This window comes from Vulpes lagopus, chromosome X (genome assembly GCF_018345385.1).
Source record: "Vulpes lagopus strain Blue_001 chromosome X, ASM1834538v1, whole genome shotgun sequence".
Classification (NCBI taxonomy): domain Eukaryota; kingdom Metazoa; phylum Chordata; class Mammalia; order Carnivora; family Canidae; genus Vulpes; species Vulpes lagopus.
The window spans coordinates 39126330-39198418 of NC_054848.1; the positions used below are offsets into that span (position 1 = coordinate 39126330).

Genomic DNA, 72089 nt, shown 5'->3' on the forward strand with positions numbered 1-72089 from the left:
GGGTGCCTGCTGTGAAGCTGGCCCAAGGGGCTAGGCTTGATTTGACCTCAGGGTCACGATCTGGCTCTACCAGGCCAGTGCCCCTCAGCCTCTAGAAATGGTTATTGCACACTCCTTCTGGGAAGACACATAATTTTGTAAAAATTACAGGAGCTTTTGCCAACTCCATTCAGCCTCTTAACCTTTTGGCAGCTGCTTCAAGGATCGTCACAGAGCCAGTTGAGACAGTTTCCAGAGTGAAACAGAGTGGGCATTAATCCCACACTTTTGCTGCCAAACAGGAAGAGAAATGGCGACTTAAAAAAAGGCAAAGAAATAGTAAAATAGTTGGAGGCCAAGACTGCTTTACTGAAGGGCCAGAGTGCATCCCAAACTCACAGTGGAGTTCTGTGCTGGGCTCAGTCTCCTCCTAATCTCAGAGGGATGGCTCTTCTGACTTCCAACATATAGCGTTCATGCATCTGTCCATGGAAAGCTCTACTGTGGGCACTTGGGTGGACAATTACTCTTACCATAACCGCAGCCAAAAATTATGCACGTGCAACCTAGACAAAAGTTATTTATGTATTGATACCCTCTTTTTCTCTGAGCCCATGAAGGCCATAAGAACTATGTTTCCCCCACATAACTCAGGACTCCAAAGAGCAGCACACAACTCAAATGGAATCTGAGAGAAAGCAGGCTGCAGATTTAGGACTGTAGCATATAAAACAAAAAGGATGATAAATGTGGAAATGATTTTTTTTCCAACTTTCATTGTTAGTCACCCAGTTTCTGGAATTCTTCTGAAACTTTGTGTTGATTTGTTTTTAATTCCTGGGTCTTAACTTGAAATATTCATCAAAACTGGTTCAGACTTCTTAAAAATAAGTTTTTATCTCAGTTCAAGAAAATAGCAAATCCTGGTGCCTCGGATGAAGTCTGTCTCAAAGTTAAGGCCAAGACTCGGAAGCTTGGCTGGCCAGACTGTGGAAGGCGAGAAAAATCCTTCCTCTTTAAAAATGTCTGCATTTTTTCATAATAAAAGCAATACATCTAGATGATTTCTATTTTCTTCTTGGTCCATGTTAATATTTCAATTTTTCTACAATGAACACACATTTGGCATTATTATTAGATCTTTTCTTGAAGTTCCCAAAGAATATTTGTTAAATATAGAGAAGTAGAAATGATTTTTAAAGAAACCAAAGCCCTATTATCTAAATCCAACCACTGCTATTTTTCAGTATCTTTACTTCCAGAATTATTTCTACACAAATCTTTATTTATTGAAAGAAAAAGAAAAAACACAAACAAAACCAGAAAAGGCTCAACGCATACAGAACATGTAGTGATCTGTCGGTTTCACTGAGCATTGGTTCATAGGCATTTTCTCATGGCATTATAACTTCTCCAAAAACAGTACTTTAATTTAGTGACGTATATAATTGTGTGGGTGCAACCCAAATTACTTAGCCATTTCTCTGCTCTTGGGAATTTAAATTATATACAACTCTTTGCCATTTAAAATAATGGTATGGTTATAATTTTAGTGCACAAATCTTCTGTTTCTTTTATTTAACATTTTGTGGTGTTGCATTAAAAAAAACCTTTTGAGGGTGCCTGGGTGGCTCAGTCAGTTAAGCATCCAACTCTTGGTTTGGGCTCAGGTCATGATCTCAGGGTCCTGGGATCAAATGCCATGTCAGGCTCTGTGCTCACCATGGAGTCTGCTTGAGATTCTCTCTCTCTCTCTCTGTCTCCCTCTATCTGTTCCCTCACTTGTGCTCTGTCTCTCTCAATCTCTCAAATAAAGAAATAAAATCTTTGAAAAAAACTTTGGGAGAAATTATAGATTTAAATAGTTCAGAGAGTCATATAGTGCTGCAGGGTTTGTTATAAAAACCAGCCTCCCTCACCCTTTTCCCTCTATTTGCCTTGTCCACAGGCAACAACATCTTTTAGCTAGTTCTTTTGCTTACTATCACTTCTCTAAATAACAGGTTTCAATAGATGCTCTTGATTTTTCTGTTGTAAGCATCATTGAATCTGCACTGTGGAAGATGAAGATTTATTTTTTAGCTTTATTTTTCTTCTCCCTGGCCCCCTCTTCCCATGCACGCTCTTCCCATACTCCCAATGTAGATATGCCATCATTCTCATTAAATCAATATTTAGTGTTGCTAAAAGAAAGTATTCCATAGATAATTTACTGGTCTGGTAGGCATTATTCAGTGATTCATGAATTAGGCAGTATCCATCTAGCAGATAGAAAGGAACTCCAAAGAACTGTACAAGGCAAGATATTTTTAAAAACCAAAGTGACCAGGAACAAGGGAGTTATACTGAGCATTTGCTGCTTAGTTATACAGCGAAAAGGGAAGTTGGTTTTGGGGGGTTTTTTTGTTTTGTTTTCTGTTTTGTTTTAGAGAGAGAGATAGAGTGTGTGCTTATGCAACTGGGGGGTAGGGACAGAGGGAGAGGGAGAGAGAATCTCCTTTTTTAAAAAAAGATTTATTTATTTGAGAGAGAGAGAGAGAAGTAGGGGGAGGGCCAGAGGGAAAGGGAGAGAAGAGGACTCCCCATTGAGCAGGGAGCTGGACATGGGACTCGATCCCAGGACTCTGAGATCATGACCTGAGCTGAAACCAAGAGTCAGGTGCTTAACCAACTGAGCCACTCAGACACCTCAGGAGAGAGAGAATCTTAAGCAGGCTCCACGGCCAGTGTGCAGCCCAACACAGGGCTCCATCTCACAGCACTGAGGTCATGACCTGAGCAAAAATCAAGAGTTGGGTGCTTATCCAACTGAGCCACCCAGGCTCCTCAAAAAAGGGAAGTCTTGAAGCTTATGCTGAGAGGCTAAGTGCTGTTTGGTTGATCTAGGCCTTTGATTCCCAGGAGAGTTAAGCATAGAAATTTAGTTAAATTTTGATTTGCTGGGATCCCTGGGTGGCGCAACGGTTTGGCGCCTGCCTTTGGCCCAGGGCGCGATCCTGGAGACCCGGGATCGAATCCCACATTGGGCTCCTGGTGCATGGAGCCTGCTTCTCTCTCTGCCTGTGTCTCTGCCTCTCTCTCTCTCTCTGTGACTATCATAAATAAAAATAAATAAATAAATAAATAAATAAATAAATAAATAAATTTAAAAAAATTTTTGATTTGCTGACACAGGCCTTAGCATGAGTGACTCCATCTTGCACCTAATCTGATGACCTTACCAGTGTTTAGGTAACTATATCTATGTAAATGCCATTCAAAGATGAGCCCCAAGTATACAATGCTCACTTTTCCTTTCCTGAATAACTTACAATTTTCTCAGAAGTTCTTAATTGTGTTCATTCTTTTGCTTGTTTCTCTATGTATTTATTGTTAACTCAAGTTCAGAGTCTTCACCAGTGGTCTAAATCTTCTCTCCAAACACTCAGGAGCTTCAGATTAGCAGGAGTTGCATCTTTCTGACAGAATGGCTGAAACCTTCTGGCCTGCTCCCCTGTGGATTGGGTGGTCCCATGCCTGGTGCACAGCTGTCTCCTGGCATCAGAGACTCTTTTCCCCCAATCTCCTATGCTGGAGCCCTTGTTTCCTACACTTTGGGTCTCCTTTATCTTGGTCTATTGCACTCCTTGGTAGAACACATCCTCCCATAGCTTCTTAAGACAGGATGCTTGAAAATAGAAACTTCTAGAATTTGAATGTCTGAAATTCATAGTTTGGATATAGGACTAATAGATTTTGGGCAGAGACTTGAAGGTGGAAAATAATTTTCTTTCAGAATTTTGAAGTTTTTGTCTTCTGGCTTCTAAGCTTGTGAGAAATTTGAGGCTATTCTAACTTCTGACCCTTTTTATGTGACCATTTGCCCCAGCCCCAGCCTCCTGAAACTTGTACTGTCTTTCCTTTTTCCCTAGGGCTTTAAACACTCGTGCATGGTAATGGGCCCTCCAGAAGTCCTTCCAATGTAAACACTAATGATGTTTCATTCTGGGAAATTTAATTTTCTTGTTGATAAATGTGCGTCTATTTGTGTGTTTCTGTTTGTGTGTCTATGTGACTGTGTGCACATATATATCTCCATGTCTATATCAGTATCTGTTTGGTTATGTGTGTCTGTGTCTGTATGCGTCTTTGTGTTTGTGTTTTTGTCGCTGTGTGGTGTCTATGTTTACATAAGTATCTGTGTCTGTGTGTGTGTGTGTGTGTGTGTGTGTGTGTTCTCTTTGGAACTCTTGTTGGATATTGGATCTCCTGGACTAATTCCATAATTAATTTTTTCCCTCATTTTTAGTCTGACTTTTTGCTCTACTTCCTAGGAATTTTTCTACTGCTCAACCCTGGGAAAATTTGGAGCACCAAAATATGTGATAATAATAAATTATAACCCATTGAACAAAATATGAATCCTCCCAGTATTATTCTGGGCATAAAGGAGATATGAAAGCAAAAAAAGAAAAAAAAAAAAAGAATCCAGGCAGCCCGGGTTGCTCAGTGGTTTAGCGCTGCCTTCAGCCTAGAGTGTGATCCTGGAGACCCAGGATCGAGTCCCATGTCAGGTTCCCTGCATGGAGCCTGGTTTCTCCCTCTGCCTGTGTCTCTGCCCCTCTCTCTCTCTCTCTCTCTGTGTCTCTCATGGATAAATAAATAAAATCTTAAAAAAAAGAAAATAAGAATCCATGAGTCCATTATTTATATAAATGTATTAAGTGAGTAGGGAAGAAGAAAAGTTCCTTTGTTTTGCAATAGAATCCCTACTAATACATGTAAAAGGAATAATAGAATTTTAAAAAAAAGTCAGCATTTGGCAACCACCATAGTAACACTTGATTTAGGCAAAATCATCAATGGATGCTAAAACAAGCGGGAGGAATTTTGGAGAGTACAGGATATTTACACAATCTCAAGGAATTTATTCTCCAATTACAGATTAAATTTACAGTGCTGAGTAGGCCTCAAGTTGACCAAGTGAACATCATGAATAATGGGACAAACTGACCTCATGTGCTTTCTGATAGAGAACAGCAAACTCAAGTTGAGGGAAATTCTACAAAATAATCATCCTCTCCTCTTCAAAGATGACAAACTGATGAAACACACACACGCGCACACACACACACACACCCACACACCCCCCCCCACACACACAGGCTGAGGATTGTTCCAGATAATTCAGGAGATGAGATACATGCCAACTAAATGCAATATATGATTCTGAATTGTATCCTGGGCCAGAAAAAAATTTCCATGAAGGACATCACTGGAGAAATTAGAAAAATTTGAATAATGGCTGTAGTCAGATAACAATGTTGTATCAATGTTAATCTCCTGATTTTGTGAATTGTACTGTGGTTATGTAAGCCTTTATTTTACTTTTAGGATATAAACTCTGAAGTTTTTAGGAGCATATCTGCAACTTATCCTACAAAGGTTCAGAAAAAAGATGGTTGGGGAGTGAGGAAGGGGGAGAGAGAGACAGAGAGAGAGATGGAAGAGGAGAGACAGGGAGGGAGGGAAGGTAAGAGAAATGAAGAGAGAGAAAATGATAAAGCAAACATGGAAAGAAGTAACCAATTGAGAATACTGATATAGGGTATATGGAAATTATTTGTACTTTTCTTTCATCTTTTCTGAAAACCTGAAATTATCTCAAAACAATATTAGAAAAAAAAAAGGAAAAAGAAAAGGAGTGGGAAACTAAAGAGATAACCAGGTGCTCTGGACACCCAGTGGGGATTGCTGGCTGTGATCTTCCTTTTAGAGACCTGAGTGGGGTGGTTGAGGAGCTTCTGACATCAGGATTTTTTAGCTTTTTCCCTGGGGGCTCATTGGTCAGATCTCCTGCCTGAGGTGGGGGGTGGAAGGACAGGCTGCCAGTACAGGGCAGTGCACGGAGCATCCGTTGTGCACATGTGCCCTGGATTCCCCGGTCTTCACTGCGACCTCCTGTTCTAATCTCTGTGCTGTCCCCGAAGACCCTTTGACTTACTCTCTCTGGGGAAGGAGTTTCTGATCTTTTGTTGGATCTTGGAGGGCTGTCACCTGGCCATTACCTGACTCTGAAGGTCATGCCTGGGGTGGGGGTGGGTTGGGCAGAGGGATCAGGTTCTATTTGCTACTTCTTTTTTTTAAATTTAAATTCAATTTAGTTAACATACAGTGTATGATTAGTTTCAAGGGTAGAATTCAATGACTCATGAAGTTGCATATAATACCCAGTGCTCATTACATCACGTGCCCCTTTAATGCCCATCACCCGGGGACCCTCAGTTTGTTTCCTACAGTTAAGAGTCCCTTATGGTTTGCCTCCCTCTCTCTTTTCATCTTTTATTTTTTACTTCTTTACTTTATGTCCAATTGTTTTGTTTCTTAAATTCCACATATGAGTGAGATCACATGGTACTTGTCTTCCTCTGACTGACCATTTGCTTCTTCAAATGGTCTTTAGGACTCATCCTTATCTCAGCCTTCCCCCTCACTTACTGAAGGATCTAGAGCCACCAATTCCTCAACTTCTTGAGAGATTTTGTGGTGTAAATGGTGGTGGTTCCCAGTATTCTTTGCTGCCAGTTTAGGATTCTGTTCTTTTGGTCCTGTGAAGTTATTTGCTTTCCAGCTTTCCAAATTTTGTTTCTATTTTTCTCCTCTCATTTCTTCCTGGGTGATAGTCTATACCTATTAAAAGTTCAACTTAGGGATCCCTGGGTGGCGCAGCGGTTTAGCGCCTGCCTTTGGCCCAGGGTGTGATCCTGGAGACCCAGGATCGAATCCCACGTCGGGCTCCTGGTGCATGGAGCCTGCTTCTCTCTCTGCCTATGTCTCTGCCTCTCTCTCTCTCTCTCTCTCTCTGTGACTATCATAAATAAATAAAAATTAAAAAAAATTAAAAAAAATAAAAGTTCGACTTACTGTCATTTTTGTAGAGGTTACGAGTATTCAATTGTGATTTTTAACAGTCTGTGCATAAATTTCTCTCCATTCTTGATTACTTCCTTTGGGTAGCATCCCCAAAGTGAAATTCTTGGATCGAGTACACAATCTTTTTGGAGGCTCTTGATGAATGTTGCCAAATTAATTTTCAATAAGATGATATTTTCACCTACTTTCAATGACTTGAATTTTTCTCTGCCTTGGGTTGGATTATGAAAAAAAATAAAATATAAAAATATGTGTTGTTTTAACAAGGGGAATGTGAACTCACTTTCAGCACATATTCCCCCTCGAGAATGAGTTTTCAGAGAAAAGCTCCAGATAGGGGGGTGAAGCAGAAAGGTGGATTCAGCTAAATAGGAAGGAGTACAAGCGGGTGAAGGGGGGTTTTAACTTCTGCTACATGCTCTTTCTACATGAGACACTGTGGTGTGTGTGTAGGAGAGAGGGGATCAGAAGTGAGTACGTGAGACCCAGGTCTCTACTGCTTTCCAGTGTGGCAGGGGCAGCCCTGGTTCGAGTATGGGCACATTCGCTTGGGCAAATTGGCTAAGAGAGAAGCAGAGAAAGAGCAGTAGCCATGAGAATGCTTCTACTCCATGAGCATTGCCCTAGAGTAAGCCCCAAATGGGAGATCTGAGTCTTCCTTTTAATCCAACTCAGTTTCCATGTTGTTTGTGTTTTTCATAGTCAGGACCATCTTATCACACAGGTAATGCTTTCATGTTTCGAGATATTTCTTTTGTTTTATACAGCACAGCTCCAATAGGCAAGCCAGCTTCCTCACCTGGTGCCAAACCGATTTCTGCTTCATTCACAGAGTTGCTTTTTTTTTTTTTTTTTTTTTTTTTACTTTTTATGTTGGAATTATTTTCGGCTTCTGTGAAAGTTCCAAACAAGTATATAGAATTCCCATCTGATTTTCCCCAATGTTACCATCTTACCAATCATAGTGTAATTATTAAAACTAAGAAATTAACATCAATGAAATCCTATGTGCTAATGGAAGAGACCTACCCGGGATGTTACTGAACATTCCACCGAGAAAGAGAGGGGAAGCCCCCGCTAACTGGGAACTGGTCTGGCTTTGTCAGGCTTTCCCCTTGGTGGTGTTCAGAGCTGGCCTGGCCCTCATCCCTGGGCCTCCACGTTCTCCTTGAACAGAAACAATTGTTCAGATCACGAACGTCAAAGAAGGCCACTCTGTGCCCACAATGAATCAGATAAAACAAGGCCACTCTGTACTCACGTCTGAACACAAAAACAACATGAGCTTTGTTTAACCAAAAATAACGGAACAACCCCCCTCCCCACCCATCCTGGCTACAATGAGTGACCGCTGCTTTACTAACTACAGTGTTAGCCTGCTTCATTCCCCCTGCCCTAGAGATAAGATTGATGGAGGTGTACAGTCATGGATTTACCACCACTGTTTGACAGCATCCAACCCAGAGCAAAGCCCCACTTCCTTGTTGAACCCTCCCCAAACTCTGAACAAGCTCTAATCCCCCAACAAGTCCTTTCTGACCCCTCTTACTGAGACACCTTATGTTGGTCCATGGTGTGCATTCCATCCCTCCTCATTGCCATAAGCAATAAACCCAATGTGCTCAACTTGTGAGTACGTTCCTGGTAACTCTTGGCTGGTGGGTATTAACACCACTGATGTCCTTTTTCTGAGCCATGATCTAATCGGGGACCCCACATTACGTGTAGTGCTCATGTTTCCTTAGGTTCCCCCAATCTGTGATAATTCTCTGGTCCTTCCTCACCTTTCATGGTCAGTTGCAAGATATCCTTCAATTTGTTGGATCTTATCTCATGATCCCATTGAGGTTTTGTATTTTGGGCAAGAATACTGCAGATGTGATGCTGTGCCCTTCTCAGGGCATCATGTTGGGGGCACACGATGTCTATGTGACCTATCACTGCTAAGGCTGAACCTGATTGAAGTTGGCTTCTGTGTCCCTTTGACATGCCCCCAATGTTTTGAGCATTTCTGTTATTTATTTATTAAAGATTTTATTTATTTATTCATGAGAGAAAGAGAGAGAGAGGCAGAGACACAGGCAGAGGGAGAAACAGGCTCCACATAGGGAGCCTGACATGGGACTTGATCCTGGGTCTCCAGGATCACACCCCAGGGCTGAAGGTGGTGCTAAACCTCTGGGCCACCGGGGCTGCCCCCATTTTGAGCTTTTCTTTTCTTTTTGGCAACACAAGATTATTCCAGACTCATCTTTTGCTTTCCTAGTTTTGGAATCAGCCATTTCTCTAAAGAGCTCTTGTTTCTTTTACTGGAAAAAAACAAGACCTGGACACCAAGTAGTGGGGGTATCAATGCTTATAGGCCTTCTCAGAGACAGAGCTGGGAAATATATTTCTAACACTCACATCATTGTTTCTATATCTATCCACTTGTGTATATATAGCAAAAATCCCGTGTTTTTAGTGATACCTCCCACTCCAGGACTGGAATTGAACCCTTGAAGGGTTCAAGTTTGCCTTCCCTCTTTCCTTGCTTGTAACTCCTTTCTCCAATGGTAAGAGCCTGTCTCTCATTATCTACAATGTATTTACTTATTTGGTTAACAGTTAAAATAATTTTGGAACAGCTAACCCACATCCCCATGGGAAAAATATTTACTAACCAGAACACAATTTTTTTGTGCTTGGTTCTTTGTCGCTTCTCTTTTTCTAAATGGAAGTGAAATTCTATAGCACAAAATGAACCATTTTAAGTTGTGTGTGCAGTTCTTTTTGTCTTTAGCCTTATACTGCTTTGTACTGTTGTAGTCAAAATGCTTACTTTTCAAGTTACTTACGCTAGTTCTTCAGTGTGGTTATCTTATTCATTTGTAACACAGTTAGGTCCGCTCGTTAGTGCAACCCACATCCTGGTGGATCTTAATTATTTATTTGTGGTTTGTGTGAAGCACCCCCATGGTTCTAAGGGCCATATTTTAAAAATATTTTATTTATTTTGAGAGAGAGAGGGAGTTGAGGGAGAGACAGAGGCAGAGGGAGAGAGAATCTAAGAAGATGCCATGCCGAGCGAGGAACCCAATGTGGGACTCCATCTCACAACCCTGAGATCATGACCTGAGCTGAAATCAAGAGTCAGATCTTTAACCAACTGAGCAACCCAGGTGCCCCCTAAGAGTTACATTTATACTAAAAGGTATACTCGGAGAGGGTTCATTCCCTACCTATCCCTACCTCCATTCCCATTCCTCCCTTCTTTCTGCCCCATTCCCACTACTCCCTGTAGGTAACCAATCTTATTAGCTTCTGGTTTATTCTCTCTCTCTCTCTGTGAATACACACACACACACACACACACATATTTACGTAATGTATATTTGTATTACAAGTGAGCAGATGCATAAATGTTTCTTAAACTCTTTCTTTTTTAAAAAGATATTTATTTATTCATGAGAGACACAGAGAGAGAGAGGCAGAGACACAGACAGAGGGAGAAGCAGGCTCCATGCAGGGAGCCCAATGTGGAACTCGATCCTGGGACCGAGGGATCACGCCCTGAGCTGAAGGCAGGTGCTCAACCGCTCAGCCACCCAGGCATCCCTATACTCTTTCTTTCTTTAGCATCCTCTAAATACTTGTGTGTTTTGCTTTTTTTTTTTCTCATTTAGCTGTGTATCTTGCAGATCATTCCATATCAGTTCAGAGAAATCTTACTCATTCGTTTGCAAAGCTGCATAGCACTCCATTGTGTGGAGATACCACGGTTTACTCAACCAGTCTTCCATGTACGGACACTAAAGTTGTTTCCAGTATTTTCAATCACAAACAACACTGCAATAAGTAACTTTGATGCACTGACTTTTGCGAGAGGGGCTGGTGCAGGATCTGACACCCTAGTGGGATGGGAATGCTCCCTCTCCTTGTCTGCTCCTACAAAGACCTACACTGGGCAGGCCACTTGAACTAGTTGCCCAGCTCCCTCTGCTGGTCTGCTCCTCTAAGTTGCCTTTTGGAGGGTCATTGTATCTGCAAATTTACGGCCCCCTGCCTGGCCGTTGACCCTCCCATATGTCTTGCAACTGCAACTGTTCTTAGTGCCGTGAAGAGCTGCAGACAGACGAGGAGTATACTTGTGTACACCTGGGCCCAGCTGCACCAGTATCTGTGGGCAACAGGCCTGAAGTGGCCAGAAAAGCCACATCACTGTACATAGGCAAAGGAACAACAGCTTTCAATGGACCACAATGGCGTCCACATTTCTCTTCAATACTGAGCATGGATGGACTTCCCAAGGCTCCCAACATTACCTGCTTGAGGAGGATTCCCTTCTGAGTATAGTGGAAGGCTGGGCTGGGGGAGGTGAATATCGTGGCTGCCCAACTGTCATTCATGATCAACCCAGAGTCTGGTTAGCAGGAGGGGATTAACACTGGCCCCAGTCAGACTGTCTACCAGCCTGCAGCATCCTTACAGGTCCTCTGGGCTGGAGTAGAGCCTTGGGACAGGGATCAGAGGGCCTCCCAGGGGCTGTGGCACTCTCCTGGGCTTTGTGAGGAACGCTTTTTGCCAGGAGACCCTCTGTTCTTGCCCTGTATTTGCCTTTGAATACGGAATGCCTCTATGTGCCAGGCTCTTGAGAGACATTGTATTATTGAAATAGGACAGTAACTCTGCAAGTGTAGATCCTTTCCTTCCCATTTTAGGGAGGCTCAAAGAGGTTAAGCAATTTGCCCAGGTTGCAGAGGAATCAGCAGAATCATTACTTGACACTAGGTCTGCCTGATTCCAGGGCTGTATGTAGATCTTTCCAAAAAGAATACAAATCCAACAAAATTCATTTATTTATTTAACAAACTTTACTTTTTAACCGTAGAGGAAATGTTCAGGCTCATGGAACCACTGACGAGAGGAAGTTAGATGCTACAGGGAAGGACTGGGAAGCCAGAGACCTAAAAATTGTCACTGAGTGAATTGGTTGAACCAGTTTCCTCATTCCAAGAGTTAGACTTGGCCTCCAGGCTCTGGTTATGCCCACATCATGGCTGCAGTGGGTGGAGTGTGTTCTTGTAGATTGGTTCCTTTGCCATGGTGGTTGTTAAGGGCTTTGTATATCACCTCTGGTCCCACACCCAATCCCCTTGGTGGTGGAGGTCAAAGGAGACCCCAGCAAATCCCAGGAACACTCTCTGCCAAGGTTAAAAATTGGACTTCTCAGGCACCCAAGGCCAGCTTCACTGGCACGCAAGCTGCACAGTCTCAGGGGGCTTGTGCTTCATTTCATGCTCTGGCGAATCTTAAGAACAGGAAGCTCCACATTTTCATTTTGCACGAGACCCTGCAAATGATGTCACTGGTTCTGCAGGTAAAAAGGCAGTAGCTAGCAAAACTCTCAAGGAAGCAGCTCTGTCCTGCATATGGCCAGCAAAATGTCTCAGTCTGTTGGGGCTGTTATAACAAAATACCATAGACGGGGGAGCTTATACACAACAGACATTTATTTCTCACAGTTCTGAGGACCTGAAAGTCTGAGATCAAGGTGCTGGCAGATTTGGTGTCAGGAGAGAGCCCTCTTGCTGGCTCATAGACGGCCATCTGCTCCCTGTGTTCTCACGTGGCAGAAGGGGCAAGGAGACTCTCTGGGATTAGAAGAGCACTAATCCCATATATGAGGACTCCACCTTCACAAGCCAATCACCTCCCAAAGGCCCCAGCTCCTAATAGCATCACACTGTGGATTAGGATCCCCTACGAAAGAATTCTGGGGAGACACAAAAATTGAGCCTAGAGCACATGGTATGTGACAAACACCAAGCAAAAAGGGCTAAAGGATGTACTCATCATAGCAAGAACACTTTTTGAGCACTTGCTCTGTGCCCAGTCAGGTTGTTGTGGAGAAACCCAAAGGGCCCACACCACCACCATCCTGAGGCTGCCCGAGGCTGGATGGCAGGATGGGACACAGATCTCTCTGGAATACCGTTAGGATTAGCCTTAAATGAGCACAAACCTATGATTCAGGGGTACAGAGATGGGATTCAGAAAGGGCTCACTGGGACCGGCCTGTCAGGAAACGCTCTAGGTCAAAGTAGGACTCAGACAGGATCTTAAATGAGGCGTGGGACTTAGTAAGTGGAGAAATGGAATCATCTGAGCCGCAGCCCTGGGTACAGAGGCAAAACACACTCCCTCATGGTTGGGTCTGGCCTTTGAAGCCATCACTATAGACTGAAGTTGGGGAATATTGCTGATTAGGTTCTCTCGAAGCAGACACTAAGACGGAGTTGGGGGGGTGTGTCAGTTTCTTGGGGCTGCCATAACAAATTACTACAAGATGGGTGGCTTAAACCACTAAAAATGTTTCCTCCCATCGTTCTGAAGGCCGGAGGTCAAAAATCAGCTTCACTGGGCTGAAAGCAAGGTGTTGGGAAAGGTGGTCAATCCTCGCCTCTCCAGACCCAGCCAGAAGGCAACAGTCTCAAAGACTCTCAGGCAGCCCAAGCCCGCCCTTCCAGAAGCTTGGCCTGCCATCCTCACTATCATGGTTGGCCCAGGAGTAGTGTCTGGAGCAGTCAGAAGGCAAACCCCAAAGACAAGCAACCTAGTGGACAAGGGAATAGGACTCTTCTGGGCCCATCTTTAAATGTGAGTGAAGGGACCCAAACTGGGTAGGACAGGGTGTGAATCAGTAGCCAAAGGGCAAGGCAAGAGGACTGTGGGCTCTCTCAGCAAGTCGCTCTTCCTCCTGGGTCTCAGTTATCCCGTCTGCAATATGAGGCCTGTTAAGTCAGGCATTCTGACCTAAAAGTGATGATGCTGAGGGAGAAGAGAGGAGGCCACCTGGGAGGTCCCTAAGGGGAGAGGGCTGACAGGAAGGCTGGACAAAGGTCCACAACCCTCCCCCACCACTATGACTTGATGGGCCATGGCAAGAATCCACATGGAGGCCCACATCTCATATGGCTAAATAAGGTATCAAGGTACCTTTGATAGCAAACAAACTAGCAAGCTGTTGAATAAAATCCGTTCTGTTGCCTGACCTTGACAAAATACGGACATAATGACCTGTAAGGCCAAGTTTGAATGAAAATTCTCAGACTCCTTCCACTCCTGTAGTGGAGGCGGCAGGGAGGACAGGGCTGGCCTGGGGCCCTGGCTGTGGCTGCCATGTCCTGCAGGGAGAGCAGAGCTGGCTGCAGGCCCTGCACCCCACTCTGAAATCCATCTGTGCCATGAGGCCGGAGCGGTGCTTCCCATGGGCGTTCCCTGCCAACCACTGAGTGCAGCAGGGCTATGGGGCCGGCCATCCAGCCTTGGAAGGAAGGCTTGGGGCTCCTCTGGTGGCTGGCCTGGCCTCCAGGACACCCTGACAGGCCTGTAGAAGCGTCCGGTAGGTAGCGCAGACGCCAGTCTTAGAATGCTCCCACTGACCTGCTCTCCCTCACCGGGCCTCAGACCGGCAGCACCTCCTTCCCCCATTGCATGCAGGCATCTTCTTTAATACGATCCTTGCCCGTCTCACCCTGTCGTAACGCCTGCTTCTCGGAGGTCCCGGACGAACACACTGGCCCCCAGCCCACCGCTGGTCTCTTCTCTACCCACACCACGGGGTGCCTCACACGAGCGCATGGGACACCGGGCACCCAGAGTGTGGACCTGCCCATGCACTTCCTCGGCCTTCGGTCTCCTGCACCCCTGCGCTGTGGGGAGCAGGGCAGGAGGGCTAGTGCTAGGGCGCAGGGGGCCGGAAGGCAGACCCTTGGGTTTGAGTGTGACAGTGTCCTGGCCAGAGGCCTCACCTCCCCACTCCCTTCCCTCCACGTCAGCCTCCACCACCACGGCTCTGTCCCATTAGTCCTGCCCGTGCAGGCTTCCGGAACACTCTTCGTAACCACCTGCACGCGCCTGGCCCTTCACAGCCCTGTCTTCTTTCACTAACTTGAGAGTCCGGTGGAGGACAGAGGACTCTGAGGCTCAGGAAGGCCCACCGAGTGTCCAGCCTCTTCTCGGTGACGCTGTGGCCGCAGGGGCAACTGCGCTGCACCGCATGGCTCCCCTCTGCTTGTCGGGGTGTCGCTCAGTTCCCCGGGGAAGATGAAGGGGCAGTTCTCTGAATGTCTAAGCACAGAGTTGCTCCTGTCAACCTTGCAGCGACCCACCTCGGTCAGGGAGGGCCAAGGATGCTGTCCCCGGAGGCCCGCAAGGCTCCAGCCCCTCAGAACTTATCATCATACTTGCAGTCTGGGTAGCGATAGGCGAATCTGGGGTCACAGGTTCTCAGGGGCCTCAAGAGGTCCTTCAGCCGGCGGGCGGCCCCCAGGACTTCGGGGTCTGGGCGGGCATCGTCCCCACACTGTGCCAGCGCAGCGTCTATCTCATCCTGCACCGGGGAGGGGAACTTCCCCTGGAGAAGTTGAGGCAGCACCTGCTGGCAAACGAGCACCAGGCTCTGCTTCTCTGGGACGGTGTAGCAGGAGGGCAGCTCGGCCTGGCAGCCGGAGACCAGGCAGCTAAAGATGTCTTGGCTCTCTGCTGCCCCGGTGGCCGCTGGGCTGCCTGGAAGAGAGAGGGACAATATTACGTGTCCTACAACCTGTGCTTCTTGCTGGGGGTGGGGGTCGGGGGGTGGACCACTAATTAGAATTGCAAGGTGAATGTTTGGTGTCCTAGCATCTCTGATCACCAAGAGATTTATTATTTTTTTTTATTTTTAAGAAAGATTTTTATTTACATGACAGAAAGAGAGAGAGAGTGAGAGAGAGTGAGTGAGCATGAACAGGAGGAGGGGCAGAGGGAGAGGGAGAAGCAGAGTCTCCACTGAGCAGGGAACCCCACCTGGGCTCCATTCCAGGATCCTGAGATCATGACCTAAGCCGAAGGCAGAAGGGAGAGGCCCAACTGAGTGAGCCACCCAGGTGCCCTCATCAGGAGATTCAGAGCTTGGGGACACAGTAGTCCCCGCTGGGAACAACATGGGAGGGACTCTGTGCTATGGAAGGAGAAGCTCGGGCATGGAAAATACTCGGATCACTGCTGCAGTCGGCCTTGTAATTGTAGGGCTCTCATCCACACCGTGATTCTCTCATTTATTTTTTTATTTTTAAAAGATTTTATTATTCATGAGAGACAGAGAAAGAGGAGAGAGAGAGAGAAGCAGGCAGGCAGAGCCATAGGCAGAGGGAGAAGCAGGCTCCATGCAGGGAGCCCGACGTGGGACTTGATCTGGGTCTCCAGGATCACACCCCGGGATGAAGGCGGTGCTAAACCGCTGAGCCGCCAGGGCTGCCCTGTGTCATTATTATTAGGGAGTGAGTGAGGGCAGGAAATTGCCGGTCTCATTTGCCCTTCTGGACTACAAAGTTGGGAGAAACAACAGGTGCTGCAGAATATGCATTCAGTGGGGTCCAGTGGGGCTCACAGGTGCAGTGGTCTCCATAGCCCTGATATTCTGGAATCAGCCTCGTTCCTTCTGACTGGATTCTTCTTAATCAAGGCAACTGTGGAAACCGGCCAGTGTGACTTAACTAGAGGCCTTGTCATGTCAGCAAAATTGGGGATCAGAGAAGAAAACCCTGTGTCCTGTGATTGGGCTCAGAAAATTTGTCAGCGCTCGAGGCGGTGGGATGCTCAAAGCGTTCTGGAACCCCGTGATTTCCCTCAGATAGCACATTCGATGTCCCCCGTTTTTAGTTTGACGACGCTAGAGAAAGCAAAGGTGCCAAAATGGACGGCAGCGTGTACGGGGGAATCAGCCAGTTCTGGAAGTTTCAGATGAAGGCTAGAAGCGTTGGAAAGGCTCGGAGGAGGAGCACCGGGAGGGGGTGCCGGGCCCCGCGGACTGCACTGAACACGGTGGCGCCCTGAGGCCCGGCCGCGGTGCAAAAGGCCACCGGGGCAAGGCCGAGTCCACTTCCCCTTCGGAGACTGCCCCGGAGCACAGACTCCAAAGAGCGAGAGGGACGTTTTACGTGACAGCCGACGTCCCCCTGGAACTTGGGCGGCTCTCACGGTGACACGCGCAGACCGCAACGGCCCACCCCCGCCCGGGCAGCCCCTCCCTGGCTCCTGTCACCCTGACCTCCCCTGTGACAGCTGCTCCACCAGGCCCATGCTGGGTACCTTCCTGCTTGTCGATGACGCCCAACGCGCTGGCGTCCCGGATGAACAGATGCCCGTTGTTAAAGATGCCAAACGTAGCCGCATGCACGTGGGTGAAGTAGAAGAAGTAGTTGAGGTCGTTGCTCCGCAGGGACTCCAGGACCCCGAGCAGCTGGTAGGCCAGGTCGGCCGCCTGGTCCGGGGCCGCCCCGTAGAAGTCCCGCAGCGGGCTGGTGCTGATGCTGACCACGAACCGGCCGCAGGAGCCCAGGTACTTGGGCAGCGGCCAGCCCTCGGCCCCCGGGAAGACCTGGCAGGCGGCGAGGACGCCGTGGGACACGGTGAGGGACGAGGACACGCCGACACGCCGACGCCCTCCCTGCGTCTCGCTTCCTCAGCCACTGCCGCTCCACTAACCTTTACCTCTCGCACTCTGCCCGCACCCCGCGCCCCTTCCATTCCATTGATCGTCTGCCTTTTTAGGATCTTATTTCTTTATTCATGAGACAGAGACAGAGAGAGAGACAGAGACAGAGACACAGAGACAGAGGCACTCGCAGGGAGCCGCATGCGGGACTCGCCCGGATCTCCGGGGTCACGCCCTGGGCCGAAGGCGGACGCTCAGCCGCTGAGCCCCCGGGCGCCCCTCATGCCACGGTTCATGAAGGGCTTCATTAAAGGAAGCTCCCAATTCCATGCAGCGCATCTGGAGCGAGGGGTGACTTTCCACGGGATTCAGGATTCGGGGCAATGTGTTTACCGTAAGAGGTGAAGAGTCCAACAAATACGGCTGGTACTGGGGATTGCACAGACCCCCCGCCCCGCCCGGGAGAGGCCTGAGGGTAGGAGCAGAGGATGGACCGCTGCCCACCCAGCCCTGATCCCCGCGGCTCTTCCCCCCACTGCTCCTTGAAGCCGCGGTACCCAGCATGCTGTGTCTACACCAGCGGGAAACGACGGAAACTAGAAACACCACTGTTTTTCCCTTTTGTTCCTTCTTCTTCTTCTTTTCTTCTTTTTTTTAAAGAAGTTATCTTATAACTTCATATTTAATAGTATATGAGTAATTAATATATATTGATATATAATCAACGAGGTGCTCTTACTTATTGAGCACCTGCTATGTACTGGGAGTTGTGTTGAATGTTTTACATCTCTGACAATTTCCTCTGGTCTTCTGCCCTCTTTAACCCACCTGCCTGCTGGGAAGAACCTTTCCTTGCTTCCCCTGCACACCATGAAGTGCCCTGGATGCAGGATGGTGGCAGATCCAGGCTCTCCCCGGGTGGGGCCCAGGGTGGGTGCAGGGTTCTGGCCCCGGCCTCTCGGGACTCTGCTGCCACCACTGAGCTTAGAACGATGGGAAACAATGGGAAACGGAGATGGGACCCCCCCGCCCCCAGCAATTCCTTCTCCTTCTCTAGGATTTAAAATGCCGTGGTTACTAGGCGCGTTTTGGACTGTCGACCTTGCATTCGCACAGCTCGGGGCTGGAGCCCCATTGCTGACATGAGCTATGTGACTGTGCTCAAGTCACCTCACGTCTCTGAGCCCCACGGACCTCATCTGGAAAAGGGGACCATAATAATATTTCTGTGGGGTTGTCGAGATGTAAAACATTCAACACAACACCCAGTACATAGCAGGTGCTCAATAAGTAAGAGCACCTCGTTGATTATATATCAATATATATTAATTACTCATATACTATTAAATATGCATTAATTACACAGTTCTATATTAATACATCAATAATTATAGATCACATCATATTATTAATATATTATTAAATATATAATGGTATTATAATATATAATATAGTCGTTATATGTAATAATACAGATTAATATATGACAATATATAATTATTGATGATATTAATTATTTATGATCATTAATATTATATGCTATGTAGTATATACACTATATTTATAATATATTATAATCTGATTACTATAATATATTATAATCTGATTACTATAATATATTATAATCTGATTATTATATGTCATTTTATATATCATATGTATTACATATGTTCTATATAATAATTAATATATATTGATTATATATTATATAGTTATATATAACAACTGATGATATATAATTAATTATATATAATTATATAATTAAACATCATATGATTATATCTAGTGAATAATGAAATTATATATAAGAAAGATAGTTATATCAGTTAATTAATAATATAGAATAAAATATGTAACATAACAATTAGTATATCAATGATGATTATTATTATTTTTAAGGATTTTATTTATTTATTCATGAGAGAGAGAGGGAGAGGCAGAGACACAGGCAGAGGGAGAAGCAGGCTCCATGCAGGAAGTCCAATGTGGGACTCGATCCCGGGACTCTAGGATGACTCCTTGAGCTAAAAGCAGATGCTCAATCACTGAGCCACCCAGGCATCCCGTATATCAATGATTAGTGATTATGTATGATTATTATATACATAGAATGATATTTAAAATTAAATTAAAATGATGAAATTAATAATCACATGATGACTTGTGATAGTAAATACTAAGTAGTGTCTTCCTTGTGCCATCTTCCTCCTCTACTTGCACTTTCTCTCTCCCCTTTCCTTCTCTTTTCTTCCCCCTCCTGTTATTCCTCCTTCTCCTCCTCTTCTTTCTCTCTCCTCTCTTGCCCTCCTCCTTTACCCGATCTTTCCTCCCATTTCCTAGTTTCCTTTGAGCCCACCCTGGGAGCTCCCTGACCCTTAGGATGGGGGGGGGGGAATCCCATCATGATGGCCTCGTTGACCAGTGCATCCCCAGGTTCTGGTGCATCCTCATTTGTTTGACCATTCCCCTCCCGATGGACATCTAGGTTACTTCCATCTTTTTCTCCTTTCTAGGGACGGCTGCAGGGCCCATCTCCAGGTGGTGGCCCCAAGGCTTGTGGAAAGGGGAAGAGAGCTCAGCCCGGGCTGTCCTCCCTGGAGCCCGACATGAGCCCCCCTACCCGGGCGAGGGTCGCTCCGTACCTGCAGGAGGATGGGATGAGCGTTGACAGCCAGCGTGTAGAGCAGACGGAGCTTGTCGCGGTCAGTGAAGTGGTCCATGAAGATGCTGCCGGCGTCGGCCACCTCAGCGTATCGCCGGACCACGCGGTCCAGGAGTCGCTGCGAGGGGCAGCGCAGGAAGGGGCTGGGCAGGCCCTGCAGGGGGGTGGGGAGAGACCCCGGAGGGGGAGAGGAGGCTGAGCTCTTGCGGGGGGTGTCAGGACGGGACACAAGCAGCCCCTGCTGGTAGGGGGGACACCAGGGTTGGTGAACAAGATGGACCTTGTTGGGAAGAGACCTCAGGCCAGGAAGGGGGGTTCTGAGCACTCTCAGAGGGTGGAGTGTAAGGCTGTGCAGGCATGAGCTGGGGGCTCGGGAGGAGATCCCAAGGGCCAAGGGGAATGGACTGAGCCATCCTAGGGGCAGGACAGGCGGGCACTGGGCAGGTGGTGCACCCCAGCAAGCACTCAAAGCATTGGAGCACCTGCGTCTCCACCACCCTCGCACCCCCACTCTGCCTCTCCACCGAGAGCCGGGCTCAGGCCAAATCAATCAGATCAGCCCTCTGCCACTGACCTTTTCGACACCTCCCACCACATCATGACAATGTCATCACAGTTGGGATGCTACACCTGAGCATCTTCACGTGTGCCGCTTCGTTCTTCTCGGGATAAAATTGGGAGGTATGAACCTATGTTTATTTTCCACGACCTTCCATCCCGCCCCTGTACCTTTCTCTTCACACTGAATGAAGACAATGAACCCAACTTACTAATAGAATAAAAGAAACATAATTAAACGTAGGGCCCTGGGTGAGCCAGAATTCAGCCCCAGCTCCACCAGCTAGCCGTGTGAACTTGGAAAAGTTTCTTACAAGTCTCTCTGAACTTGGGGTTACAGTTTATTTACTTATTTTTAAATTATTTATTTATTTATTCATGAGAGAGACAGAGAGATTGGCAGAGACACAGGCAGAGGGAGAAGCAGGCTCCCGCGGGGAGCCCGATCCGGGACTTGATTCCAGGACCCTGGGATCACGCCCTGGGCCAAAGGCAGACGCTCAACTGCTGAGCCCCCCAGGGATCCCTTGGGGGTTACAGTTTAAAGCGAGGGTGCCAATAACAGCACACTAAAAGATCACAGGGATCTCAAAAGCTACTAGATGTAAAATACTAGAAGGGTGTCTGGTGAGGCGTAAGCACTCAATACATGCTACCCACTCTTATTAAGTTGACAAAGTTTCAAGTCCCAGCTCAGAGAATGGTGGTGACAGCCAGTAATCGTCCTGACAGCAGGAGTCAGGCTTTGTGGAAGAGAAGAGGGTTTCCCAGTTCTAGAGCCTGGCTTCCTAGAACACAAGACCCAGGGCAGAAAGTGTGCCCGAAGGTATCTGGAGATGGTGTTTGTGAGCCTGGGGTAGGTGGCGAGGGCTAGTCTCCAGAGCCCTGGCCCCCCGAGCCTGGTGCCGTCCATCTCCCCAGCCAGAACCCCAGAGTGTGGAAGGGCCACTGGGCGCCTTGAGAAGTCTTGAGCGTCGTGGAGGTCGCCGAGGGCATGCATAGGCTCTCGGGGTAGGATGCTCAACCATCCCGCTTTGCCTGGGACTGAGGGTTTCCTGGGACATGGAGTTTTTGGAGCTACAATCGGGAACCCGAGAGAGCTGGCCACTCTACCACAGGGTCACAGCTAGACCATAGCCACATACGCTTCTGCTCCCAGACAAGGATCGGAGCCAACTGGCAGAAGCCAGTGTGGATGCTTGTTGAACCACCATGGCCGGGGTACCCAGGGAGCCCCAGGTAGGGAGGGGGCTGGTCCAAATTCTGAAGTGATGAAATGTGGCCAAGGTGGCCTGGAAGTGTTTGGATGGCACTTCGTACTCCCCAGAGGGGTGAGGGCATAGGAGTTGAGCTCAGGGAGAGAAAATTAAAGAACATTCCATGCTTGCACCTCTGAGTCTGCGAGTGTCCAATTCATGTGTGCTCCATCCTTTGGGAATGCATATAGATGGGAGGAGAGGGAACGAACCCACCATGTGCCAGGCACTGGGCTGTGGATTTCCCATGCAGTAGCTCATTTAATCCTCCTGGGCACCCACGATGTAGGTGTCATTATGAGCCTCCTTTTGCAACTGAGGAATTGGAAGTCTGCGAAGTGTAGGTAAGGGTTGGATTCGGGATTTGAACCTGGTATGGACTGCGTGTTTGTTCCCCTGCCCCCCTCCATTCATATGTTGAAAACCGCAATCCCCAGGCGATGGTTTCAGGAGGTGGGGCCTTGGGGAAGTAGCTGGACCAGGAGGGTGGAGCCCTCATGATGGGATTAGTGCCCTTATGGGAAGAGACATGAGAGCACCACGTGAAGATACAATGAGAAGGCAGCTGTCTGCAAACCAGGAAGAGAGCTTCCCTAGGAACCAACTGGCTGGCACCTTGATCTTGAACTTCCCAGCCTCCGGAAGAGTGAGAAATAGTCTTCTCTTCTTTAACCCACTTAGTCTGTGGTTCTCTGTTATAGGAGCCCGAGCTAGGACAGTTAGACTTGGATGTTGATCCATTAGATGTGAATGTCCACGCAGCTTCCCCTGTAATACGTCCTGCCCCTTTATACCTCTGGCTGCATAGACTACCCAGGTGGAGACTACAGAAGGTGATTTGAAGCTTTAAGAACAGCTCTTGCTCTGATAGTCTTTCCCAGGCAGCTTGAAATGATAATCATTACAGATAATCATTGGGGACCGAGGGAGGTAAGTAATCTTTTCTCTTCTGTGAGAACCAACTCTCAAATGACAATACCTCTGGAAGAGGCAGGATACTAATTGGCCATAACGACAACAACAATGATAGGTGATAATTACTGAGCACTTATTATTTGACGGGAACTCTTCTAAGCCCCCTCAAATGTAGTGTCTTCTTTTGTTCACTTCTTACAAGAACCTAGTGAGGTAGGTACTATTGATATTGATAAATCCCAACATTTTCTTGGACCTAGGAGTTCACTTTATCCTTCTGATTCTAAATGAGATGACAACATGTCCACGGGCCCCTCCGAATCTTCTTGGAGGAGAGTGATGTCCAGGCTGAGGTCTGAAGCGTGGGCAGAGTGAGCCCGTAAAGAGGGTGGGAGGGGATGCTATACAGAAGGGACACCTTGTGTAAACCTTGAGATGAGAGACTATACTAGACTGCAAATAGCTTAGTACTGCTTAAAGGTGAAATATCGCTTGTAACAGTTGACAAGAGAAGAAGCCCAGATAGCCAGAACAGTGGAGTCATTTTAAGGAATTTTAATTTTATCCAGAAGGGATGGGGAGCCACTGAAGGCCTTGAATAGGAGAGTGCTATACTCATACGCATTTTAGGAAAATGATTCTGGGTGCAGCACAGTGTATGGATTCAGGGGAATGTGTCCAAGACTGCTAGTTCCAGACTCCTGGATGTTAGTGAGGCATATGGCTGCCCAGAATAAAGATGACATTCTCAGCTTCTTTTGCAGCTAGGTGTCATAGCATGACTAGGTATGATCAATGAAATATAAGTAGAAATTTTTTAGAAGGATCCTTAAAAGGGAGAGGATGTATCTATCTTCATTCTTTTTTCCCCCTCCCCTGGCTGGAATGTGGAAACAATGGCTGGTGCTTAGGCAGCTTTTTGGACCAGGGCACACTAAGTGTTGTAGAGCAGCAAAATGAAAGTAGCCTGGATTCCCGGGAATCACAGAGCCACTACATCAGCCCTGGACAGCTATGTATCAGTTCTTTTATGTAAAAGAGACGTATATTTTGATCTTGTTTAAGCTACTGTTATTTGGATTTTTTTTTGTCATATGCAACTGAACCTAATCCTACATGTCACAGGAAGAAAATAATGGAGGCAGGAGAGTCAGGAAGATGCAGTGGTCCTGATGTGAGATGAGAGAGTGAAAAGATTTAAAGATATTTGTTGGTGGTAGAATTTGTAAGCCTTGGTGATTGGCTGGATGAGGGAGGGGGGCAAGGAAAACGGAGGTGTCAGAGGTAGTACCCCATATGAGGGTGGACACCAGAGGTATCATTTGCTGAGGTGGCTTTATTTTATTTTTTAAATATTTCATTTATTTATTTGAGAGTGAGCACTAGCGGGAGACGGGGTGCAGAGGGAGCTCGATGTGAGGTTTAATCCCAGGACCCTGAGATCATGACTTGAGCCAAAGGCAGACGCTTAACTGACTGAGCCACCCAGGCGCCCTATGAGGTGGTTTTAAAATGTGTTTACAACTCTTTGACACTCCTCCCATCAAGGAGTGAAGTCTAATTCCCCTCCCCTGGAATACGGACTGGCCTTGGTGACTTGAGTCTAGTGACTGGCATGTTCCTAGGAGTGGTGCTACATGACCCGTGAGTCTTGGCCATGAAAGATGATTCAGTTTCTCCTTGGCTGTCTCTTGTATCCAGCCACCATGCCATAAGGAAGCCACATGGAGAGATAGCAAGATCCCCAATCCTCACCCCAGTGGAGAGTCTGGCTGACAGCCAGCCCCAACTTGCCAGCCACATGACAGAGCCATCTTGGAAATATGGCTCCTCTGGTGCTGCAGTGAGCCACCCCAGCTGATGCCTCATGGAGCTTGGTGAGCCTTCCCCTCTGAGCCCTGCCCAAATTGCATATTTATGAGCAAAGCCAATGATTGTTGTTGTTTTAAGCCGCTGAGTTTTGAAGCTGTTTGTTACACAGCAATCGGTAACTGATATACTTGCAGAGAGGGTTCTGGGCCACCTCTTGAACTATAGTCAGAAAAGGCTTTAAAACTGTCTTGTACCCCCACCCCCTTTATGCTGGAGGCAGCTGCTGCTCAAGGTCCCGCTCACACAGTGGGACTCCATCTCGTTCTGTTTGGTGTGTGCTGGCCAAGGGCAAGCCCACAGTTATATTGGCCAATGGCAAACAGAACTGGGACAGTAAACATTTGTTCAATAAAATCATGATTCATTCCGAAGCCAAATAACACCCTTTTTGGGAATGGCCCACTGCTCTGGAGCTTCTAAGTCACTACTCCCTTCTGCAAACATGGGCAGCAAGCTTAAATCAGCACCTTCCAACAAGAGACAGAAGGAAAACCAAATCCTGGTCCCCTGTTACCCCTCCCCTCCCACGCCCGCCTGGATTCCTCATCCTTCTAATTTCCAATCTGGTCCCAATCCCTTGGAGAACCAGCCAGCAGGTCAGAGTCTTCACAGTATGGTTCTAGCGACTGGGCTTTTGCTCTGCTCTACTGCCACCCGACAGGGGCCTTTCTGTGGCAGGGGGGTACAGAGAGCGATGGTCACACTCCTCCACGATCCCTAACAATTTGTACATCAGTCAAAAAATTTAATGGGTAGGATGATGTTTTGTGTGTCAACTTGGCCAGGCTATAGCGCCCAGTTATTCAGTCAAACATGAGTCCATGTGTTGGGGCACCTGGCTGGCTCAGTGGTTGAGCATCTGCCTTTGGCTCAGGGCGTGATCCTGGGGTCCTGGGATCCAGTTCCGCATCAGCCTCCCCGCAGGGAGCCTGCTTCTCCCTCTGCCTGTGTCTCTGCCTCTCTCTCTGTGTCTCTCATGAATAAATAAATAAAATCTTTAAAAAAAATCCAGGTGTTGCTGTGAAGATATTTTGTAGATGTGGTTAACAACTATAGTCAGGTGACATAAGGGAAAGGAGATGATCCTTGATAAAGTGGGTGGGCCTCATCCAACCAGTTGAAGGGCCTTAAGAGCAAAGCTAAGGTTTCCCTGAGGAGGAAGACATTCTGTCTGTGGATTGTACCGTCAGTTCCCTTCCAGGGGACTCCACTTCCCGGCTTGCCGGGAAGTCCCTGGATCTGGGACTTGGCAGCCTCCATGATCGCATAAGCCAATTCCTTGAAATAAAGCTGCTTATATGTATGTATATATACGCATACACATATATATGTATATATATACACATATAAAATATTATGTCATATATGATTATACATTATGCAAAATATTTACATATTAATGTTTACATCCCATTAACTAATATTAACTGATAAATTATTAACATTGTATTTACTATATTAATATAACACATAAGATACGTTACACACAGATTGTAAACTGGCGCTAAAGGACAAGCACTCGTTCATTGCGGAAATGACAGCAATTGAGATCAAAATCTAGATTTGCTTTCACTTTTGAAGCTTCTAGTGAAAGCGGAATACACAAGACCGTAACTTCCCCAATGTGCTGTTTGACCTTCGGTTGGCTTTTTACCCACATTCTCCAGTGTGTTGGCTCAAAAAACATCATCAGCCACCAACAGTGTCCTCACACAAAGAACAGAAGCATCGATGGTAAATTGTCTAGACAAAAGATTTTGTGACTCCGTTGCAGGTACTTACAATGTAAGAGTTAGATGCTTGTTCTTTTCTAGAAGCTAGAGATAAGAGTGTTCATCCCTAGGTGGAGCAAGAAGAGGCTTCAAGCTGTAACCCAGGGGAACAGGACCAGAAGGAGAACTGGACTCCTAGATGCCTCCACTTTTATGCTTCTTGTGTTGGGTCAGAGATGGGTGAGGATACTAGGATTGACCCTTTGGTTATTTGGCCGGGAAATAGTGCCAGAAGTCACGCTGCTGTGTTGTCCTTCTTCACATGGTAGAAAGACTGAAGAAATTGTTTAGATTCCATACTACTGCCTGTTCCGCCATCTCTGTGAGAATGGAGCACAGAGCCAGTTTACAAGCCTTGCAGAACGTGCGTGCAAAAGGCTTGGCATGGTGAGAGGCGTGTGTTTTGCATTCAGTAAATGGCACAAATCATTGTCATCAGTATTAGCGTCATCACTGCCATGCTATAGATTTGTCTTCTAAGCAACATGGTACTCTCCATGCCCTATGTCCCCATGTAGCTGAGGCCTCCCCTTCCATGGCTTAGCCAAACAGGGCGAGGCCATCTTTAATGGGATAGGGGGCCTGGTGCAAATGGGGTATCAGTGAAGAATTAAACCGATTTTTCTTTCTTTTGGAATTTAGATGTGGGATCCATCTGAGAAAGAGGAGATGGGGCAGAGCTGTGGAAAGAAGCAGAGATGCCATGAGCCAGGGTGACTGGGGGCCAGGAGAGACTGAAGTGTTAGATGCATGGTTGCTGGATGGCAGAGTTGCCTCAGGTTCCAGGAGCTTCCAGGCCCAGCTGTAGGCCAGAGAGAGTGGGTTTGCTGAGTCTTTGCTCCTTAACCCCAGGGAAGCCAAGCAGCCCAGCAACCCACAGAAAGGTGACTTCCTTGAGGCACCAGGGAAGGGCGATGAGTTCAGATTGGAATCTGGGCCCCACTGAGACTCAGTTTCTTCCTCTTGTAAAAGGAGATGATGGTGCCTCTTCTACCTCACAGGAATGGCAGGAGGATTCAGGAAGACAATGTGTGTGTGCATGTGGATCTAAGTCCTCAATGCCGGGGCCCCTTAGAGCCATCCTAGCCCCAAGAGCAAATATTGCTCAGAAGACAAAGATTTACCATGACTGAACATATCTGAGCACTTGCTCCGATGGAAATAAATGTGGAGAAGAAAGAACCCTAACTTCTCTCAGAAAGACAATCTAAGGGCAAGAAGGGTGTCTCTTCTCTTAAAGATTGGAAGTCAGCAATCTGAGGTTGTAAAGATGGCTGAAGGCACAGTTGGATTCAGGGCTCACCTCTCTTGCCAAGGGCATAGTTAACTGGCCAATGGAGAGCTTCACACTGAAATGAGAATTAGTTTTCACTTCTCACAATCTGTTCTTCGAAGGCTTTACAGACCGTAAAAATAAGGCAAACAAATATTTTATGTTCACAAATTATGACACACGTGCTAAATACAGCAGATGTGCTAACTCAAGTCACTTTATCCCCCCTTTTTATTTATTTCTCCCCCCTTTTTTAAATTTTTATTTATTTATGAGAGAGAGAGAGAGAGAGAGAGAGAGAGAGAGAGAGGCAGAGACACAGGCAGAGGGAGAAGCAGGCTCCATGCAGGGAGCCCGACGTGGGATTCGATCCCGGGTCTCCAGGATCGCGCCCTGGGCCAAAGGCAGGTGCTAAACCGCTGTGCCACCCAGGGATCCCTATTCTCCCCCTTTTTAAAGATTTTATTTATGAGAGAGAGAGAGAGAGAGAGAGAGAGAGAGAGAGAGAGAGAGAGGAGGGGCAGAGGGAGAGGGAAAAGCAGACTCCCCTCTGAGCAGAGAGCCTGATGCTGAGCTCAGTCCCAGGACCCTGGGATCATGACCTGAGCAGAAGGCAGATGCTCCACTGCTGAACCACTCAGGGGTCCCCATTTATTTCCCCTTTTAACCTTTTCAAGGATCACCACTATCTTCCCCATCAACGGATTGGGCCCGCACTGTTCATACAGAAGGGTTAACCGGTGCACTTTTTTTCCATGCACTTGGAGGAAGGAGGCTTCCAAAGTCGGCCATCCTGTGCACTCTGTGCATGTTCACTGTCACACATTCAAACAATATAGAGTCGTACAGTGTGAAAGTGAATACAAGCTCCTGTTACTGCCCACAGAGGCTACTTCCAGGGTTCTATGTGGGGATGCATGAATAGGCGTATGTACCAGGGGGGAAGGATGGATGGCAGTCAGCTTTTCCAGTGAGAAAGTTGCCCTGACCGGCTGGATTTGGAGGGCTGAGGGAAATCTTGAACAAATGAGTGTCACTCTTAGTGAATTTACTGTCATCAAGCCCTCCTGGCACCCAGGGAGAAAGAGAAAGTTTGAGTGCTAATAAACCTCTGAGTTGACTTTCTGGTTACACATCCCAACACCTCTTACATGATTTAGTTGTTAAATATGCTTACGAAGCAGGGTTTAGGTTAATTATGTATCAGAGTTAATCAGTGTGTCATAATTAAAACAATGATGACTCACTGACTGTGCTGGTTGTTCTGGATAATTAAGTCCAAAGTTACAGAATGTTTCTTCAAGCTGCATTGTATTCAAAACCAGGAAAACCCATTTGGTTTTTGTTATGATGAGACATAGCTCGCAGTTCTTTCCTTCTCCAGTAGACGGATTTCCACCACCACCCCCTTTTACTGAAATGCTTTCTGATTGTTTTTTCACCTGGAAGCCAGACCCAACTAGAGGCCTCTTGGTTTGTTAACTTTTCATTCTGCAAGTGCTGGTTGCCGCAGTGATTATTTGGGAGAAACCATTTGGATGACTCAAAAAGATTAGGCATCTAGGGGTGCCTGGGAGGCTCAGTCAGTTAAGTGTCCGACTCATGATCTCAGCTTCGGTCTTGATCTCAGGGTCATGAGTTCAAGCCCTATGTTGGGCTCCAAATTTTAGACATTTAAAAATGTCCTCATAATTCTCAATTATGTTCCTTTACAGGCACAGTTCATCCTCAGCCACTCACTGTTATTGGCACAGAGAATGGAGGGAGCTTCGCACAGTATAGTTGGCCCCCTCATCATTTCATTTTGGCTTTGAAATCCATGAGGTGGTGGATTTATTGTACACCCCATCCCCCCAGTAGGAGGTTTGTCTCTGCTACCGTTTGCTTGAAGGGGAGAAGCAGGGACAGGAAATGAGCCAGGAGCAGGTCCAGAATTTGGAGTTTGCTTTGGATCACCTCTGAGTGGGTAACATACCCGGGAAGGTTGTGTAGACAGGAACACAACATTCAATTAAAAAAAAAAAAAAAGAAAAGGAAAGAAACAGGTTTGGTGGCACGGAGCAGGGTGACGGCTATCAGATGTTTCCCTGGCACAGAAAGGCCCGGTTCTGGCAGAGCTCTGGCTTCCACGTAAAGCAGGGCCTCAAACTCTGGGTGACGTCCTTTCCTTGGGCAGGGCTTCTGTTTGCTTTCGCTCCTTGGTTGTCCTGGGCCTCAAGTACAGGACCTGGATCCCAGGCGTCCTCACTTCCCCGAGAACTGCCCCCGCCCACCGTAGCAGGTGCAGAGCCTTTTGGTTGTGTCCTGCCCCCCCTTCTTCACCAGCAGGTGTGGTGTGTGTACAGCCCTGCCTCACTTTTGCTATACAGCACCCCCGGGGCTCCACTGTGTATCCCTGTCCATCTCCCCTGCCTGCTACTTTTAAGCCCATTTGTGGAAAGATCCCCCATTCTCAAGTCACTTTTCTTTTAGAAATGCAAATTTTGGGAGGCCTAGGTGGCTCAGTGGTTGAGCGTCTGCCTTCGGCTTGGGTGATGGTCCTGGGGTCCTGAGATCGAGTCCCACATTGGGCTCCTCGCAGGGAGCCTGCTTCTCCCTCTGCCTATGTCTCTGCTTCTCTGTGTGTCTCTCATGAATAAATAATATCTTAAAAAAAAAAAAGAAACGCAAATTCTTAGTCCCTGCCCCAGACCTGCTGAATCAGAACCCCTGGAACCTGGGGCCCAGCCATGCCTGTGTTAACGAGCCCTCCAGAAGATTCCTATGTGGGCTCAGGTTTGAGAACTCCTGCCTCCTCGGCCTGCCATTGCAGTGCCACCCACTGCTGTGGACACAGACCGTGGTCGTGGGACTTGACACTTACTACTTTCTACACTTAACACCTTATTCTCATTTCCCCATCCTTGCCCGCATGCTTTTCTTTTATTCTTCGGAGGATCTGGCAGGGACATTTCCCCCAGCCCATCCTTTGTGTCCCGCTCAGCTCACCCGTCCTCTAAGCAGCTTTCCTGGCCTCTCCACGCCCTCGTTTTCTTCCCTTTCCTAGAGTCTGGTCTTCGCGCTCTGTGTGCTGGATCCCTCCTCAGCTCTCTGGTACCTTGTGGACAGGGACGTTGAATAACAACACTTCTGTAACCTCCTCAGCTCCCAGTCCGGTGTGGGCGTCCAGGAGGTCCTTAACAAGCAAGTCCTTGCTCAGGGACACATTGATGCGCCAGAGAGCACTCACTCAGGGCGTCTGCTCTGACCCCCACTCCCAGGAGGCTAAGCCAGGCAGCTGGCGGCCTGTCCAGGAAGGGTAATGTCCTGTCACATTGGGGAGGAGCCGGGAGCATGACCACACAGGGAGACCGGCCTGCCGAGACGGTGATGGGGCAGACATCCAGAAAAAAACAGGGCTGAGCAACAATGCTGCCCTGCAGGCGGAAATGGGCTGAATAGGTGTCTTAGGACTTCCTGGTTTCCATAAGGTCCAGATGGATGGACTTCCAGCACAACACTACCCCCCCTTTAAGTTTCATTGTTCCCAGGTGGTTTCTGATCCCTGAAACTTCTGATCCCTGAATAAGTTACAAGTGATTGTAACTTGCTTTCAGAAGACGTGCATCTGCTGTGGTTGCGTAGGTGACCACCTTCGCTGAATCCCCCACAGTGTCACTCATGGGAGCTGTGTGAGCAGAAGCTGTGGTCAGGGCCACTCCTTTCCTTGCCGCCCTGTGCTCCTTGCTGTCAAAACTCCGGCAGCCAGAGCTCACTGGGTAGCAGTCATGGCCTCTCTTCCATGGGGGTAGCCAACGTCTTGGATGACCGTGCCTATGGGAGGGGTGGCTCGTCTCGTCCTCCTGCTGGAGTCTCTTTCTTTCTCTCTTCCCACTTTCTCCTCCATCTTCCACAATTCTGGGGGCCCCCAGCTTTGCCATTGCGGAATTTGTGAGCTATTCCAAGATTTTCACTCTGGCAGATGGAATAATCTTTGTGGCAGGCAATTGAGCCGATAGTTGGGAGGGACGGGACAGGTGACACATTTGGTCTGTCATTTTGATTCAGGTATGCCAAGGCCGGTCATAATTCTCCACTGGGCCATTTCATGTTATGGGCTGCTGGGCTCCCCAACCCCCACCTTTCTTGTTTAATCAGAAGAAGGACGCCAAGTGCTTCTGACAACTCAGTTGTGCACGCAAGCTTGCAGAACCTTCCGTAGGAGCTGCTGTGCAAAGGTCCTGTGGTCCAGGGAAGCTCAGACAGAGTCCAGATTGTCAGGAAAACCTTCAAGTAGCCTTGTGCTTGCCTGGGGGAGGGGCTGTCAGGCTTCTCACCAGCCCCTCTGTGATGAAGTCCACAGGCAGGCCGTTGGGAGGGCAAGACAAGAACAGGGAAGGCAAGGTGAGGGAAGACCAAGGACAAGGCTGAACCCACAGGCACAGACTGGAGCCCACGAGGATGGACTGCAACCCGTGTCAGATCTTATTGCCCTTGAGCTTGATGTTATGGTGACCCACAGAAGCCTGGGTCCTTTGGTATGGAGTGAAAGCTAGCCCAGGAGTCAGAGAGGCTGAACGAGGCGCCAGGGAGGAAGAGAGAACAGCCACAGGCCCAGCTGCGGCCTCACCCGGGCAAGGGGAGCCAGCAGAGGGCATGCTGTGTGGGAGCTACAACGTGGTTGCTGCTTCCCTTCTGCCCTCCATAACTCCCAGTGAAATCTTTCAGTAGCCTCCTGGAAATGGAAGCTAACAGGGAAGGGAATTCTGGGAAATGCAGTTCAGTCCAGCCAAAGTGACACCTGACAAAGCTGCCTTGTCACCTTGGCCTGTCTCTGTGTCTCTCATGGCAACTTTTCTCTTCGCTAATGACGTAGGGGAGAATACGTGATGTTATACTAAGTGACAGAGGAACGAGCGACATTACATATATTAAATTTTTCGTATGGTTAGATATTATTCTTATCATTTTTTCCACTTATTCACCTTATAATTCTTCCAACTTATTTTTTAAAAAATTTTTTATTCGAGTTCAATTTGCCAACATATAGCATAACACCCAGTGTTCATCCAGCCAAGTGTCCCCCTCAGTGCCTATCACCCAGTCACCCCAACCCCCCTGCCCACCTCCCCTTCCACTACCCCTTGTTCATTTCCCAGAGTTAAGTGTCTCTCATGTTTTGTCACCCCAACTTATTTTTAATTAAGTTAATACGGCTAGAAAAAAGACTAGAAGAAAGAGCTCTAATGTGTTTGCCGTGGTTGCCTCCAGGAGGGCAGTGGGTCGTAAGTGATTTTTTCCCCCTTTAGTTCCTTATGGGTTTAATTCTTGTATTATTTTTTAAAGACATTTTTATTTGAGAGATAACCAGAGGTGGGGAGGGGCTTATGGGTTTTAAAATATAGAGACTTTAGACATTTTTTTAATAATGAATATATGTTACTTTGATGGTTAAAAATAAAATTTAAAAATGGAACAGGAAGGGGACTTGGGTTTTTTTTGGGGGGGCGGGGGAGGAGTGGATTGGTGGTGGCAGGTGGCCGGGGTGAGGATGTGTCTCGGAAAGCACAGGTGGGGAAGAGGAGGCAGGTCACAGGGGTCTCTGAAGCAGGCCAGAAGTGGTGCCCTGCCACATCAGTGGACGGGGAAGTGCTGAGGGTTCTGTGTAGAAGGACTTGGTTGGAAGACTTCTCTCTGCACAGCTGGAAGGTCTATGCGGAGGGAAGATCTGTCACGGGGACTTCCTGTGGGAAAATGTGCTCAGGCAAGATGGCCTCCAGGGCCTCGAGGGCTTGAGGTATTAAGTTTAAACACATAACTAAAAGGGGAGGCCACAGATTGTTCACTACAGGGACTTCAGGGAGGACAGAGAGATCAGATGAACCCCAAAACAATGAATGTTAAGAATGGGGTGAGCCCTGTGACTTTTCCCATATCACTGCAGCCATGTGGGCATATAAAAATCAGGTGGCTTCACATATAGAGTTCCCTAGACCCAGAGCCCTCGCAAAGGACTGTCATTTTAGGATGAAAAGAAGACACCAATTTCAAAATACTAGAAGGTAGTTGTATTTGTTGGTTAATACAAAAAAGTCATTTATGTTTTAGAAACTCCACTCCCTACCAAAAGCATATGTGCTGTCTGCTGTCTTGTCACCAGAATTGGAAAGTACCACATGTAAATGAGCACCTGCTGAATCTGAATGATGGTGGGCAAAAGGTTTCTACCACATCCAGTGCCATTTTGGGGGCCCCTAGATGCAAGGTCACCCTGGACCACTGACCTTCCCAGAACCTCTCGATAGAGAGGCACTGCTGACCCCAGGAGAAATAGTGATGGGAAGGCAATTGGTCTTTTGGTGCCTCACTTTCCCTTTGAAGTACGGTCCTCAGAAGTGCTTGGCCCAGTTTATCAGGCAACCCCCTTGGAGGAGTCACCCCTTCTTCTTCTGAGCAAGAGGCTCCCCATCTACTTCTTCCTCCCCTGCTCTGGGTCAAAATGCTTTAGTTGTCTCTTTTCCAAGATAACAGTGGCGAGATCAAGCTCTAGAGAATGTTAATGGATGACTGCGTCACCATCCCTCCCCACTCGAATCCCTTAGATATCTTTCGTATCAAGAGTCCTATTCGGGGGCACCTGAGTAGCTCATGGTTGAGCATCTGCTTTCAGATCAGGTCGTGATCCTAGGGTCCTGGGATCGAGTCCTGCATCAGGCTCCCCTTGGGGAGCCTGCTTCTCCCTCTGCCTATGTCTCTGCCTCTCTGTGTCTCTCATGAGTAAATAAATTAATTTTTTTAAAAGAAAAGAGTCATATTCCAAGGAGCAGGAACCATGATGCTTTCAGACTTGTTAACACCTGGGTCAAGCCAATAACAATGTTCTTTTGGGGGAAAGTCAGGACTTTCAGAGACTCTGAAATCCAATGGCCTCCAGAGCTGCCCAGGTAGTTAGCACTGGTAGGGACTGAGTGTCACCCAGAAGCCATGAACAGTGAGTGATGAATGATGTCCCATCCTTGCACTCATTCTATCACTTCTTCATTTCCCAAATATTTGTGAGGTGTCTACTCCATGTCAGACACCTGTGAGGGAGGACACTGATGAATAAGAAGCAGTCCCTGCCCTCAAGCAACACCTTGCTAATTGGAGAGGCAAAGACCAAAAGAACAGAAACCAAGGCCATGTACTCTGGAGAAAGTGTCTTTCTGCTCTGCTATAAGTATGTTATTAAGTCGCATTCTTCTCTGTCTCTCACACCAGGCTTGGTTCCTCGCATTTTTGCTGGGCTGTGAGTCACAGGAATTCCCTGCACTTCCTTCAGCCTCGAAATAGTATCCAAATGCCGAATCCTTTAAGAGTAAGGTGAGATTCTCAAAAGCCAGAAAGATGGCTTTAATAGCTGTATTTAGGATTTGGATAATATGAATGCAACGGGACCAGTTTTTTTGTCTCCTGGAAAGTAGATTATTCTGAGATTCCTAGTTCTGGCCATGGCATAGCAATTGCTATCAGATTTATCTCTCTGCCATAAAATAGCTCTAAAACCTGGATGAAATGCATAGAATAAGGGTTTGTGGGCATTGGACCACGACCAGCACAGGGCAATAGTTGTTGAGAAGAAGAATGCACATGAGCCAAGCCCCATATTCATACTATTTATCCCTCAAGGGCATTTTCCAAGCTGCAGCGCAAAGTCTTGCTGGGTAAAGGAAACACTATGGGGCTTCCAGAGTAGCTGGGATTTGGAGGCAAGGTCCTATCAAGGAGAGAGCTACAGAGAAGGAGCCCCTCAAATACATGTAAAAGTGCCTGTCAAATCTTTTGCCAACTCCTAAGCTACATGGAAGCAGGTGGGACTCCAGGCGTAGCAGAGACCCACAGTAGAAGGCTGTATTCCTGAAAACAGATTTCAGAGGCTGCATACTGCTGGCATGATGGAGGCCGGAGCCTGAGCCAGACATCTTAGCTCCCTGGGCTTTGAATGGGACCTCAGAAAGTCCACACTCCAGTAGTAAGGATCATGTCCTACCAGCAAGAACCATGTCCCAGGAGCAAGAGCAGCACTGAAGATCTACATGAACAAAATCTAATACCAAGCCTCAACAGGATTAAGGCAGTGGTTCTCAACTGGGGGGCAATTTTGCTCCCTACGAGATGATTTGCAACAGCTGGAGACATTTTGGGTTGTCACCATTGGAGGTTGTGATGCTACTGGTGTCTAGTGGGTGGGCCCAAGGATGCCGCTAACCATCTTACAATGCACAGGACAGCCTCACCTTCATCCTCCCAACAGAGAATAATCTGACCCAAAATGTTCATAGCTCTGAGATTGAGAAACGCTGGATTTTGGTAATCTGTGAGCAATGTAATTGGCTGGTAGAATGAAAGCAATCTTTAGAGGAAGATAATGTATTTCAGAACCTCTACCATGTTTTATCCTTAAAATCCAGTGTACAATAAAAAATTAACCAAAAAAAAATGTGAAGAAGCAAGAAAAACTAATTGGTTATCAAGAAAAAGGAAAACAACCAGCAGAAGCAGAAGGAGAAGAAGAAGAGATAATCCAGAGTTAGCAAATATGGAAGTCAAAGTAACTTGGATTAAGATTTTTAAGGGAAAAGAGGAAAAATTGAGAATTTCAACAGAGAATTGTAATCTATTAAAAAAAAACAGGTTACATTTAGAAATACAAAAGACAGTATCCGAAATTAAGAACTTACTGATTGGATTTAACACCAAACTGGGCACATCAGAGCATATGATTAGTGGGCTATGTATGAGAGATAATTCATGGAAGCTTTTAGAAGTAAACAAAGGAATACTTTTATGACCATGGGATAATCAGGACACTAAAGCCATTAATCTTAAACAGTGAATAAATTGGACTACATTGAAATGAATAATTTCAGTTCATCAAAAGATACTATTAAGAGAGTTAAAAAGGGGACACCTGGGTGGCTTAGTGGTTGTGCGCCTGCCTTTGGCCCAGGGTGTGATCCTGGAGTTCCGGGATCGAATCCCACATCAGGCTTCCTGCATGGAGCCTGCTTCTCTCTCTGCCTAGGTCTCTGCTTCTCTCTCTGTGTGTCTTTCATGAATGAATGAATGAATGAATGAATAAATAAATAAATAAATAAAATTCTTTAAAAAAACAAGAGAGTGAAAAGGCAAGGTGTGGATTGGGAAAAGACATTTGTAATATGACATATATCCAACAAAGAGCTCGTAACTTAGAATATAAATGTAACTTTTACAAACAGTAAGAAAGGCAGATGACCCAGTAAAAAAATGGACAAGTTAACCCAGCATTTTACAAGAGATGAAATCAAAGCAGCCAAAAAGTATGTGAAGAGAGTCTCTATATTATTAGTCATGAGAAAAATACCAATTCAAATCATACAATGAATTACTGCCAGACATCCACCAAGAGGACAAGAAAAGAAAAGCTAATGATATTAAGTGTTGATAGAAATGTGGAACAATGGAACTCCCTCTTCCTTTGCTTATAGGAGGAAATCAGTACAACTACTTGGGAAAACTGGCACTATCTACTAAAATGAGTCCCTATGTACATGCTATCATCAGCATGATACTTTACTTCCATAAGTCTGTTTATGTTCGCCAATTGACATATACAAGAATCTTTGTAGCAGCTTTCATTTGCAATTGCCCAAGATAAATACAACCCAAATGTTCATCAACAGTGGAATGAATAGTGACATCATCACACAGCAGAATATTATACTGTGATGAACCCCCCCCCCAACTACTGATTCATGCAACAACATGGATAAATAGCATGACACCATGCTGAGTATATACCGTGCTATTTCATTTAAATGAAGTTTAAAACCAGGCAAAACTAATTCATGGTGATTTAAGTCAGAACAGTGGCTACCATTGGAGCGGGTAGGGTGATCAATGGTTCCACTTTGCTTGGGATTGAGAGGTTTCCTGGGATGTGGGTCTTTCAGTGCTAAACCCGGGAAAGTCTCAAGAAAATAGTACCGTTGGTTACCTTTGGCGGGGGCTCTTTTTAGAGAGGTGACATGAAAGAGCCTTCTGAGGGGTTGGAAATGTTCACGATCTTGATGTGGATCATGGTTACATGGGTGAACACATGTGAAACTTTACCTAGCTGTACACTTAAGATCTTTGCATTTAAGTATATAATTTCTCCTTTGATTTAAAACCTTTGAAAATAGCTATCTTTTACGATATAAGATTGATTTAATCAAATCATTTTAAACTAACTTCACTTTTTTTTCTCTGACTTGATTATTTGATTTCTAATTTGAGAAATGGAATATATAGACTTTAGTGAGGCATTCAACAGTAATGAGACTTAACAGATTAATCCCCATAGAGAAAGAATACTTTCTCTTTCTCCCTGTTCTGTTTAACATTTTTATTTATGACTGGGATCTAGATAAAAATTGTGTTCATCAACACAAGATGGTGATATGTAGTTGGGAAGATAGTGACTACAATAAAGAACAGAATCAAGATGACAGGCTCTTAGAGTAATGGATTTAAAAGAAGATCATATTTAACAGGATAAATAAAAGGCTCTGTTCTTGAAAACTAAAATCTGGCTGTAGCAAGGGTTTTAGCTGCCACAATGTTTAATATGCATTGATTTGAGGGGAATGACCTGGATGGAAAAGGGAATTGGGGATTACCTAGACTAGAAAGCCAGAATCGAGGGGGCAAACATATGGGAGGCGGAAATGTCATATGCAATGCCAAGGAGTAAAAATAATTTAATAATTTAAATGAGTGAAAGCTACAAGAAGCCAGATTTGAGATGAACTTTCTGATGATTTTTTCTGTTCAAAGAAGGAATAGGCTGTCTTCTGAAGGTAGTGAGTTCCCCTTTTTGTATGGTAAGATGAAGGATGCAAATATTTCGAGAGTTTCCATTGGTAAGCTTTCAAGTTTACTCAACTCCAAGAGTCTATGACGCATGTATGGTTCAGTGGGTAGAAATCAGGTTGCTACATTGCTCTGTGGTTTGCTGTATAATATATAAACCAGGGATAAATACATTTATTTTGCACTTAATTCACTGAAAAGGCTTACAAATCAAGTCTTCCATAGAATTCTTGGTGATCCTTAGGGAAAAGGGCTAGCAAAACTGGACATTTTTTTATTGTTCTAGGTGGCCCTGAGTCAGGACTGCAGTGACATGTCATTCCTCATTTTTATACCTTTTTGTGTATTATTTCTCCATATCAATGACCAGACTTGTACTGACAGCCGCCTTCCAGTTTCTCTCCGAGTAGTGATCTGGCAAAGGTTAAATCATAGATTGGGGGTATACAGAGTTTTTGTATTTTTTTTGTTATTGTTCTTTTCTTGATACAATTACAGTTTCAGTTATTTGCTTTGTGGCTCAAAAGGTAATGTCTTAAAATTCCAGATTTTGGTAGGGTTCTTTTTTTTCCTTGTTTGATTACCCTTACTGTCTAATGCTATTGCCTTTTAATCAGAGAAAGTGGTCTGTGGTATTTCTACTTTTTGAAATTTGGTGAGAGGTTTTGTGGCCCAAGAAGCTGTTTCTAGAACAATATATAAGTTTCATCTTTTTTTTTTCAAATGAATGTCTTCATAGATGTCTGTTATAGACTATATAGTTTAACCTCTGTGGACTTCATATTATGTGGATGTATGCAGAGGCACAACCAATGCTCAGGCCTCTGAACCAAGCAAAAGCATTTGTTCCAGCAGATTACAAAATAGGGATACTGAAATAGCAAAGGAAGAAATCATAGCAAGAACAAAGGAGGCTTGGTTTATTTAAGAACGGGTTTGGCTGGCCAACATCCAAGTTCAGGGAAAGCTCAGCACGTGTGATAGCAGAGCCTGCTTTGGCTGGTCCCTCTTGACGGCTGCCCAGCCTTCAGCTATGCCTGGGCTGCAGGCTTTCTCTATTCTGCATTTGAGCTCATCAGGAAGGAACCTCTGGGGACTCATCTCACGTCTACCTTCCCGGAGTCTTTTCTTGCCTCTATAATTTCCCAACCAAGGTGGGGAACACCTCTCACTGTCTTCTTTTCACTCATGGTCAATCAGGAATAATTTAGGATTCATTTTAGGAGACAGGCTGAGCAATCTATTCGTCCCTTTTCTATGAGCCTCTGATGAAACAGAGGCCTGGAAATTAATAGGTTAGTCTCTATCACAATTCGTGTTCGCCATACATGCAGAGATGATGAAGTCTTCGTGGTTGTAACCGTCAACAAATACCATGATTCAAAGTCCTCGTTGTTTCAACTGCCAATTTCCGTGACTGGAAGGAGAAAGTGGATTGGGTGGGGCTCAGATCCAGGCTGTGATCTCGCTCCAGTTGGCTCCTGAAACTCCCACGGGCAACGAACAAAGCGCTGTGACTACTTCCCAAGGGTCATGGGGAGCAGGGACTCACGATCACAGTGTACCCTAGAAGGACCTCTTATCTCCAAAGACGGTTTAGCCAGAGGGTGTGTGCTGATGTTCTGGGAATGCTGGCCTATTTGGGACTGGCCAGGCACTTTCCGTAGCGCACAGTTCCTTTTCCATTAATACTCATTTCTTCTTTGACTTCCATATTAGATCAATATGAAAATGGAATGGCCACCAATTAGCTGCTTTTCTTTTTCCAGCATCAAGCTGGACATGTTCTTAAAAAAAAAAACACAAAAAACTAAAAACAAATGTAGCTTTTTGGAAGAAGGGTCCTTGACCTGGTAGCTTGGGAGAGGTTAAAATATTTATTGTCTGAAAACTAGCTGTGACTCTCATACAAGATTTTCATCTTCATGCATACACATTATCATAACCTGTCTCCTATCACAATGGGTCCCTGCCCCAGCAGGGTGTCATCTCCCAAAGTGCAGGGACCTTGTCTCCACACCCTTATACCCTCCTGGGGCCTAGCATAGGTCCTGTAAACACCCTCTTAAGTATTATTGAATTAAATTCAAGCAAAAATGAAATTTAGTTAAGTATTTACCTCTACAACCCTATCCTGGTTAAATGGTCAATGTGCATTTTGCTTAATTTGTTTATTGCCGTTCATTATCTCTCTCTTTTCTTCATTTTATTTATTTTTATTTGTATTTTTAAAATTCTTTCTTAAAAACAAAAACAAAACCGAAGCAGAGGAAGTAAAATTGCCAGCCATCCTTGTTTGAAGGAAGCTGCCTGAACACTCTCTACTGCCATCTAGTGGGATAAAAGGCCCTACGTCCATGGAATCCGTTCCCACGCCAGGGAAAAATAGGGTCTGTGTTTAGAACATTGTCAGAAGCAGCTGGTAGTTGAGGGGATGGGGGATATGTGTTTTCCTCCGATTAGCCACGCACCGCCGAGGGTTGCTGCCTCTTTGCATTTGGCGTAATAGCAGAGGAAGCCTTCTTTGTGGTTTTTCGAACAAGCAATCCTAATAAACTGGGTGGTGTTCTTGGCTCTGGTTCTATCTGTGGGCTAGTAATTTAGGTTGTAGGGTATTCCCATCAGAATAATGTAGTTTTTAGGAGGAAAGTCAGGGTTTTATTAGCATAAGTCACACACACACACACACACACACACACACACACACTGCATTGTTTCACCCTCTGGCTGAGTTCTGGTCCTTCGCTGCCTCCCTGGCTCAAGAGAGTGTCTTATTATTATTATTATTATTATTATTATTATTATTATTACTATTGTTATTATTAGAGTTCGATTTGCCAACATATAGCATATCACCCAGTGCTCATCCCGTCAAGTGCCCCCCTCAGTGCCCGTCACCCAGTCACCCCCACCCCCACCCTCCTCCCCTTCCACCACCCCCTGTTTGTTTCCCAGAGTTAGGAGTCTCTCATGTACTGTCTCCCTCTCTGATATTTCCCACCCATTTTCTCTCCTTTCCCCTTTATTCCCTTTCACTATTTTTTATATTCCCCAAATGAATGAGACCATATAATGTTTGTCCTTCTCTGCTTACTGACTTATTTCGAGAGTGTCCTTAATACAAAACAGCACTTGGTCCTGCAGGAGAGGAAGCCACGGACTCCCTGGCTCAGCCTCTGATGGTGACCACTGGGGCTTTTCATCCAAGCTGACTTTATTTATTCAGAAGCAGAACTCATAGTCAAGGTTCTGAGGGCCCCATGCTGTTCACATGTCCCCTGTCTTAAATTTTCTTTTATTTCTTTGACTGTTTCTCTCTCTCCCTTGCCAGTTCTCTGAGCAAATCTGTGTTTCTCGTGGCCCCTCTCTCTTTCCCCACACATGCACCAGCACACACACACACACACACACACACACACACAGACGCACACTCTGGAGGGTCTTGGCTCACATCCCTGTCGGAAAGTGGCTTTTGAGAAAATCAGAGAACACCATTCAAGTCATGATCTAGAGAATTCCCGGGGCGGGCAGATATCATGAATCATCACCCAGAAATGGGCTACTTGTTCAGAACATCACCGAGAAGGATTCTGGTCGGGGGGGGGGGCACATCTGGATTTTGTGGGCAGGGGGGAAGAATGCAGGGATGTATCAGGAAGGTGCAAGATAGGGGATGGAGGAGTACGAGTATTACCATATCGGCTTTACACACAAATGGTTTCTTGGAGGGCTAACAGTGAAATGCTATTAGCTGTTCACATCTTGGCATGAATTAAATTATTGGATTAGCTGTCCATCATGTCTCGGGTCTTCTAGGGAATGAAATCACAGGATTGGTGCAATTTCTTTGGGGTTTATTCTTCCTTTTTTTTGTTAAGTTGAGGTGAAATTCACATAACATACAATTGACCATTCTAACCATTTTAAGGTATGTAATTCAATGGCTTTTTGTATACTCACAAGGTTGTACAACTGTCACTACTCTCTAACTCCAGAATTTTTCTATCACCCCCAAAAGAAAAACCCGGTACCCATTAAACATTCACTCTTAATTCTCCCCCTCAGCTCCAGGCAACCGCTAATCAGCTTTCCGTATCTATGGATTTACCTCTTCTAGATATCTCCTATAAATGGAATCCTCCAATATTTGTCTTTTAGCACCTGGCTCCCCTCACTTAGCTTAATGGTTTTCAGGCTCATCCATGTTGTAGTAGGCAGTACCTCATTCTTTTTTACGGTCAAATAATATTCCACTGTATGGATATAACATGTTTTGTTTATTCATGCCTCAGTTGAGGGACGTGTGGGTCCCTCCTAGGGGTTCCACCTATTGGCTCTTGTGAAGAGTGCTGCTGTGAATGTTCAAGTTTTTGCCTGAACACTCATTTTTCTTTCTTTCTTTCTTTCTTTCTTTCTTTCTTTCTTTCTTTCTTTCTTTCTTTCTTAAGATGTTATTTATTTATTCAGGAGAGACATGGAGAAGGCGGCGGAGACTCAGGCAGAGGGAGAAGCAGGCTTCCCGCGGGGAGCCCAGTGCGGAATGCGGGACTTGATCCCAGACCCTGGGATCATGACCTGAGCCGAAGGCAGACGCTCAACCACTGAGCTGCCCAGGTGTCCCTGAACGCTTTTTCAAGTCTCTTGGGCAAAGTAGGTGAGTTCCTAGCTGCCCCCCCCTATCCCCCCCCACCTTTGGTGGTGATGGATCCATTTGAAACTGTCTGGGAGGTGAGTTTCGCTAAGAAGAGAAGTGCAGGAGTTTGGGTGCTGCCTGGATGAGGGATGAGGCCTTGGAGGGAAAGGCTGCAGAACACCGAGGGCATTCTGTGGAATCCTAAGGGCAAAGTGTCTCTGGAAAGGAGGACAAGAGAGGGAGGAGGTGGTGCCAAATGGGATGCCAATAACCTTGGGCTTTGGTGGATAGAGAAAACATGGGGTTTGTTCAGCATTTATAAAATGCTGATATTTTTCTGTGGGTTGTTTTTTGTTTGTTTGTTTTATAAGGAAAGGAAAAACCTCTGGTGGGGATGAGTCAGCAGAAAAGTGAAATTATTGTGGCTTTGGATGTATCTTAACGGGGTGTTGTTAATGGATGTGTTTCTGGCAGAAAGAAAGAAAGCTTTTTTGGCTGCATGTTCATGAGAGAGGACAAATTCGGTTGAGCAAATTTTAGCACAACACACCAACAAAAGGGATCCTCTTGTTACAATAACGTTGCCATGCATGTCTGTGGCGATGGGCTTCTTCTAAAGCATCTTCCTCTGTGTAAGATCGTGAGGATGTCTGACTCAGGTGGAGCAGGCACTATTTGCCACACTTGGAGAAATAGGACATCAAGGCACACGGCACAACACCTGCTGATAGTAGGCACCCATCAGGATTTGTTCGATAATAAGTGAAGCAGTCATACCGCGTCAAAGAATAGGAGAGCCCGGAGGCTCTTATGTATGGTTCACAAGCCCTCTTCCCCACAACCCAGTTTGGGTGGAGGGACATTGGGGCAGAGTGAGAAAGTCCTGGGCTTGCATGCAGGGTCAACTGGTTAATGAGTGAAGGACCCAGTCAATAGGTTGTCCTTTCTTCCCTTACCAAGTGTCATCATAACATGCACTATGTTGCGTTGTGGTGGTTTGTGCTCTGACCTGTCCTCACTAGTGGGCCACAGGCTCTTGGAGGTGGAGCTTGTGTCAGATTTATCTCTGTGTCCCCAAGATAAAGCACAATGTTGAAACTTGTTGACCAGAGGGTCTTCCTGGGTCTCTGCTCTTTCTCGTGTTGCCACAGAATTTAGTGGTGGAGCCGGGACTCAGGCATAGTTTCTAGGCTGGCCCCAGAGATCTTTGGTCTGTACCATTCATCATGGTAGGTGACACTAGATGTATGGAGCAGGTTGCAGTTGGCCTTGCCAGGCCCGCTGGGATAATCCCCACTGTGTTGTTATTATGGAAATCTCTAGAAGCTGAAGGAGGGAGCCTTCCTGAGTTCAAAGCCTCATGTCAGTCTGGCCACTTTCTGTGGGATCTCAAGGATATCCTGAACACCAGGATGTCCTTTGGTATGTTGTCCAGCTCTCAAGTAGAGCTCGTCTGGAACCAGTGTCTGCGGGGAACTGTGTCCTTCGGCATGGGACTTGATAATGATGGGGGCGGAAAGAGGTGATGGGATTTTCAAGCGGTTCTGAAACAATTCCTTGTGTATCTTGTTTTGCTCTTCCTGCGGACTTCTATTTGTTGCTGAGCACATATTTGAGGCAAAGCAGAAAAGGTCTCATATTGGTTCTTCCTGTGCTGTAGCCAGCCTGCAAATGGCCTGTGGCAGGTACCGAGGCCAGTGTGCAGAGGGTCCTTCTGCAGATGCACAAAGAGAGGTGACAGAGGGATCACACCTAGGGTGTGGACCATGGCGAGGGCTTTGTTATCTGCCCTGTGTTGTTGGACACTGCCAAGTGTTGAGCAGCCCCCACTGGGGTTCTTTCCACCTGGGCCTCCGCTTCGGGTCTCCTGCACCAACTCCAAGACCCGTATGTTGGATCCTGCCACCACCTCCCCGGCCTGGGCCCAGCGTGACTTCCCCTGGCTCATTCTCTCCCACGCCATGGCCGTGACATTCATAGAGGGCAGAGTGCAAAGGGTTCCCACTGGAACCTCAGGCTCAGTGTCAGATGGCAGCCCTGTTACCGGCAGCTCAATTCCTCCTGATGGCAAAGCAGTTTCCACATCACCTGAGAGCAAAGCCAGATGGCCCTGTGACATGGATGAGATATCTTTGCTCTGTGCCCCTCATCTTGCCGAGGCCCAGGGAAGGTCTAGGCGCTCAGAAGTCCATGCGCAGGGGGCTAGTGGCTTGGGGAGTGCAAGAAGCAGCCTCAGTACCCCCCACCTACCCAGAGGGCCAGTTCAAGCCCTCCAACCATGTCACAGCAGGGAGGCTGGGGTGAGCCTCTCCTTCCCACTTTTGCTGCAGATGAGTCACTCCCCAGTCCTCTGAGGGGGCATCTTCAGCAGAAGGGGCCCAGCGGGGGTGTGTGTGTGGAGGTAGGTGGTTGTGCTGGTCTGGAGGAAGAAACCGGGGTAGTGGGGATGAATGCAGGATACGATGCACCAGTGATGTGCTCAAGTTCCGGAGGCCGCCTCCTCGTGGGAGGGAGTGGGAGCCCTCAGGTGGGAAGGGGGGGCTGTATTATCAGAGGCCTCCTCTCCCATGACTCATGATTGGTTCTTCTCCGTGCTGGGAAACTGATGAGGGAGCTGATTTTCCAAGTGGGCTCTCTGGATGGTGACGTGGGGTGTATGTGAGAGCTTCCAAGAGAGGGCACAGTCGGGAGGTTGGCAAGAGTCCCCCGAGAAGGCCACAGGTATACCAAAACCCCGGCAGGGGGAGGGTTGGGGAGGGTCCTCCCATCAGTTCCTGAGAACAGAGGGAGCAGTGGGAACCTGTTTCCCAAATAGCTGCCGAGACCGATGGGTGACAAGGGGAAGGGTCCCTATCACCGAAGCCGTCTAGTTACCGTCTTGTCACAAGCCACCCTGCTCCATGACATTGTTTGGTCCCACTGCAGACAAACGGTGACTGTTTTTCCCTACTTGGAGCTGGTGAGACGAGAAGAGACACCTCCCTCCACCCTCGCCTCCTTGTCTCCGGCCCTGGGCCGCACACTCACCTGCACCAGGTCCGGTGTGAGGCGCTTGGCCTGCAGCCACTTCTGGAATCTCCCGGTTCTCCGCAGGATGCGCTCGATGCTGCAGGTCTTCGGGGCTGCCGCAGAGGCGCAGATTCTCCTGTCTGAGATGTCGCTTTGCTGTTTGCTCACCAGCCTGGAGACCTCCACAGGGCGCCAGGTTTTGGAATCATCTGAGTAATTTGCAGGGTAAGAAGGCAAGTAGTCGGGAGGCAGTTCGAGGTGGGAGGCCAGCCAGCTGTCAAACCTGGAAGAAGAACCCTTTTAGGATCTGGCTGGAGCTGGAGGGATGAAGTCTGTGGGTGTGTGTGTGGGGGGGGGTCGGACAAGGAGGGACCAGCTGTACTGCCAGAGCCAGCAGAGCCCGGGGTACAAGGAGACAGGGGACAGCATTCCATCTGTCCCATTTCTCCTCCTTAGCCTGGGGCGCTCCAGACTCTTTCGGAGAGAAGACAATTTTTGTTTCCCCAAACTCAGGGCAGTAAACCTTTGATGTCACAAAAGGTGAGGGAGATACAAGCCAGACACAATCTTGATCCTTGTCATGCAGCTGGCACAGCAGGGCTACCATGGCTTTCTGGGCTTCTTCTCCATGTACAGACAGCAGCTTTACACATGCTGGTACCTTAGATTCTCCTCATACCCTGTCCCCACTATACAGATGGAGAAACTGAGGCCTATAAAGCTTAAGGACCTTGCCTAAGCTCCAACAATATGTTGCCAAGCAGAGAGGCAAACGCAGGGCCCTCTGTCAGCAGAGCCCATGATCTTTCCCCTTCTCTACCCTGGTTCTAGAAACAGCCCACCCTCGAATGGCTGGGTCTTGGAACCGTAGTTCTAGAAGAGGCTTCTGGCGGAGGGAGCTCTGCCTCTCCATACTTCACCCTACACAGCCCCATCAATTTTCCTTTCTGTTCAAAGATTTAAGACATCTGTACCAACCAAGTCACAGGGAACAGTGGCTGCTAAATGGTCACTAAATTCAAAGCCACCTGGGATCCAAGAGGTGTATAATTCCACACAACGGCCTGCTCGGTCCTTAATCCTCCCCAGGGGAGCAGCACTGGTCTATGACCACTTGCTGGTCTCCTGGGTGCCACCTTGAGCCTTTTCTCCATTCTTCTGGCTGCGTGCCACTATTTCCATTAGGGAAGAATGGGGAGTCTTCTGATTTATGTATGAAAGATTGGTAAGGTAACGTTTACTTTCCTGATGAATAAAATTCAGCTTCTAAGTAAGATGTGTTCTATATTTAAGGAAGAATCTTTAACTTCTTATCGTTGGGCATTATGGGACCACCTCATGATCATGACTTTTGGAAGAATTAGCATTTGGATTGGCCCTGAACGCTCCACTGGTTTGTTTTCTCACTTAAATGACACCACTTCACTCTAAGAGACTGCAAGCTTCTCAGAGAAGGTACTCCAGCAGAAACTGTCAATTAGCACCTTCCGGAATGCAGCAGTACTATTCAAAGTGCAGTAGAAGTAGGCCCAAAGAATTCTGTTCAAAGACATTGCCACAAATCTATTTAAAAAGATGAATCATTATAAACTAGCAGTGAGTCCATTTCAGGGTATTTTCATGGAAATGATCCTCCCCTCTGAGGGGTTAAGGAAGGGCAGAGGACCCTGAGGCAGACCTGTCTGCTTGTTTCTTATAACTGCTCTTGCTCATGGGGGTTCAACCCCCTGGAAGGCCTGTGACTGAGAATTTATAATAGGTAGCTCTCTTAGATACTGATCGTAGCAACATGAGTGTATGAAACACTTAAGCACACCAGTCACTTTGCTCAAGGCTTCGTGGGTAGTATTCAGTTAAACCTGGCAGCAAACTGGTGAAGTCAGTACTATTCGTAACCATACAGGTGAGGAAACTGAGGCACAGAGAAGTTAAGTAATTTGTTCAAAGTCATACAACCAGAGATTGGAGGAAGTGGCATTCAAGTCTCCAGAGCTTGCAATTTCAAGCACTTTGCCATTGCCTGGTCCCCTGACAACCTTTTTATGACTTTGTTTTGGGGAACAGGTAACATTATTAGGGGTTGCTAACAGGGTCTGAAATGAGAGGTGACCTGTAACGGATGCCTGGTGCACATTCAGAGGTGGCTCAAGGCATCCCATAAAAACTGACTGAGCACAAATACACAGATTTACAAGCCACTTCTCCCCCACTCAAAGTGGTAATAAATTTATGGTATTGAATGGAAAAAAATGTGTGTGCTGACAACTTTGATTACCTACTTCATCGAGCAGAAAGGTGTCGGTGAGAAAATGGACCCTGCTCTTTATTCACTAAAATGTTAAAATCCTAGAATTTGGAAAATTGCCAAACAGAGAGAGTATTCTAATATTCCTTCTGAACTGAGATCATGGGCATGTTCAAAGTGAGGCTGGCCAAGCTCCTTGTTAGTTCGAGAGAACAATAAGTATCATAGTTTCCAGAGGTGGAAGCAAGCAAAAAGGTCATGTGGTCCAATTGGCCACAGCCCCTCAACATGAAGGACAGTGTGGAGGTGTGGGGGGAGTGACAGTGTCGCAATGAGAATGGAACACTCTTTGTTCATGCATGCTCCTCATGCTTACATCCAAACAGTCTGTAGACATGCCTTCCTAAATATTTCTCACCTCTCTTTCCTCTTCTCCATTCCTCAGCTCTGCCAAGACCCTTAAAATATCTAGCGTCTTCCTCAAAGCTCTCACTACTTAGAGCAGTTCACAGCATCCTTTCTGGGCCAATCTCCTGCTGCTCCCCTTATAATCTTGCTTTGTTCTCACCAAACCACTGATCATCCTCGGCTAAAGCCACATCATTTTGGGCCTCTGAACTTCCACTCACCTTGTCATGTGCCCATCCCTTTGTCTGAGATACTTCCTTCCACCTTCCCAGTGTAATCACTGTCTTCCCAGTAGAAAGTAAACTCCTCAAGGCTGGGACTGGGCTTCCTTCAACATGATCACTCAGTGCTTAGCAGCTTGCTTGGTACCAAGTTAGTGCTCGATGCATTTTAGTTGGATGGATGGATAGATGGATGGATGGATGGTTATTTGGATGTATAGATGAATGATAAGTGAGTGGAGGGATACATGGAGGGCTGGCTGGCTGGCTGCAGAGTGAAGAATGCACTGATGGATGCCTGAATGAATTGGTAAATGGATGGATGGGTGCATGTGTGGATGATTGAATGTGTACGTGGATGCTTTTGCCATTAGCTCTGGGGCCCTACAGATCTTGAGGCCTCTGAATTGATTCTTAAAGCAATAGTTACTATCATCTTCTGAAATGAAAGAGACAGACAAGGGCAAGGGAGAAGAGAAGGCCAAATCAGGTCTAATGATTTACTTATTTTACTGTGAGCCCTCTACTACTCAGAAGTATTTAAACATCCTTTAAGGGAAACTTTTACACTGTTGATGGGAATGCAAGCTGGTGCAGCCACTCTGGAAAACAGTATGGAGTTTCCTCAAAAAAGTTAAAAACAGAACTATCCTATGACTTAGCAATTGCACTACTAGGTATTTATCGAAAGGATACAAAAAAATAATGATTTGAAGGGGCACACGCACCCCAATGTTTATAGCAGCAATGTCCATAATTGCCAAAATACGGGAAGAACTCAGATGTCCATCAACTGATGAACGGATAAAGAAGATGCAGTATATATATATATATATATATATATATATATATACACAATGGAATATTACTAAGCCATCAAAGAAAGAAATCTTGCCATTTGCAACGACGTGGGTAGAACTAGACTGAATCATAGAGGGAGGCAAACCATAAGAGACTCTTCATAATAGGAATCAAACTGAGGGTTGCTGGAGGGGATGGGGTGGGGGCATGGGGTACTGGGTGGTAGACATTAAGGAGGGCATGTGATATAATGAGCACTGTTTTTTTTTTAATATTTTGTTTTTATTCATGAGAGACCCAGAGAGAGAGGTAGAGACATAGGCAGAGGAAGAAGCAGACTCCTCAAGGGGAGCCTGATGTGGGACTCGATCCCAGGACCCCAGGACCATGACCTGAGCCAACCAGGTAGATGCTCAACCACTGAGCCACCCAGCTGCCTGGAGCACTGGGTATTATGTAAGACTGATGAATGAATCACTGACCTCTACCTCTGAAACCAGTAATACATTATATCTTAATTAATTTAATTTAAATAAAATTTAAAAAAAATAAAAATTAAGTGCCATTAAAAAAATAAACATCCTTTAAGACTTTGGGAGTGGGGGCAGCCCCGGTGGCACAGCAGTTAGTGCCGCCTTCAGCCCAGGGTGTGATCCTGGAGACCCAGGATCGAGTTCCGCCTCGGGCTCCCTGCATGGAGCCTGCTTCTCTCTCTGCCTGTTTCTCTGCCTCTCTTTCGCTCTCTCTGGACTTTGGGAGTGGGAAGTGGGGATGTAAGGTCAAGTGTGTACAGTACAGAAGGTGAGGTAAAGCACCCTGTCTTGGTGAGAACCCAGGTATCCCTAGGAGTGACTCTGATCAGAATAACCCCCACCTCCACCTTTCTCCCCAACCTATTACCTTCACATACACAAATACCGATCAATAAGTTCCTGGTAGATCTTGCCAGTTGGTGTGATCACTTAGGATTTCACAGTTAGGTATGTTTTTAGTAGGAAGACTATGTCAATCAGGTTTACTCTTTTTCTCTGGTTTCCCTTAACTTTTTCATTCAGGATTTGAAAGTCAATAAGGAATGCATGGGAAAACTGGTACTGAAAACACTGAAATGTTTAAAGGTTATAGGCTGGGTATGGGAAGCATCAGTTTATCATTAGCATTCTTGCCAGAGAAGATAAAGGATAGAAGATAGATGACATTCATCTACCAATTACGTGTCTTCAGCTTCCCAGACTCCCTCTCTGCTGCCAGACAAACAAGTATTGTCCAATCCTTACTGAGGTCCTCTCCTGGAATGCTAATGTTTCCCTGGTTATAGCATTTTGGCCAAACATCTGAGAGTTTGGGCTGGGCTTTTCCCTAAGGTATCATCACAGTCATTTGTAGAAGTGAGAAAATATTTGGTGGTGAACAAGATGAACAAACTCTTAAGCAAAGGATATGAACTTGTGGACAGTTTAGCAAACAAGAAATAGAAATGGCCAATAAGCTTGAAAAAAGGCTTCAATTCAGAAGAAATACAAATTAAAAATAGTAGTAATATGAAATATTTGTGAGTGTGCAAGAAGTGAGCACTATGCATAGACATCTCCATTTGGGGGGATCCCTGGGCGGCTCAGTGGTTTAGCGCCTGCCTTCGGCCCAGGGCGTGATCCTGGAGTCCTGGGATCGAGTCCCACATTAGGCTCCCTGCGTGGAGCCTGCTTCTCCCTCTGCCTGTGTCTCTGTCTCTCTCTTTCTGTGTCTCTCATGAATAAATAGATAAAATCTTAAAAAAAAGAAGAAGTCTCCAATTGGAGATATGTACATATATAAAATCTTCTAAAACTGCTACATTTTGTGACCCAGAAATTCCACTCTTGGGAGTTTGTCATAGGAATTTATGATCGATGCACACAAAAATCTAGCAACAAGGATGTTCAAACATAACACTGCTTATAATACTGAAAAGAAGAAAAAACCTAGTTGTCTCACAGTAGTGGATTCGTTTTATAAATTGTGGCTGATCAATGCAATCTAATACCACAAAGCCATTAGAAATAAAATTGTGGATGTGTCATTTGCAACTGTCTTCTCCCATTTGGTGGGTTGCCTTTTTGTTTTGTTGATGGCTTCCTTCTCTGGGCAAAGGCCTTTTATTTTGGTGCAGTCCCAATAGTTTAATTTTACTTTTGTTTCCCTTGCCAAAGGAGACATGTAGAAAAATGTTTCTATGACTGATGTCAAAGAACAGTTACTAATGTGGAAAGGTGTTCCTGACATATTGTTACATGAAAGTGTACAGGAAAGTATACACACTATGATCACATTTTTGTTGAAAAAAAATTTTAAATCCATACTTAGGAAAAAGGTGGTGAGGATATACACCAAGATGTCTCTTGGTGGAGGAATTATACATGATTTTCATTTTGTGCTTTCTCTGGTATTTCTTGAAAATTCTAAAATAAACAGGACTTTTGAAATAAGGAAACAGTTGCTGACTCTGTAAGGAACTATAAACAAGTCCAGGTTCCCAGACCCACTCACTGCCTCTCTCTGCTGCTTTGAGCTTCAGGAATGTGCGTTCTCAACAGGGAGAGCCCTAAATCCCAACCTGGCCCTCCTGGTGCTTTCCTGCTTGTATCTGCACACATCCCTTTCAGGCGCACATGGAAAATAAATTCTGAGGGAGCTGAGGTAATATCCTGAACTTGAATGGGAACACAAACCTATTTGGGGAAATGCTTCCTGGATTTGGCCAATACCTGCCTGGTGAGAAAAACCTTCATTTATTGCCACTTGGCGAAGAGTCAAATGTAAGATCCATACACTCTTGTTTAGTTACCTCGAGGAGGATGTGAACCCAGGACTCTCCTTCTGTCGAATTCCATAATGTTCACCCCCCTTGGAAAATATGTCCATATTCTCCCTGCCTCCTTTCTCTGAGGAGTCAGCCCCATTTCACCCGTGTTCTTGGTCCTCTCCACCCCATTTCTTAGGCGGGAAATCTTGCATTCACTTTCAACATTTCCATCTTTACTTTCCGTCGGGTTGAGTTGGTCAGCAAAATGACTCTCTAGCTGAACTGATTGGCATCCTTCCTGCCCTGCTTTGCTCCCACTGACCTTTCTCTTGGACTAGGAAGGATGATCTGGCCGCCCCTGCCAGCATCAACCAGTCCATCCTGCTACACTGATTTCCTTTTTAAAAAATTATTATTTAAAAAAAAAGTTTTATTCATTCATTTGAGAAAGAGTATGAGCAGAGGGAGGGGCAGAGAGAAAGAAAGAAGTAGATTCCCCACTGAGCAGGGATCCCAGCGCAGGGCTTGATCCCAGGATCCTAAGATCATCTAAGATCATGACCTGAGCGGAAGGCAGATGCTTAATGGACTGAACCTCCCAGGCGCCCCTTCCTACACACTACTTTCCAGGAGTTCCTTCCAAAACACAAATTTCATCTTGTCTCTACCCCGCCAAACTCCTTCACCATTGCCTGAAATAGAGGTTCCCCAGTTGGGAAGGTCTTTCAACTTTTCACCATTTGAAATACTTTAAAAAAAAACGTCTAACGAGGAAAGTCCACATCAATATGATATTTACCATCTAGCAAAAGTTCCACATTTTTGACTGATACTTTCTATTCATTATATCTGTTTAGAAACTTAGTTGGATAATCAAATACGTCTTAGGTTAATACAGATTGGAAATCAATTATTGTAAATTAATGCTGTTTGCTTGGTCACCAAATCTTACATGCCTAAGATAGGTCCCTGAGGAAGGCTGAGGAGAAAAGGCCTATTACAAAGGGTCTTTGGTATCAAAGAGGTGTGGAACCGCTGGCCCACAGGTGAGGGTCTCAAATCCTTGGCATGGCTTTCAAGACTCCTGCCCCATCTGCCTCTTCTAATCTCCTCCTTCTGCCATGCCTCCATATAGGCCCCATGCTCTAGCCACTAAGTGCTTTTTGCGTCTTTCTGCACCCTGGGCCATTGCTTTAGCTGGTCCTTCTACCTTAAACCCTTCTCCCAAATTTCAGGTCATTCTTTAAAGGCATTGCTCTGAATGCCTTCGCTGGTCCCCATTTGGAATTAATATTACCCTCCATGGAGCTCCCGGAGGTCCTTTACATTTCATTTCTGGCCTGCATCAGACCAGGTCTTATTATTGTTATATAAACAAATTATCTTATTATTGTTAACATGGCTCCCTCCTCCTGAACCCCTCGAGGGCAATGGCCAGAGTTATAGCAATGTCACTAGAGCACCTGCCAGGTCTTGGCTGTGGTCAAGACTCATTGACTATGTGTTGACAGGTTTAATTCCAGACTGCAATACCATCCTTTGGTGAGATCCATGTGAATCACTATTTACCAAAGTTAGGTTTTCCTCTGATCAGAAAATTTGTTCAGAAACTTTGGAGCAAACTGCCCTGGTTTGAGTCCCATATCTGCCACTTACTAGGTGGTGACCTGGGACAAGTCACTTAATCTTGTCATGTTCACTGTCTGAGTAATGAGTGCATAACATTAACTCCAGGATGGTGATGCAGAATGAATAAAAACAGTAAAATGTCGGGCACTTGGTAGGCCTTCTAATTAATTTTATTTCCCTCTTTTCATGAGAAATGAACTTGGTAACCTCAATAATCCTGGGCTACTCCATTCATAGAAAAGAACACTTTCAGCTCCCACTTCAAAAGAAAACTTTGGATTTAGCATTTAGGGCTAGAATTTGGCTTCATACCTCAACCCCCTCCCCACCCCAACCTCAACCCATCACCACTATGATTAAATGACTTTGCATCAGCTCCCACCCATTAATTACATCCCGATTCATTTTCATGAAACTCCTGGACATCCTCACGTGAAGGGAACCGGATTTTGCCCCTCCGAGTTATCTAATGGAGATTCTGACCTGATTTCTTCTTTAAAGAACTTCTTGCAAATTGATGTCCCGATGCAGGCATTGCATTTATCAAGACCGAGGAAAGTCCTTCCAGAATTGTAGCTGGTTCTGATTCGGGGCACCAGAGAAGGAGAGGGAGAAGCCAGCGAGGAGAAAGAACAGCTCAGGGCTGAGACCCACAGCAGCAGGCCGGGCCGGCCTGGGCAGAGGCTGGCAGCCTTAGGCCCCAGCTGGGGCTCCATCTCTCATTCGGGATTCCAGCTGCAGCCTTCAGCTGCCCACTCAGGGCTGCGCAGAGATAGGTCTTGGCAAAAGAGAGGGGGCCGGCTTCAGGGCGCTGACCCCATCCCAGCTTCCCCACTTTCTGTTTGAGGATGCTAAGGAGCTTGGGGCTAATGGGGCTGGGGAGGAGGTGAGGAAGTCCATGGAGGATGCTGATAACACCGTTTCCAGAGTTACTCTTCCTCTGTCTGGGGCGGCTGCCGCACGCTGGGGAAGGGCTGACTGGCAGATTTCGGGAAGGACAATGGTCAGGGCTTCCCTGCGCAGTCCTTTTGACAAACACAGGATATCCTGGCTGGGCAGGAAAGGTCCATGCAGGATGTGTGTCCGACCTGGATTCCACCTGGGAGTTTCAAAGGATCCTGAAGTCCTCCACCCTCTACTGTTTCAGCTCTGGGCACATCTGTCCTAATGGATCACACACACACACACACACACACACACACACACACACACACACACCAACCTCCCCCCTCTGCAGTGGATACTTTGGCCTGCCTCTTGACTAACCATACCAGCCCCACTTTGATTCCATTTGGCTGGGAAATAACTCAAGGTTAGTTTGCTGGCTATTAGGTGGCACACTGAACACTGATTCAAAGAGCAAAACCTTTTGACTGCTTCGGGTATAGAAAAAAATGTAAGTTAGTTCATATCTCAGCTCCTCTTACAGACCAGAGAACAGAGGGGAAAGAATCTGGTGGCCTCTGAGGTGATGAGGGAGCACCAGAAAGATTCTTCTGCCTGCCCACAGCAGTGTCTGTCTCTACCTCCCCTGCCCGCAAGTCCCTCTTTCCTTTACCACCCCGCCGCACTTCTCCATGGCCAGCCTAACCTGGTGGCATTTACTGCCACACAGTTGCCTTCATCCTGACAGCAAGATAAGAGCCACAGCACCAAGTGGAAGGGTGTGCTAATTTAGGAATAGAGAGAGCAAATGAGGACCAAGTTGGGGCAGGCAGGCTTAGGATAGGAGAGGGGTGTGTGTGTGGCCGGGGAGGGGGGGAACCAGATAAGAGGGGGCCGGGATGGTCTAGGGAGAATTGGGGAATTTTGTTAAAGATTGGCAGGAAGAGTGGACTAATGACAGTTCTCTGATGGCTAAACGAGTGCTTTTAAGCTCACTGTCTGTCCTCCTCAGGGAAATGTTTGGTTGTGTTTGTTTTTGATTCTAGAGTTGCAGGAATTCTTTATGTATTCTAGATACTAGTTCTGTGCTGTATATGTGGCTTGCAAATATTTTCTCCCAGGTGGTGACTTGTCTATCATCTTCTGAACAGGGTCTTTCACAGAGTGAACATTTTTAATTTTTTAAAAAGATTTTATTTATTTATTCATGAGAGACGGGGAGAGAGAGAGAGAGAGAGAGAGAGACAGAGAGAGAGAGAGAGAGAGAGAGAGAGAGAGGCAGGGACACAGGCAGAGGGAGAAGCAGGCTCCATGCAGGGAGCCCGACGTGGGTCTCCAGGATCAGGCCCTGGGCTGAAGGCAGCACTAAACCACTGAGCCACCTGGGCTGCCCAACATTTTTAATTTTGATGCTGCCCTGTTGTCAATTTTTCCTTTTATGAATCATGCTTTTAGTGTCAAGTATAAGAACTCTTCACCCAAACCTAGATCCCAGAGACTTTTCTCCTATAATTTCCTTTTTTTAAAAAAAACGATTTTTAAAATTTATTTATTTATTTATTTATTTATTTATTTATTTATTTATTTGAGAGAGAGAGAGAGCATAAGCAGGGGCAAGGGGCAGAGGGAGAGGGAGAAGCAGACTCCCCACTGAGCAGGGAGCTCCACGTGGGGCTCTATCTCAGAACGCTGAGATCATGATCTGAGCCAAAGACGGACGCTCAACTGACTGAGCCACTCAGGTGCCCCGCTTCTATGATTTCTTATAAAAGTTTTATATCTTACATTTAAGCCTATGGCCCATTTTGAATCAATTTTTGTGTAAGATGTGGTTAGGTCAAGCAAGGTTCATATTTTTACCAATGGATATCCAACTGCTCCAGCACCATTTATTAAAAAGACTACCCTTTGTCCATCGAATTGCTCTTGTACCTTTGTCAAAAATCAGTTATGTCTGGATTCTCAATTCCATTCTATTGACTTATGTGTTTCTCTGTCAGTATTACACAATCTTGATAATTGTAGCTATAGACTACGTCTTGAAATTGGGTAGACTGATACCTACAACTTTTTTCTTCTTTTTAAAAAATTATTCTAGCTATTTTAGTTCACTTGCCTTTCTATATAAATTTTAGAATAATCTTATCTATATCTACAAAAAACTCTTGTTGCAATTTTGATAGGGTTGAGTTAAATCTGTATGTCAGTTTGGGGAGAATTGACATCTTTATTAAGCTGGGTCTTCAGTTGCATAAACATTTATGTCTATTTATTTGAATCTTTTATTTCTTTCATCAGCATTTTGTAGTTTTCAGCATCTAAGTCTGGTACATTATTTTAGACTTATACTTAAGTATTTTAGTTTTGAAGGAGCATTTGTAAATGGTGTTGTGTTTTAAATTTTGGTGTCTAGGTGTTCATTGCAATTATATAGAAATATAATTGAGTTTTGTATGTTGATCTTATATCCTGTGACCTTGTTGAAACTACTTATTAGTTCTAAGAGATGATTTGTAGATTCCTTGGTATTTTCTATGTAGATTATCATATCATCCTCAAATAGGGAGTTTTATTTCTTCCTTTCATCAGTATTTTGTAAATTCCAAGATTCGAGTCCTATAAATGGTATTATATTTTAAGATTTGGGTTTTACATGTTTACTGCGAGTTGCTTTTTTGTTTTTCTATTTTCAATTTCACTGATTCCTGGTCTTATCTTTATTATTTCTTTCCTTCTGCTGGCTTTGGATTTATGGTGCTCTTCATTTTTTAGTTTCTTGAGACAGGATCTTAGATGATTTGACAACTTTCCTCATTTTAATGTAAGCATTTTACATTATGAATTTATCTTTTGACACTTTATTAACTGTATCCCACAAAATTTGATACGTTGTATTTTTATTTGCATTCAGTTCGATGTACTTTAAAAATTTTCTTTGAGGCTTCTTCTCTGACACATGAATTATTTCAATGTGTGTTGCTTAGTTTCTAAGTGTTTTGATGTTTTTATTTCTGATATTGACTTTTAGTTTGATTCCACTGCAGTCTGAAAACACATTCCATATGGTTTTAGTATTTTTTTTAAGATTTTTTTATGCACACAATTAGGGGGAGGGGCAGGCACGAGAAGAGGGAGAACGACAAGCAGAGCTCGATCCCAGGACCCAGAGATCATGACCTCAGTAGAAGTCAGAGGTTTAACTGACTGATCCACCCAGGTGTCCTTGGTATCAATTTTTTATTTCAAATTTCTATAGGTTTGTTTATGGTCCAGGATGTAGTCTGTCCTGGTGTATGTTTCATGAGCTCTTGCAAAGAATGTGCACTTTGCTCTTGCTGGGCAGAGTGTTGTATAAATGTTGACTGGATCTTGCTGGTTGACAGTGTTGTTGGTTCTTCTATATCTTTGCTGATTTTCTATTTAGTTGCTTATTGATTGTGGATTGACTGTAATTGTGAATTTAAAAAATTTTTTCTTTCCATTTTATCAGTTTTTGCTTCACATATTTTATAGCCATCTTGTTTAGTGGACACATTTAAGATTACTATGTCTTTATGATGAATTGACCCTTTTATCACTATGTAATGTCATTCTATGTCCTTGATAATTTTCCTTGCCCTGAAGTCTACTTAATATGATATTAATACAGCTATTCCCACTTTCTTTTGATTAATGTTTCTATGGTATATGTTTTTCCATCCTTTACTTTCAACCTAATTCTATTGTTATATTTGAAATGTGTTTCTTGTAGACAGTATTCTTGGATTACGTTTTGTTTTATTTTTAATCCATATGCCAATCCCTGTCTTTTAATTGGTACATTTAGATCTATAACGTTTAATGCAAATATTGAAAAGTTAGGGCTTAAGTGTGCCATTCAATGTTACTTTTATTTGTTCTCTGTCTTGTTTGTCTTACCACTTGAACACTTTAGACTCCCACTTTGAGTTATCTGTAGTATTTTTTAAGTGTATCTCTTTGCATAGCTTTATTAGTAGTTTTTCCAGGTATTACATTATATATGCACCACTTATCCCAGTTTAGTAGTGTCAACAGCTTACCAGTTTAAATGAAGTGTAGAGGGGCAGCCCAGGTGGCTCAGCGGTTTAGCACTGCCTTCGGCCCAGGGCCTGATCCTAGAGACCCGAATCGAGTCCTAAGTGGGGCTCCCTGCATGGAGCCTGCTTCTCCCTGTGCCTGTCTCTGCCTCTCTCTCTCTCTCTCTCTCTCTCTCTCTGTGTGTGTGTCTCTCATGAATAAATAAATAAAATCTTTAAAAATAAATAAAGTGTAGAAATGTAAGTGTAGAAGTGTAGAAATCTTAACTCTTTAGTCTGTCCCATTTATATTGTCTTAAATATTCCCTCTATATACATTTAGGGCCCCACCAGACGGTGGTATAATTTTCATTTTAAAAATCAAGTGTATTTTAGACAACTCAAGAGGAAAAGGAAAGCATGTTGTATTCACCCATACTGTTACTGTTTCCCTGTTTCCATTGCTTTTTCTTCCTTCTTGATGATATAAGATTTCTTCTGTCATTTCCTTTTTTTTTTGTCATTTCCTTTTTTAAAAAAAGATTTTATTTCTTTATTCATGAGAGACCCAGAGAGAGACAGAGACATAGGCAGAGGGAGAAGCAGGCTCCCTGTGAGGAGCCTGACGTGGGACTCAATTCTAGAACCCTGAGATCATGACCTGAGCTGAAGGCAGATGCTCAACCACTGAGCCTCCCAGGTGCCCCCATCTTTTGTCATTTCCTTTCTGCTTAGAGCATTTCCTTCAGTTATTCTTTTAGGGTGAGTCTGCTAGTGACAAATTCTCTTAGTTTTCCTTCATCTGAAAATGTTTTATTTGCCCTTTGTTCTTGCAGGATATTTTCTGTAGATATATAATTCTGAGATGACAATTCTTTTTCTTTTAGCACTTTGAAAATGTTCCATTTCCTTTTGGTTCATATCATTTCTAATAGAGAGATCCACTTTGACTCATTATTTTTTGCCTATAGGTTAGTCTCTGGCTGCTTTCAGTATTTTTTCTTCGTGTTTAGTTTTGGGAACTTTTGTCTCTTGGAGTGAATTTCTTTGGGTTTATTCTGTTCGTAATTCACTCAAGTTCTTAAATGTGTATGTTTACGTCTCTTGTGAAATTTAAAAACTTTTCAGCCATTATTTATTCAAATACTTTTTCAACCCCTCCCTCTTTCTCTTCTCCTACCAACAATCTGATGACATATATGTTAGATCTTTTGTTGTATTTCCATAGGTCACTGAGGCCAAGTTTATTTTTCTTTCAGCATATTTTCTCTCTTGTCAGATTGGGTAATTTTTATTATGTTTTATGTTTCTTCAGGTTTACCAATTATTTTCTTTGACTCCTCCATTCTGTTGTCTTAATTTCAGTCTATTTTTCAGTTTAAAATTTCCATTTTGTTCTTTGTATCTTATTTCTTTTTATCAGGGTTTATTTTTCTTTACTCAGTCTATTTTTTGAATTTGTGTCAGATGTTTTAGTAATTGATCACTGAAGTATTTTTATGATGGCCGCTTTAAAATCTTGGTTAGATAATTTCAACATCTTCATCATATTGGTGTTGGCATCTGTTGATTATCTTTTTTCATTCAAGTTGAAGTTTTCCTAGTTTTTGGTATGATGAGTGATTTTCAATTGAAATCTGAACATTTTGATATTATGTTATGAGAGTCGAGATCTTATTTAAATCTTATGTTTTAGCTGACATTCTGACATAGCATCAGAAAGGGACTAGTGGGGAGAGAGCCACCTCATTACTTCCAGAGGGAAGTTCAGGATCTCACTCAGCCATTGTTGACACCTGGGAAGGAGGATCTCCTTTTTGCTTCTGAGGAGCTATGGGAGCTCCTGATCTCCACTAGGCCTCTACTAATTTCACCCTGGCTGGGAGGTCATGAGTGCCCCATTATTACTCTCTATTGTGGTCTCCACTGATACTATAGGGGGATGATGGCCTTATTACCCCTGGATGGTGGTAAAAGTCCTGATTCTTTACTAAGCCCTCTGATACAGCCCTGTCAGGGAGACAAAGTAGGCACTTCATTACCACTGGGTGGGGATTGAAGTCCAGATTCCCCACATGGTCTCCACTGATGGTGAGGGGAGAGTGAGTATGCCTTGTTATTGCCTGCTGGGCATGAAAGTCTTGGCTCCCCACTTGACCTTCTATGACATTACCCCAATGGAGGAGGGAAGTTGGGGTACCTCATTATAGACTGGCAAGAGTGGAAATGTAGGTTGTTCTCTTGGCCTTGCTGGTGGGGATAAGGTCACAATTTTTTCTGTCTTTCTAGGTTGCCTTTTCCTAGTCCTTTGGCTAAGAGATATTGATCTGTTGGGGCTTAAAAAAATCTCTTTCAATTGGCCTTTCTAGGTCACTGGCTTCTCTGGTACCAAGTCTTGAATGTATGAGGCAATAAGAAAATACAGGGAGCTCACCACCATGTCATTCTTCAGGTCCCAACTTCCTAGCTAATGGGTCTTCCTGTCTTCTTCTTTCCACTTTAAAGTGTCTTCTTATGTTTGATTTACTTATGATGTCTAGAATTTTTAGTTGCACTTAGTAGGAGTGATAGGGAAATGCACTTCTATACATCATTCTGGAAGCAGAAGTCCCTCACAGTCTTTTATAGCCTAATCTCGATGGAAATCATTGGGAGCCATTTTAGAAGAATGCCTGCCACACCAGAGCTACTCAAATTATGACCTCCAGACCAGCAGCAACCACATGACTGAATCCTTGTTAGAAAAGCAATTCTCTGGCTCAAACCCAAACCCACTGAATCAGAAACCCTGAGAGTGGGGCCTAGGACTCTGTATTTTAAGAAGCCCTGCAGGAGATTCTGATATGTTTTTAAAGTTTGAGAATCACTTCTCTAAGTACTTACTAAGATTTTTCACTAACTTCTGCCTTATTACTTTAGGTAACAGGGAGCCACCTAACTATACTGCAAAACAGTCTATTTCATTTTTTAGCTCTTAGTATTTTATGACATAAATAATCCATATTTATTGTGGTAAAATTAGATAATACAAATAACCAAAAGAAAAAATCTGTCTTACCTCCACTAAAAGATAAGCACTGCTAAACTTTTGGTATATATTAATATTCCAGGTTTTAATAAAGGATACATACAGTCATAAAAAATATATCCATACATACAAATCAATTGTCTGATATTTTTGAAACTTACCAATTCTATTTTTGAATGATTCTAACAGAAAGCGTGTCCTTGTATTGAGCTCAAATTTGCCTCTTTGTAATTTCCAATTAGTTTTTGCTTCACTTTTGCCTCTCAAACTATCACAAGTCCACTTGCCCTGCCACATAAGCCTTCAAATATGGGTAGCAAGTTACCATATAACTCATATTAAGCTAAATGTATCCAGTTCTTTGAACATTTTCTCCTATCATAATGCTTCCAGAACATTTGCCTTTCCATGGTATACCCTCCGACAATGTTCTTACTCAGTGGTTATCAAAGTATGGTTTTAAGACAAGCTTTATCTGGGAACTTACTAGAAATGGAAATTCTTGGGCCTTACCCTAGACCTACTGAGCTGAAACTGTGTGGTGGAGCCCCATAATCTGTGCTTTAGTAATTCTGATGCATGCTGAGAACCAATGATATACTTAATTGATATCCATTTTAAGATCTCATTGTGGTTTTGATTTGCATTTTCCTAATGATGAGTGATGTCGAGCACCCTTTTGTGTATCTGCTGGCCATCTTTATGGCTTTTTTGGAAAAGTGTCCATTCAGATACTCTGCCCATTTTTTATTCAGATTTTGTTTTTTTGCTACTGAGCTGTGTGAGTTCTTTGTATATTTTGCATATTGATCCTTTATCAGATATATGATCTGAAAATATTTTCTCCCATTCCATAGGTTGTCTTTTTATTTTGTTAGTGGTTTCCTTTGCTGTTTGGCAAACCAAAGCTTTTTGGTTTGATATAGTTCCACTTGTTTATTTTTGCTTTTGTTGCCTTTGTGTTTGGTGTCAATCCAACAAATCATTGACAACTGATCTAAAGGAGCTTACCACCTATGTTTTCTTCTAGAAGTTTTATGGTTTTACTCTTATGCTAATTTCTTTAATCCATTTTGAGTTGATTTCTGTGTGTGGTATAAGAGAGTGATCCATCTTCATGCTTTTGCACATGACCAGTTTTTTCAACACCATATATTAAAGGGACTGTCCTTTCCTCATTGCATATTCTTGGCTCTTTGTGGTAAATTAATTGATCTTATATGCATGGGTTTATTTCTGGGCTCTTGATTCTGTTCTATTGTCTGTCTTTATGCCAGAACCATATTCTTCTGATTACTATAGTTTTGCAGTATAGTTTGAAATCAGGAAGTGTGATGCCTCTAGCTTTGTTCTTTCTCAGGATTGTTTTAGGCTATTTGGGTTTTTTTTTTTCGGTTCCATACTAATACTAGGATTTTCTTTTAATTTTTGATGAAAAATGCATTGGAATTTTGATAGGGATTGCATTGAATCATAGATGGCTTTGGGTAGGCTGGACATTTTAACCCTATTAATTCTTCCAATCCATAAACATGGGATATCTTCCATCTATTTGTATATTCTTCAATATTTTTCAGAGAAAGTCTTACAGTTTTCAGCATACAGATCCTCAGTTAAATTTATTATTTTTATATTTCTTCTTTAAAATTTTTAAAATTTAAATTCAATTTAATTAATGTATACTGTATTAATTTTGTTTTTGATGCCATTGTGAATGGGGTTGTTTTCTTTATTTCTTTTTCAGTTATTTCATTGTTAATGTATAGAAATGCAACTGGTTTTTGTATATTGGTTTTGAATCCTGTAACTCTACTGAATTTGTTGATTAGTTCGAATGGTTTTTTCCTGTTGTTGTTGGAGCCTTTAGAATTTTTCTATACATAAGATCATATCATCTGCAAACAAAGATAATTTTACTTTTTTTCAACTTAGGATACTTTTTATTTCTTTTTCTTGCCTGATTGCTCTGGCTAGGACTTCCAGTATTATGCTGAATAGGAGTGGTGAGAATGGGTATCCTTGTGCTATTCTTGATCTTAAAGGGAAAGCTTTCAAACTTTCACACTTGTTGAGTATGATGTTAGCTGTTAGCTTGTCATATATGACCTTTATTATATTGAAGTATGTTCCTTATATATTCAAATTGTTGAGCGTATTTATCATGAAATAATGCAGTATTATGTCAAATGCTTTTTCTGCATCTATGGTGATCATCGTGATTTTTATCTTTCATCTGTTAGTGTTGTGTATGACATTTACTGATCTGTGTATGTTGAAACATGCTTGCATCCCAGGGATAAATCCCACTTGATCATGATATATGACCCTTTTAATATGTTGTTAAATTTGGTTTGCTAATATTTTGCTGAGAGTTTTTGCATCCATATTCATCAGTGATATTGACCTGTAGTTTTCTTTTCTTGTAGTGTCTTTATCTGGCTTTGGAATCAATCCTGAGGGCCTCATGAAATGAGTTTGGGAGCATTTCTTTCTCTTCAAGTTTTTGGAAGAGTTTGGGAAGGGTGGGTATTAATTCTCTTTGAAATGTTTGGCAAAATTCACCAGCCATCTGCTCCTGATTTTTCCTGGGTTGGGAGGTTTTTGATTACTGATTCAGTCAGTATCTTTACTTGTTATTGGTCTGTTCACATTTTTTATTTCTTCCTGTTTGAGTCTTGGTAGGTTGTATGTGTGTAGGAATTTTTTTTCTTTTCAAATTTTTATTTAAATTCTACTCACATCACAAGTGCCCTCTTTAATACCCATTACCCATCTAGCCCATACCCCACCCCTCCCTCCATCAACCCTTAGTTTATTCTCTCTTGTTAAGAGTCTCTCATGGTTTTTTTTTAAAGAGTTTACTTATTTGAGAGAGAGAGAGAGAAAGATAGCATCAATGATGAACAGGGGTGGGGCAGAAGGGCAGAGGGAGAGGAAGAAACAGACTCCCCATTGAGCAAGGACCCCAACACAGGGCTCAATCCCAGGACTTCAGGATCATGACCTGAGCTGAAGGCAGATGCTTAACCAGCTGAGCCACCCAGGTGCCCCCAAGAGTCTCTTATAGTTTCTCTCTCTCTCTCTCTCTCTCTCTCTTTTTCTTTTTGTTTCTAGGAATTTATCCATTTCTTCTGGGTTGTTCAAATTCTTCTATATTGGTGTATAATTGTTCAAAGTATTGTCTTATGATCCTCTGCATATCTGTGGTATCAATGAAATGTCTCTTTGTTTATGATTTATTTATTTGAGTCTTCTCTCTTTTTTTCTCATTTCTCGTTAAAGGTTTGTAAATTTTATCTTTTCAAAAACTTAGCTTAGTTTCACTGATCTTATCGTCTAGTGTCTATTTCATTTATTTTTGCTCTGATCTTTGTTGTTTCCTTCCTTCTACTAACTTAGGACTTTGTTCTTCTTTTTTCTAGTACCTTGAGGTGCAAAGTTAGGTTATTCATTTGAGATCTATATGCATTTATTGCTATAAAAGTCCCCCCATAACTGCTTTTGCAGTATCTCATAGGTTTTTGGTATGTTGTATTTCCATTTTTATTTGTTTTGAATTTTTTTGGATTTCCCTTTTGATTTCTTCTTGGACCCATTGCTTTTTAAGAAGTGTGTTGTTTAGTTTCTGCATGCTTGTAAATTTTCCAGCATTCCTTTTGTTGTTGATTTATAGCTTTTTACCATGTGGTTAAAGAATATACTTGGTATGATTTCAACCTTCTTAAATTTGCCAAGACTTGTTTTGTGTCCTATTATGTGATTTATCTTGGAAAATGGTCCATGTGCTATTGAGAAGAATGCATATACTGCTGCTGTTGAATGGAATGTTCTATAAATGTCTGTTAGGTCCATTTGGTCTGATATATGGTTCAAATCCAACATTTTCTTGTTGATTTTCTCTGTATAATCTAGCCATTGCAGAAAGTGGGGCATTGAAGTCCCCTACAATTATTGTATTGTTTTCTATTTCTTCCTTCAGATCTGTTAGTATTTGCTTGATATATTTAGGTACTCTGATGTTGGGTGCATACATATTTATGATCATTATATCTTATTGATGAATTGATCCCTCTATCATTATATAATGACCTTCTTTAGTCTTGTTACCATTTTCGACTTACTTGTCTGATGTAGGCATAGCTACTCTGCTGTCTGTTTTCCTCATGCATGGAATTTCTTTTTACATCCCTTCACTTTGAACCTATTTGTGTCCTTAAGGCTAAATAGTCACCTGTTTGCATCATATAGTTGATTCTTGTCCCCCCCTTCCAGCCATCCTATTTCTTTCGGTTGGAGAATTTAATCACTTTATATTTGGAGTAATTATTTATAGGTTAGGAGTTATTGATGCTGCTTTATTCATTTCTTTTGGATGTTTTGAAGTTTCCATGTTCCTTTTTTCCCTTCTTGCTGCCATCCTTTGTCCTTTTTAAAAAGATTTATTTATTTATTTATGATAGACAGAGAGAGAGAGAGAGAGATAGAGAGAGAGAGAGAGGCAGAGACACAGGAGGAGGGAGAAGCAGGCTCCATGCTGGGAGCCTGATGTGGGACTTGATCCTGGGACTCCAGGATCGTGCCCTGGGGCAAAGGCAGGTGCAAAGCCGCTGAGCTGCCCAGAGATCCCCTGCTGCCATCCTTTGTAAATGTATGATTTTCCATAGTGGTATCTTTGATTCTCTTCTCTTTATCTTTTGTGAATCTACTGTATGTAGGTTTTTGTTTCATGGTTATTATGAGGCTTGCATAAAACATCTTATTGATATAACAGTCTATTTTATGCCAATAACAATGTAACTTTGATCACATTCAAAAACTACTCTTTTACCCCTTCCTTTTATGTTTTTAAAAAAATTTATTTATTTATTTGAGAAAGAAAGTGAGAGAGAGAGAGCAGAGGAGGGGCAGGGCTTGATTTCAAGACCCTGAGATCACAACCTAAGCCAAAATCAAGAGTCAGGTGCTTAACTGACTGAGCCACCCAGGCATCCCTCCTTTTATGTTTTTGATGTCATAATTTATCTTTTTATGTTATTTATCCATTAATAATTGTGGCTATAATTAATTAATTAATTAATTAAAATTTTGGCTTGGTCTATCCCTACATGGCCCTGACTCAGGGACTGATCCAAAGAAGTCTGGATGTTGAGTCATGCAGCAGTCATGTGCACAGCTCACTCCTACCCTCAGGCATGGAGCCTTCCCAGCCTGCTGAACTGGGCCCATCTTCACCCACCAGGCCATCATCCTAAGGCCAGCAACTTTCTTCATGCTGCCACTGTCCAGGGAGCCTGAATGATGGTCTCCATGAGACCCCACACAGTCTTGAGGTCCTGAGGGCCACCTTGCCTTAGCTACAGTTATTTTAGTGCTCTGTCCTTCAATCTTTATACTCATTAAGTGGCTAATACACCATCATATTACAGCACTAGAGTATTCTGAATTTGACTGCATACTTACCTTTACCAGTGTTTGTATATTTTCATAGCTGCAAAGCCTACTAATAGTTTTTTGGGTGTTTCCTTTTAGGTTATAAGCGTATTTTCTCATTCTGTTTTTAAAATTCTTTTTCTCTGATTTTTCAAAATTTGATTATGTCTTGTAGAGGATCTCTCTGAGTTTGTTTGGTGACACATGAGCTTCATTAACTTCCCCAGATTTGGCTGTTATTTCTTTAAATAAGCCTTCTGGCCCCCACTCCCTCTCTTCTTTATGAAACTATGATCATTTGCAAATTGTTTCTTTTTACAATATCTCATAGATCCTGTTTTTCATTCTTTGCTCTTTGCTCTTCTCTAACTGGATTATTTCAAGGCTTCTGTCTTTTTTAAAAGACTTATTTATTTATTTTAGAGAGAGAAAGGGAGAGAGAGAACGAGGGGAGGAGCAGAAGGAGAGGGAGAGAATCTCAAGCAGACTCCCTGCTGAGTCAGAGCCCAACTCAGGTTTCAATCCTATGATCCTGGGATCATGACCTGAGCCAAAATCTAGTTAGATGCTTAACCGACTGAGCCGTCTAGGTACCCCTCAAGGTTCCTGTCTTCTAAATTATTTTTTTCTTCTGTTTAATTCACTCTGTTCTTGATGCTCTCTAATCCATTTTTCCCTCATTTCATTCATTATGTTCTTCAACTTTAGATTTTTTAATGATTTCTATCACTTTGTTAAATTTCTTGTTTTGTTCATGTGTTGTTTTTATTTCATTGAGTTGTCATTCTGTGTTTTCTTGTACCTTAGTGAGTTTCCTTAATACAGCTGTTTTGAATTCTTTACTGGGTAAATTGCAGATCTCCATGTCTTTGGGATGAGTTACTGGAAGATTTTGTGATCCTTTGTTGGTGTCATGCTTTCCTGATTTTTGATGTTCCTTGAAGTTTTGCATCACTGTCTTCACATTTGGAGTAGCAGTCCTCTTCTCCAGTCTTCGCTAACTGCTTTTGGGAGAGAAAAACCTTCTGTCAACCTCGCTAGGGATTCTGAAGCTTGTATGGATGGGTACACCATCTCCACACTCCTTGCTCCCTCTTGTGGAAGAATTCTTAAACTAGTATGTCTTCTTTTCATCTTGCAAAGCACCAAAGAGAGTGTTGACAGCCTCACTTTTTTTCCCCCAAAGGCAGCACTGAACCTCAAGTTTGTGGTCTCTTCCTGGCCCACAGTTTTGGGTCAGTTTTCTACATGTGCTCACTGGTCACCTGCCAAATCTTGCTCTTGTCACCATCAGAAGCATGCACAAGCAGCCAGCCACAGGGTGGAGGCATGTGTGGGTGAGATTCAAGGAGTGCTGGTGGTACCATGGTCAGTTGGAAAGATTTGAGGTTGAAGTGCCCCTAGTGGCTCATAGGCAGGCTTCTTGATGGAGTCAACGATGCAGTTAGTAGGATCTGTATCCTTTTAATACTCTCCAAGACTCCTATCTGTTGCTCTCCTAATCCCTCCCCACCGCTCAATAATGCAGCTCACTATTCAGTAATCTGGATGGGGTGAGGGTGAAAAGAGCCTCTTTGGCAGTGTCTCACACAACTGGGCAATCTGGATGCTCACTCACATGCTCACCCTTATTTTCCCCTGTGGGAAAAGTCACAGGCTGAGATCCTTTTGGCCCATGTTGTATTGCCTCAGAAGAGTAGAACTCTTCCTCTTACTCTCTGCAGTGATTCCAAACTTGTTTTTTGGTCTACCAGTATGCTGGAACTTCTCAGCTGGAAAACAGGAGTTCCACAAAATCTCTGTCATCTGTGGGTGAACGTCTCAGACAGTGTTTTCTAGGGAATCTTGGGATGTGGCCAAGAGGGCCTGGAAAGCCAGTCCACAAGTTACTGAAGGATCCATGGCCAGGACTGAGGTCTGTATGCCTCTTGCTTGTTCTGTGGGTGGGCGACACTTCTCCTGAGTCTTTTGGTGTCTGGTGCTGGAATCCATAGCTCCCACAAAGGTGCTTCTGTCTGTGAGTGGATACCAAATTGTTGTTGACGAAGGGAACATGACCAGGAAACTTCTTATTCAGCTGAGGTCCCTCCCTGTATCTTGGGCTTGGCTTTAGTTTCAGTCTTAGAGATATTGTGGATTTGAGAGTTGGTTAATACCCATTTCTTGTCATTTGCAGTATTTGCAAGCAGGTCTTTATCCACTGTGTTCATAAAAAGTATAGAAATGCTGAAAAATGTGCAGGACTAACTACAGAGCCTTGGACAAAGTATTGGGAATGATGTTCCATGTCCAATGTGATTTAGCAAAATATTTATGGTCCTGTTGCCTTATGGCCTTATTTTACGTCCTATAGGTGGGCTCTGCAGTGAGGGAGCCAAGAGTCCAGGGAAATTGCTCATGGCCAGTGCAGCAGAGGGTTGTTGCAGAGAGGACTTGACTCAACTCCTGAGACATTAGGAAGAGCACCGATTAGGGTTACCAGCTTTCTCAGTATGCCGAGGACTGTCCTGGGGTTAGCCCTGGGCATGCAAGGAAACCCCTTAATCTTGGGAAAACTTGGACATTTGATCACTGTAGCACTTGTAGACCTCCCATATGAGGTGTATGAGATGGGATCTCAGGTGTGTCATTTGGCTATTAGATTAAAACACAACCTTTGGGGTTAGAGGGCTGACACTGCACAAAGTTTTCTTTTTTTAAGAACTTAATGTTAACATTTTCTCATGCCATTAAATATTCTTCCATGAGACCATTTATAAGTACTGCATCCATTATGTAGATGTAGCACGATTTATTTAACAAAGCCCTTATTTTTCACATTTTGGTTGCTGATGGATAAGATTTTGACAGCTGAAACTCCTTAAAATGATGAAAAACAATTTTTTTCTCTTTTCCAAAATGCCAAGAATTGTAAGAGCCACCATAAACTTAAATAGCAGCTTTTACAGGAAAAAATACAAGAAACACTACGTCAAGCATCCATTAAAAAGTGTTCTAAATTATCCCTGGAATTTTTAATATATGCTACTTTCCTTTTTAGAATCATCACCAAATTCTGAGTGTGTTTTTCACATTCCAAGTCTGAAGATTTTCCTGACTTGCTCTTCTCCTCAAGCGTTCCAAGTGATTTGCTACTTGTCATCCTGTTCTCATGATTCTTGGTCTCTTTGGCACCTTTAATTTCATGACATGGCAAGTAGAGTAGGTAAAGTTTTCAGTCTGTACATCTAGATGTGTAAGACATGTAACTTTACATTTTTATGACTTCATTTCTATTTTGAACCCTCCATCCTGGAGTGGTGAGAAATCTTAGCATGATTATTTCTTGAGTTCTTCTTTTCTCTTCTGGAAATTCATTCTGGGAGATTTATTTAACATGCAGCCACTGGATGGGAATATTTGGTGCCAGTGTTTCCTTTCCACGTGGCCTGTTCCTGTCCAGTTCCAGTTGTTTCTTGGGACCTTCAAGCTCCACTTGTGACACATGCTGCAGCCTACAAGGCTACCCACCACATACCTGGAGATGTACATCGAGTGCCATTTCCTTTTTGGGGTTCTGCTGCTCCCTTTCTCCTGCTTTCCTGGTACTACCAAGAGGTGGAGCCCAGATTCCCTCTTTCTTAGGTTGTGTTTATTTTTTAACCTGCCATATTCTCCTCCTGAGAAAATAAGAAAGGGACTAACTCTTTGATTTGGGGGGGTGAGGGGCAGAAAGAGGGAAATCCAGGGGTACCAAAGCACAGTTTACCATCTCCAAATGTTTTTTTTCTTTTTTCTGTCACATGAAGTATAACAGGTTTTGTCTGCATGTACTATTTGGTTGGAACCTTAGTTTAATATCCCCCCCCCCAATTGAGTTATTTGTCAATCGAAGTTAAAGAGCTTTTCTTAAAACTCAACCAGACCCAGTGACAGATTTTTTTAGAACCTGGCAGCAGTCCCTTGTGATGTATGTTTCACAAGGGTAGAGATTTTTATCTCTTTTGCCTCAAGCATCAAGAACAGTTTCTAGCATATGCTGCCTCATTGTGAGTAAAAATTAGTGATCCAAAGTTAATGTACAGTTGCAATGACAATTAGAAGAATTGGTCCCTTCTACACTTTGCAGAATTCTCAATTGCCCTTTTGTAGCCTCTTTTGTACTTCTGAGGCGGACAGTTTCTTCTGATCTTGGATAGAAGGTACTTCCTGATTTTAGAAGCATTGGAAAATTTTTTTAAATGTGTAGTTCAGCATTGAGGAAATCTGCGAGGCAGCTGACAAACAGGAAGAGGCACAGTAAGGGCAGAACTTCGATTTGTCTGATCTTAGGGGTAGGACATGTGGGTAAATAAATGGTTCGAGGAGGGGCATGGACAAAGGAGCCTTGGCTAGCAAGTCAATGGCTTCGAGTAGCAGAGAAGGTCAATGTGGGTGGCGTATGATGGATTAATATGTGGAGAACACTTAGCAGGACAGGACATGGGGTC

The 72089-nt window shown here is 44.4% G+C and overlaps 1 protein-coding gene across 1 annotated transcript; it reads right to left on the reverse strand.

The window, feature by feature from the left end:
* Positions 1 to 10442: 10442 nt before the first annotated feature.
* Positions 10443 to 55198, reverse strand: DIPK2B (divergent protein kinase domain 2B). The gene is made up of 5 exons (XM_041740920.1): positions 54724 to 55198; positions 46173 to 46437; positions 19993 to 20166; positions 17005 to 17293; positions 10443 to 15441 (listed from the first exon to the last, which is right to left on the reverse strand). The coding sequence occupies exons 1-5, from the start codon at positions 54954 to 54956 to the stop codon at positions 15101 to 15103; spliced, it is 1302 nt and encodes a 433-aa protein (XP_041596854.1). The 5' UTR covers positions 54957 to 55198; the 3' UTR covers positions 10443 to 15100.
* Between the last annotated feature and the right edge of the window lie 16891 nt (positions 55199 to 72089).

What these genes read in the sequence shown, in the direction of transcription:
- DIPK2B (XM_041740920.1), bottom strand. Translation starts at nt 54,956, where the DNA reads ATGGAGCCCCAGCTGGGGCCTAAGGCTGCCAGCCTCTGCCCAGGCCGG. An exon ending in TTCTTTAAAGAAGAAATCAG is followed by an intron (nt 46,438 to 54,723) that starts GTCAGAATCTCC and finishes TTCTTCTTCCAG; the next exon opens with GTTTGACAGCTGGCTGGCCT. An exon ending in TCACACCGGACCTGGTGCAG is followed by an intron (nt 20,167 to 46,172) that starts GTGAGTGTGCGG and finishes ACCCCCCTGCAG; the next exon opens with GGCCTGCCCAGCCCCTTCCT.